Raw genomic sequence first — 72089 nt, forward strand, 5'->3', positions numbered from 1 at the left:
AACATCTTAACCAACCCAACATCACCTCATCTACTTCAGTTCCGCTGTCACAATCCCAACATCTACCAATTCATCTGCAAGACAGAGTAATCTCAACTACACATCCATACAACCTCCAATACACACAACACCTTGCTATACCAGCAGTATAATTCATCCATGATTACAAATCGTACCACCTGCAACTACATCCAATCATTTCACTTCCTCAGTTCACTACAAATCAACATAACTATTCTCAGTTCTTCCCAGCACATACAACCACTACTTGCACCACTAACTGTAACACAATCATACACAGCCACCACCACATCCATTCCTGTTAAGACCTGCATCCCAATACTCCAATAACTGCAACTCCAGCTGGCCCTGCACCAGTGAATACAACACTAATAGTTCCATTTCTAAAGCCCTGTTACTCATAACTCACCACCACCTGCAACAGTTCAGCTGAGATCATATTCAATTTATTTGCACTTCCAAATCTTTATAACTGCATCTAAGCAATGACCTTCTTTCACCCATCTCAGTTCAATACCACTAACCATTTCAATCCCAGCTTATTGATAAATTCATAATAGTTATAACAGCATCATCATCACTCAATCGATCTCCTAGACATACATCTAATTATGTCCATCCCATATTCCACAATAATAAAACTCAAACCATAACAAATTTCATTCACAACTCATGGAGAAACTTATAACTCAAAACTGAAATTGAACTAATCTTTATTACAAGAACAATTACCTTAATACGTGTTACTCAGGCAATTGAACTCAATTCCTTCTTCACTTGACTCGGTTCAAAAATTCACCTCAAGACTAACAACAACTCCTCAAATCAGTTCATCCAACACCAAAATATTCCATCATCACCACCAGTTCTCAACTAAACTGTAATTTAATTCTCAAAACATAAATTAAACTCTTCAGGTCTATTAAACCCGTCCTTAATTCAATCCCATAAACCAATAACTTCACCTTCTACAATTTATTAACACTAATCTTCAAAACAACTTCAATTTACCAATTCTCGAACCCTGACTAATAATTTCAAGCAATCATTTAGCCGTAGTCAAATTCATGACAAACCCATCTCCAATCTTTCTCCCAAACCTTCAATTTCATCCTCAACATCTTTTCAGAACAATTCTTTATGAAACCCTAACTTCACATACAAAAAACATCAATCTCTTCTTCTCCCTGGGATTAATCGACAACAACATCAGTTCCTTCATCATCTACACAACCTCATCACTTAATTTCCTCAATCAATTCTCACCTTAATCTCATAAATCTCTCACCGGCGAGAACAGGAAGAAGAGAAGAAGAACGGAGAAAGAAAAAGAGAAGAGGAAAGAAGAAAGAATAAGAGAAATTTGATTCTCTTCGATCGGTCTAAGGAGATAAGGCCCAAGGAAACACTAGGAAACACACTTGATTTGATAAGGGGAAGCCAAAACGTGTCAGTGTCGCATCAATAGTGGGTTTTCCATGACGATTTTACCCTTCATACTAAATCAATGATATCTTTTTCGTCCGATATCCGACTAACACGTTCGAGTAGTCCATTCTGCGTAACTTTTAGAGACCTATCTGACGATACTATTTTCGTATTTAAATCGTTGTTAGATTAATTTCTATTAATTAACGTTCGTGTTCGGCTAAGACGTCTCTTGACCAGTCTAATAACGTTGACGAGCTTGAGGGTCTTTACATTCTCCCCACCTTATACATTTTCGTCCTCGAAAATCAAACCATCCGTTTGATCTTCAAAAACTCCCCACCTTATAGATTAATCTCATTTCTTGTCTAAGCGCAAACAACATGAAACAAAGAACAAGCCTATATGGCTTTCTACAACTGAAATTTGTGGCTCTAGGTTCAAAAAAAAAACTAATTTTCTATTTCAAAAGGATAATGGTTCTAATTACGAGAGAAGATACTCTATAATAAAGTTTCTAAGTAAAATTTGAGATCTATCGGTTCACTAATAGAAGTAAGTCTCCCTTCAATGCCTAGTGATACAAGAATGCAGTTGCCCTGTCTAGGTTCGCGACGTTTGACAATGCCTACCTACGTAACAAGTATCACCCGAACACATCAGAGTTACCAACCTCACTAATCCCCAGTGCTGGATTAATTAACTGTTACTTTATTAAGATTAATTAGTCTCTAAACTTTTATCGTAACTGGTGTAAGTCTGATAAATTTACTTCGTAGAATATATAAATAGTTTACATCATTCTAAGTAATTTTAGTCTTATGAATTTATTTATTTATTTCTTTTACCAATATATGTAAACCCAATTCGATTTTACGCCAATTTATAATATTTGATAATTTTAACTTTACTGTAATACCATATATAAATTTTCCAAATATAATCTACTCCAAAGTTCCTACTAGTCTAATTATTCGAATACTATTATCAACTGTATTATTATTCTCATTATTCTTAAGTTGATAGTCTGGTTGGTCCACTAAGCGTTAATCTTTTAATTATAATTTCACACTCATGCAAAGGTTGATATAACAGATTTTATTCATTCAGAATGAATCCATATACAATATCTTGTTAAATTTTTGCGTTGGTAATTTAATGTGATCTAAATTTGAGTCTGCATAAAATTATAATACATCTGAATAGTCTTTAGATTTCGCGATTAGTGTAAAGTGTCCTATTAATATACGAATTTATTTTCTTTTAATTATAATCTTACACTAAACATACGAATTTCTATTATTACTACTTCATGTATATTTATTTCATTTTAAAGATTTACAGGATATTTTGTTAGACTAAAGATAATTTGGTATAAGATTACTAACAAGTTGAGTCTTTTTATTTTATATATTATATCCTCGCTTCCTTAAATCTAACGCCCTATAAGTATCATATTAACTAACTAGTTTAAGCGTAAAACATACATTTTAATTTTAATTTGTCATTAGTTTAATTTTATAAAATTTTAACCGTACATAAGCGTTATTAATTTTCCACGGCTATTTAATCATAATTATTATTTTTATCATTATATATCTTAAATGAGATTTTAGCTAAGTCAAGTTTAATATGACACTAATTGATAAATGTTAACCACTACTTGATTAAAATTACTATTATTATCATCTATAATTACTATAATAATATTTTTATTATTAACGTTGATGGTTGAACTATTATTCTAACTGTTCTTACAAATATTATTAAGTCCCAAAAATACTAAAAACATTTATATAATTATAATTTGTTGACTCTACGTATAAGTCAAGGTATTAAATAAGTTTCTATGTGACTCTCAAGATCTATCAATAATTCTAATCTCACAATTATTTATTTTTAGTATTGGATTGTCTACGTATTCATGCTTTTTAGACTTATTATTTTCTAAATTTATTGGCTAAAGTTATTGGTGTACCATACAATTTTTACTTTATTACACATACAAACAACCAAACAACAAATCAATCAATCAAATAATCTTTTAATTATTGATAGCTTTTAGTGATTAAGATTTATCTCACAAACCCAACCCAGTTCTAAACTAATATAGTTCACTAACTGGCACTGGCTATCTTTATTGCTTCCCATATAAGATCTAATAGTGAGCTCTGATACCAACATTGTAGCGCCCCCAAAGCTAACAGCTGACTAATCCAAGAGATTAACTAAATACAGAGGCACTAAGAATCCATAACATAAACTTAAGCATTCAATAAGAAATCTGCTACAGAACTTAACCCGAAAACTAACCCCACTCTGAAGTAAATATATACAAAACTTCTCTCCAGTGATACATATACAATAGTCATAGTTTGAAAATAAAATATACAACATAATAAAAAACATAGCATAAGTAATCTAATAAACGCCTCGAAGCTTTCGCTGCACAACTCTGATCTGTCTCAGAAACTGAAAGTGGGAAAGGGTGAGCACATCATCCCTAAAAGGGGTGCCCAGCAGGAATAACATTTAACTTTAAAGAAATCATGAGCAAGATTCGGAAAACAATACATGTTTTCCCAAACAACAAAATGACTAAGTCACTGGAAATGCACAAACATGTATATGGATAAACTCCTTCGTCAAACAATGTATAATATGGTTGTGTAATTCCGAACTCGCAAATCCATACCTAATAGTTTATATGGATGTCGACAATTCCTAACTCGCAAACTGGCGACCAATATATCATAAAAGCTCTAGGTATAAATGTGAAGGAGCATATCCTATATACCACAGGTGGAAATTCGTATTCCCCATAACAAATCATAATGACATTCAAAACATTACAAGACCTTTCCAAACCAAGGAAAGATTCAAAGACTCAACAGAATAATCATAACACAAACTAAACAATGCATGAGATACATGAACAGACAATGCATGCGTTTGTTAAACATAAACTTTTGTAAAAGGAACAAGAATGGTTTCAAAAGAGTTAAAGTATTCCCACCTCTTTTGATGACAAGCCACGCCTACCTCGAGATCCACGATCCACTGGTTCATCCTTTGAATTGATCGTTGTTAATAACGAACTGTTAATCACACAAGCAGTCTAAGAAACTAGCAAGAATGGCTCATACAAGAAACATATACTTTTATCTAATGGTTCTAGGCTCATTCATATTTCTACCCCTTTCATTCTCTAACTTTAGAGCATCTAAGGATTACTAACTCATTCTCTAGTCCAATAGCCAAGTCTTATGAATATCAACCACTTTGTAGAAGAAACCAAATACTAATTCGGACCATAAGAGGTCCAATTCATCATAATAGGAAAATGGCCTTAAACCCAAGCCCATGTCTACCAAACTGGCCCAATAATCTAAGGCCAGTGGTCAACTAACAGTCACTAACGGTCGAACTAACGGTCAAGGATCAACTAACAATCAACGTCCAAGGTCGGGTCAAAGTCCAGGGTTAAAGTCTAACTCGGTCAATGAGTCAAACAAGAATCGGTCTGTTCAATTCAGTCAATAAGACTGATTCAGGTACACATGTGACTCAGTCAAATTAACTGAGTCAGCTGACTAGGATGACTAATGGTAAAACTAGGCCATAACACAGGCCAAAACATCTTATACAACTGTGATTCTAACTCTAATTCACCTTCAATCTATTCATTACATAAATTCAATCATTCAAATAAACTTCAAATTCTAATTACAATTATAAACTCTAATTACCTGCAGTTGCAGCTCTAAGCAAGCCTACACTGAAATCACCAATACCCAATTGTATCAACAGTACATCTCATTCATAACTCCAATCTAAGTCCCCACCAGTTCAAATAATCTACCTCTCCCAAAATCATGACTGCTAACTCACTCTTCGCAAACATCTTAACCAACCCAACATCACCTCATCTACTTCAGTTCCGCTGTCACAATCCCAACATCTACCAATTCATCTGCAAGACAGAGTAATCTCAACTACACATCCATACAACCTCCAATACACACAACACCTTGCTATGCCAGTAGTATAATTCATCCATGATTACAAATCGTACCACCTGCAACTACATCCAATCATTTCACTTCCTCAGTTCACTACAAATCAACATAACTATTCTCAGTTTTTCCCAGCACATATAACCACTACTTGCACCACTAACTGTAACACAATCATACACAGCCACCACCACATCCATTCCTGTTAAGACCTGCATCCCAAGACTCCAATAACTGCAACTCCAGCTGGCTCTGCACCAGTGAATACAACACTAATAGTTCCATTTCTAAATCCTTGTTACTCATAACTCACCACCACCTGCAACAGTTCAGCTGAGATCATATTCAATTTATTTGCACTTCCAAATCTTTACAACTGCAGCTAAGCAATGACCTTCTTTCACCCATCTCAGTTCAATACCACTAACCATTTCAATCCCAACTTATTGATAAATTCATAATAATTATAATAGAATCATCATCACTCAATCGATCTCCTAGACATACATCTAATTCTGTCCATCCCATATCCCACAATAATAAAGCTCAAACCATAACAAATTTCATTCACAACTCATGGAGAAACTTATAACTCAAAACTGAAATTGAACTAATCTTTATTACAAGAACAATTACCTTAATACGTGTTACTCAAGCAATTGAACTCAATTCCTTCTTCACTTGACTCGGTTCAACAATTCACCTCAAGACTAACAACAACTCCTCAAATCAGTTCATCCAACACCAAAATATTCCATCATCACCACCAGTTCTCAACTAAACTGTAATTTAAATCCTCAAAACATAAATTAAACTCTTCAGGTCTATTAAACCCGTCCTTAATTCAATCCCATAAACCAATAACTTCACCTTCTACAATTTATTAACACTAATCTTCAAAACAACTTCAATTTACCAATTCTCGAACCCTGACTAATAATTTCAAGCAATCATTTAGCCGTAGCCAAATTCATGACAAACCCATCTCCAATCTTTCTCCCAAACATTAAATTTCATCCTCAACATCTTTTCAGAACAATTATTTATGAAACCTTAACTTCACATACATAAAACATCAATTTCTTCTTCTCCTTGGGATTAATCGACAACAACATCAGTTCTTTCATCATCTACACAACCTTATCACTTAATTTCCTCAATCAATTATCACCTTAATCTCATAAATCTCTCACCGGCGAGAACAGGAAGAAGAGAAGAAGAACGGAGAAAGAAAAAGAGAAGAGGAAAGAAGAAAGAATAACAAAAAATTGATTCTCTTCGATCTGTCTGAGGAGATAAGGCCCAAGGAAACACTAGGACACGCACATGATTTGATAAGGGGAAGCCAAAACGTGTCAGTGTCGCATCAATATCAGTTTTTCCATGAAATGACGATTTTACCCTTCATACTAAATCAATGATATCTTTTTCGTCTGATATCCGACTGACACGTTCGAGTAGTCCATTCTGCGTAACTTCTCGAGACCTATCTGACGATACTATTTTCGTATCTAAATCTTTGTTAGATTAATTTCTATTAATTAACGTTCGTGTTAAACTAATCGAGTCATTATCGGCTAAGACGTCTCTTGACCAGTCTAATAACGTTGACGAGCTTGAGGGTCTTTACAGTGTGGGGATTAGGTTTCCCAGTTGCTAGAGTCCTCCCTTATATAAACTTTCAAATCAGGGTTTGCAATCAATGTTAGCTTAGTAACAAAGCATTCAATATTCACCGTTAGATGAAAACCTGATTAGATTCAAGCTAATATTTCTCAATCGTTAGATCGAAAACTTAGATTGTCACAAACAAATGAAATGTCCAATTTTGGGTTTATGAACCGTACCCAGACATTAACATTTGTTGGTTCAACAAGTCAACCAAATGGTTAGCCATATGATTACTCTCATATCAACCTTATTCTTCTTCACCATAACTAGTTCAAATGACTCAAATGAACTAGTTAGAGAGTTGTTCAATTGCAAGGAAATCTTATGTAACTACACAAGACACAATTGAAGCAAAATCGGTTTGATTCACTCGAATCGGTTCATGAACTTTATAGCCACGGTTTGCAAAAGCATTCCTTAGTTTATTTAAACATTAGTTCAAGAACAACAGACTTTAGATATAACCTGCTCAAGTTCGCGGACTTATGCTCATGGAAGGAGTACACAAACTCCAGCAGAAAATATCGGGCCGAGAAGTTCCGCAAGTTCGCAGACTGAGTTCGCGGACTTGGCTCACGCCACTTCCATTTCTCTTGATCAACAAAGTTCGCAAACTTTGGTTCAAGGAATAAGGACTTATACATATATGTGTTTCCACAACAATGCTTATATCCTACCAATGGTATATAATCTAAACTCTCATTTCAATCATTGAAACATTCTCAGAGAACGTTATATAACCGTTATTCACATACCATTTTTCGTCAGAGCAATTTTCAAAGTGATTGAAACATAACATGACTTTCGTCACTTGGTAAAGATGAATTCGGCTAAAGCGAAATCTTACTAACACACATTTCGATAAATAGATAGGAGAGATAAACTCGGCTCGAAATAGCAAATGTGTATAATGAAAGTCTATATATCAAAACGACTTTTGTCTCAAGAGTAGGAGATAGAGTAAATAGACTTTTGAGTGACAGATAAGTTCAAGTCTCCACATACCTTTTAGTCGATGAAGATCCACCAGTTCCTTGAGTAGTCCTTCGTCTTCTATGATGATTGTCATGGAGTCTTGAGCTCAACTACACTTTCTATCCTAATCCAAGACCTTAGCTCTAATAGGCTAGTAATCAAGACTTATAGTTTTTATCACTAATATTGACAAACATGCTTGAGATAGTAACGCATGCGAGTTCGACCGAGCAATGCTCTAACAATCTCCACCTTTGTCAGTTTCAGTGGAAAAACTATTAATACATATGGAATACAAAAAATAAATAAATTAACTTTTGTAGCTCCTATTCCACGTGTTTAATCTTCAACATTACTCGAAATCTTCGTCACTTCCAAGTACTCTAATGGTCCCAAAGGTTGTAAGTTTAGCATCATTGTTGTTGAAAATACGTAGCTATAACAACAAGAAAACAATGGTTCTCAATCATTGTTATACAGTGTCATAGTATCATTACACATCGTCAAAGTTCAATTGTATCACAACTTCAACAACAATACTATGGTGATATGTATCACTCCCCCTTAGTCAATAGTCCATCTCACATGGAAACCACTCCCCCTTACATAATGATCTGAAAACCATATGTATTTATAGTGTGAACTACATATTAATTCTCCCCCTTTTTGTCAATAAAATTGGCAAAGAGACATTTCATGACCAAAAAAAAGAACACACATCATCTTATTTAGATGCAATCATAAAGCCGAAGCTAAATGCATTCATCAAGGAGTTTAAAGATACAAGATAACCCCTATAATATTCCACAGCCGCACTCCCCATAAAGATTTGGAAATTAAGCGCAAGTTCAAAAAGAACTCTCCCCCATAAAATGTCATTCCTAAGGAAACAACAAGAGCGACCTTAATTTCGAAAGAAAAGAAGGATTTCTTTGGACATAACAAATCACATACAAGTATGAATTTGAATCCAAAATATTAAATTAACCACAAGAAGTTCATGATTAATTTAACCAAAAATGCTCAACACGAGTAAACTTATGGAGACTTAAGAGTGCTCAATTAGATTAATCACAAGTAGACTCATAATTAATCTAATCGAAATACAAAATCAAACTAATCACAAAAGTAATCAATTTAATTGGTCATACTCACATAAGATAGTCTATGGAGCAATGACTAAGTTAAACAATCAACCCAGTCATGAACGCTCAAACATAAGAAGACTTATGGAGTCATAACTAAATAACCAAATAAAATGATTAATTTAGTTCTAAATGCTCGACATAAAGTACCTTACGGAACAACAACATAGCTAATCAAAACTGGTTGTTTAATGCTCAACATAAGACACTATTACGGAGCCTCACAGTAATACATAAAATATGGACCAGGGAAGATCAATTACTGCGGAATACACAAGGATTCATTCTATTTTCCATTACTATTTGCATAACGATATTTAATAGACATAATCCTTGCAAACAAAAGATTTTAACCTATCTTCCATCAATAATTGACAATATAGGCTTAACTTTTGTATTTGTCAAAAGTCCATTCATTCTTTCATCAATACATGCATATCAATTCATTAACGACTTTACTTTTGACAAGATATGGGACAATCAAGTTCACGGACCCAAATACACATATCCCATAACAATATTGCAATATATAAAACCATAAAGATTAATACTGCAAAAATCATCTTCCAAACAATTTTAGAGTTTAAACCAATAAATCTAAAAACATGAAGATGAAAACGTTGGACATATCTATGTGTAATCACAAAAAAAAACTATTCCAACCTCTAGTTATTCTTCTAAAAAAAACAAGAAAAATAGAAGATTTACTAGATGAACACAAAATTACTCATCTTCTTCCTCATCGGAGATATTCCAAAATGCTTGAATTGTGTTCAATTCTTCCTTGAGCTCGGGAAACTTTGCTGCAACCAAAGACAATTGTTCTTGGACACATTTCACCCTTGAATCGACCTTACACACACCCTTATGAATTTTTTTAAAGAAGACTCAAAGTGGTAGGGTCACAATCGTTAAGTGAAGCATCTCTTTGTCTTTTGCACACATTTTCCCTTATGCGTCTAAAGATACACGGACGAACCAGTTTGGGAACACCGAGAGAGTTTCCAATCGAAACAAGACCACGATCATGGAAAATTTGTCCAATCAATTAAGGATAGCCTAACATCTTGATGGGTGAAGTCATCGAAATCATTTGAAAAATGATAAAACCACAAATATCAAGACTTTGAATACCCAATTCAAGGAAATAAACTAATTCCGCAAACTCATGATTCCGCCAAGAATTCTCAATTGTGGAGGGACAAAGATTGGGGATACCAAGTTTCCAAAATTCCAACAACGGGATACTAAGATCATTAGTAGGAAACTTCCCTTGATTCCAAATTACCTTCTTGCCACAAAGCCCAAGAGAGATTTCATCACATGATGGACGTTCTTCACTTGGTCTAGGAAGACGCAAGTTTCCCAACGGAATGTTGGTAATCTTTGAAATTAATTCTCTATCAACAAGAAACCTTTCTCTATTTATCATAGATTTGAATTCCATCTTATTAATATCAACATCATGAATATTGGCATAGAAAATTCTTGTGAGATAATCAAAACCTTGACCATTACCATCAAAGATATTTCCAAGCTTGAATTTTTTGAAGCAAGCTAAATCCTCTTCATGCCCACTAGAGAAATCCAATTTCTTTTCTAGGATAAAACCTTTAGATGAAATCTTTTCAAAAATTCTAGCACAAGAATCATCCACAAACCTAATCCTAAGAGAGTTTTGGTCACAAGGAACATCCATTCTAGAGGTATTTGAGTTTTTAGAGCTCCTTTTTGAGCCCTTAGAATTCATCATGAGATCTAAGAAATTGAAAAGGACAAGAGGAATTTACTTACTTGGAGTGAAACTTGAACACCCTTTATTTCAATTTCTCCAAGATGGCTTCAATGGAGAAAAACACACAAAACCCTAGAGGTTCACGTACGCGTACGGGTGATGAAGAAGAGGGTGCGCGAACTTCTTCTTTATAAGATTAAAGATGGGCTTGGACCAATTTGTGAACCGTGACCCACACAATGAAAGTGGGATTTTCTTAGCCATTTGTTATGCATCCCGTGACAACACACTTTTGAGAGAGACGATGGATGCAGTAGAAAGCTTTATTTGGTATTCTAAAAGAGAATAGAAAAACTGTACACAACTCAACATTTCTTGCCCCATTTCAAGATATATACAAATGGGGTGGTGCCAGACTTGTTACCAAGAGGCATAATGTGCAGACGAATTCTCATGCAACATTTCTGGTTGATATGTGTGAACAGTCCCCGTGACATAATCAATGTAATGATGATAATCCGGGCAGTCAGGGCTTTCTATCCTTCGTTTAATCTGGCTAGAAGGAAAAAATTTCCGAATTCTAGGATGTACAATATTATTCGATGGTTTATCATGTACAAAACCTTTTTCGGGAGGATTCTTAGACTTAACAGAATTAAGTTTTTCTAAGAGATTAAAAAACCCTTCGAACGCTCTAAATATATCTTTATCAATTGATCCATTATGATAGTATTCCTCAAAGAGATCAAGAGTTAATCTAGTGAGAGTCCATATCCTTGAGCATGATGAACGTTTCCTCAATCTTTCCTTCTTTTTATTTTTTCCTTTAGATTGGATCTCATCATCTAAATTTTCCTTTTTAGATGAAATGAGATTATCATGCAAACCCGGAGGTTTTAACAATAATAATCCTTGAGCAATCTTTAAGGACTTCTGGCGTGCGTTACAGATTCCACGAGCAAGTTTTCCGAAGAAATTTCCCATAGGACAATTTTTAAGGAAATAACAAACACAAACTTATTAGGTTTAGAGTGTTTGCCTGCTCTGATACCAATTGAAAAAGTGGGGGTACAACAACCACACCCAACAATTCGATTAGCAATCTGTATGAACAAACTCCAATATACTTTCTAGAGAATCAACTAGACAGTCAGACTCAATCTAGATAAAAGTATACCAAAGAGTTTATATCTCAATCTCTCGCTTTGATCTTTACTCAAGCAAATAGAAATCTACGAGTCTTTATCAAAGAGAGATAACTTGGATGGTACCAAAGACCAATATCCAAGTGTCAATCAATTTAAATCAATAACCAAAAGGTCGGATATTCTAATTGATTGAACAACGCACAACCTGTGATATTTCAATTATATAACAAAATATAATGCGGAAAAGAAATAACACAGATACCAGAATTTTGTTAACGAGGAAACCGCAAATACAGAAAAACCCCGGGACCTAGTCCAGATTGAACACACACTGTATTAAGCCGCTACAGACACTAGCCTACTCCAAACTAACTTCGGTCTGGACTGTAGTTGAACCCCAATCAATCTCACACTAATCCAAGGTACAGTTATGCTCCTACGCCTCTGATCCCAGCAGGATACTGCGCACTTGATTCCCTAAGCTGATCTCACCCACAACTAAGAGTTGCTACGACCCAAAGTTGAAGACTTTAATAAAAAAAATTGTATCACACAGAAAAGTCTACGATAATAGATAAATCCGTCTCCCATGAATATACCTACGAGTTTTGTTCCGTCTTTTGATAAATAAAGGTGAACAGGAACCAATCAATAATACCAGACTTATATTCCCGAAGAACAACTTAGTATTATCAATCACCTCACAATAATCTTAATCGACACAACGAAAAAAGATATTGCGGAATCACAAACGATGAGACGAAGTTTGTTTGTGATTACTTTTTATTTTTCCTATCGGAGATAGAAATCTCAATCCAATTATTACAATTGTACTCGTAACGATAGAAGATGCAAGGTCAGATCACACAACCACAAGAAAAGTAGTATCGTTCTGGATTCACAATCCCAATGAAGTCTTAAGTCGTTAACCTGGTTTAAAAGAAGAAACCAAAGGTTAAAGGAGAATCGACTTTAGCTTAGTACAACTAGTATCACACAGAATGTGTGGGGATTAGGTTTCCCAGTTGCTAGAGTTCTCCCTTATATACACTTTCAAATCAGGGTTTGCAATCAATGTTAGCTTAGTAACAAAGCATTCAATATTCACCGTTAGATGAAAACCTGATTAGATTCAAGCTAATATTTCTCAACCGTTAGATCGAAAACTTATATTGTCACACACAAATGAAATGTCCAATTTTGGGTTTATGAACCGTACCCAAACATTAACATTTTTTGGTTCAACAAGTCCCCCAAATGGTTAGCCATATGATTACTCTCATATCAACCTTATTCTTCTTCACCATGACTAGTTCAAATGACTCGAATGAACTAGTTAGAGAGTTGTTCAATTGCAAGGAAATCTTAAGTAACTACACAAGACACAATTGAAGCAAAATCGGTTTGATTCACTCGAATCGGTTCATGAACTTTATAGCCACAGTTTGCAAAAGCATTCCTTAGTTTATTCAAACATTAGTTCAAGAACAACAGATTTTAGATATAACCTGCTCAAGTTCGCGGACTGGGTTCGCAGACTTAATCTCATGGAAGGAGTACACAAACTCCAGCAGAAAATATCGGGTCGAGAAGTTCCGCAAGTTCGCGGACTGAGTTCGCGGACTTGGCTCACGCCACTTCCATTTCTCTTGATCAACAAAGTTCGCAAACTTTGGTTCAAGTAATAAGGACTTATACATATATGTGTTTCCACAATAATGCTTATATCCTACCAATGGTTATGTAATCTAAACTCTCATTTCAATCATTGAAACATTCTCAGAGAACGTTATATAGCCGTTATTCACATACCATTTTTCGTCAGAGCAATTTTCAAAGTGATTGAAACATAACATGACTCTCGTCACTTGGTAAAGATGAATTTGGCTAAAGCGAAAGCTTACCAACACACATTTCGAGAAATAGATAGGCGAGATAAACTCGGCTCGAAATAGCCAATGTTTATAATGAAATTCTATATATCAAAACGACTTTTGTCTCAAGAGTAGGAGATAGAGTAAATATACTTTTGAGTGATAGATAAGTTCAAGTCTCCACATACCTTTTAGTCAATGAAGATCCACCAGTTCCTTGAGTAGTCCTTCGTCTTGTATGATGATTGCCATGGAGTCTTGAGCTTAACTACACTTTCTATCCTAATCCAATACCTTAGCTCTAATAGGCTAGTAATCAAGACTTATAGTTTTTATCACTAATATTGACAAACATGCTTGAGATAGCAACGCATGCGAGTTCGACCGAGCAATGCTCTAACATCACTGAGCGTTTCATTCTTATGAGCCAAAAACACCACCCAATTGAATCTGGTGTGATCATCTACCATAACCAAAGCATACTTCTTTCCAGCCACTATTGGTTGTTGAATTGGGCCGAAGAGATCCATATGAATTAAATCAAGTGCAGCTTTAGTGAGAATATCTCGAGATGATTTCTGTGGAACTTTTGTTTGTTTACCCTTTTGACAGGCACCACAGACACCTTCAATCTTAGCATTGATTTTGGGAACACCTCTAACAAGTTCTTTGTTAATGATCTTAGTTAGAAGTCGATAATTGATGTGACCAAAACGCTCATGCCAAAGATGTGTAGATTCCACCTTAGTCAAATTGCAACAATTATTAAACTGAGTATCCAAAAGATAACAATTATTTTTGCCAACAATTATTTTTGCCACGAGATCCCTGAAAAAATTACTTTTCCAGATTTGTTTACAATGTCACATCTATTAGCATTGAAGATAACCTTATGGCCTTTGTCACAGATTTGACTAACAAAAAGAAGACTAGCAGTCATACCTTTAACGTGTACGACATCATGGATTTCAGGAATCCCCTTTTTGCTTATGTAACAACAGCTCCCGTCTCCGAAAGTAACTGGACCTCCATCAAAGTCGTTTGTGTTGACAAACCACGAGAGATCTCCAGTCATATGCCGGCTACATCCACTATAAAGGAACCATTGAAAAGGTGATATTGATTTTAGAGCAAAGGCTCCCATACTAGCACTACCAACCACTTAAGGCTTTCTTGTTAGTATTGAATGTCTTTTGAGAGAAGACAAAAATTGTACAGCTTTCTTGTGAAGATCACTTGCAACTTTTAATCTTTTCTTGAAAGGCAAACATACATGTTGGAAGTGATCATGAGAACCACAAAACAAACATGTACCAACATCTTTATCCTTATTTGAAGAGTTCTGAGCACCAACAGGTTTCACAAAGCCCAAACCTCGCTTATCTCCTGACTTAGAGCAATTCTTCAAAGAATAATTAAAGGAGCTTCCCAAATCCTTTGAAGATTTTTTTTTACAGATTTCAAATCCTTAAGTTTTGCAATTACTGCAGCAAGATCAGATTTGATCTGGATTTGTTCATCCAACTTCTTCTGGAGATCAACAACCTTTTCAGAACGTTCTCTAAGCTCAGATTTTTGATATAAATTTCGCAATGAAGTCCATCAATTTTCCTTATCAGTCGTTATTTCTCTTGACAAAGATTATTGACAAAAAAAATTAACCAGGATACTCAACCTTATTGATGGTTTCTAGAACACGCTCGAAGTTGAACTTATCCTTTCTTGGTGAAGCGGTTTTAGAGACATTATCGTCCATAGTTAGATCGCTACAAACATAGACTTATGAGGTCTTAAACGTGTTTGTATGCTCTGATACCAATTGAAAAAGCAGGGGTCTAACAACCACACCCAATATTTCGTTCGGCAATCTGAATGGACTAACTCCAATATACTTTCAAGAGAATCAACTAGACAGTCAAACTCAATCTTTAGAAAAGTATATCAAAGAGTTATATCTCAATTTCTCAATTATATCCGCAATCAAACAAATAGGAATTTGCGAGCCGATTGAATAAGAGAAATAACTTGGACGGTATCACAAACCAATATCCAAGTGTCAATCAATTAAATCAACAACCCAAAGGCCGGATTCAATAACGGATTGAACTTAACGCACAACCTGTGATATTTCTATTATATAACAAAATATAATGCGGAAAAGAAATAATACAGACACCAGAAAATTTGTTAACGAGGAAACCGCAAATGTAGAAAAACCACGGGACCTAGTCCAGCTTTGAACACCATACTGTATTAAGCCGCTACAGACACTATCCTACTACCAATGAACTTCAGGCTGGAACGTAGTTGAGCCCTAACCATTATCACACTGATCAAGGTACAATTGCGTTCCTTACGTCTCTAAACCCCAGCAGGATTCTACGCACTTGATTCCCTTAGCTGATCTCACCCACAACTATGAGTTGCTACGACCCAAAGTCGAAGACTTGATAAACAAATCTGTCTCACACAAAAAAGTCTATTGGTATAGTTAAATCTGTCTCCCACACAAATACCTATGAGTTTTGTTCCGTCTTATGATAAATTAAGGTGCAAAGGAACCAATTGATAAACCAGACTTATATTCCCGAAGAACAACGAAGTATTATCAATCACCTCATAATAATCTTAATCGTATGGAAGTGAAACAAGATATTGTGGAATCACAAACGATGAGACTAAGATGTTTGTGACTTCTTTTAATCTTACCTATCAGACATAAGTCTCAAGAAGATTTAGAAAAGATAGTACTCAATCATGATAGTATAAGTAAGATCAGAATACACAACTATAGAGAAAATAGTTGGGTCTGGCTTCAGAATCCCAATGAAGTCTTCAAGTCGTTAACCTACGGGGTTTTGGAATATACCTAAGGTTAAAGGAGAATCGACTTTAGTCGAAACTAGTATCACACAAGAGGTGTGGGGATTAGGTTTCTCAGTTGCTAGAGTTCTCCCTTATATAGTCTTCAAATCAGGGTTTGATAACTTTGGAACAAAGCAATCAATATTCACCGTTAGATGAAACCTGATCTAAGAGCCAAGCTAAGTTTTCTTGAAGCCAGAGCAATATATCTCCACCGTTATATGGTCTTAGTTTGTTACACACAAATGAAATGTACCTTCATTTAGATGTAGGTAATCGTACCTAAACGTGTACACTAGGTTGGCTCAACAATAGTTAACCGAAGTTAGCCATGTGAACACTTTCATATCAACCTTATTCATCTTAATCACAACTAGTTCAAATGACTCATATGAAACTGGTTATAGAGTTGTTCAATTGCTATATTCTCATAGAAGTATACAAGAACACAATTGAAACAAAATCGGTTTGATTCACTCGAATCAATTCACGAACATTATAGCCACGGTTTACAAATGCTTGCATCCCTTATTATACAAATGTATTTGTTCATGGCACAACCGATTTTAGAACATAACCCACTCAAGTATGCAAACGGGTACGCATACTTAAGTAGTCGGACTTGGACTGTATCCGAAAGTATGCGAACCGGTACGCATACTGTCACACATCCAAAACATCAGTTGACTTAGTACGCGTACGGGTACGCATACAATAGTTCCAGGACTTCAACTGAGTTCGCCAGTACGCGTACGGGTATGCATACCAAGGTTACCGGACTTTACCTGACCTCGCCAGTACGTATACGGGTATGCATACTATATCGGTCTTGGATCAACATATATGCAAGTACGCATACTAAGTCTATAATCCAATATGGTTAAGTGTTCTAAACTCTATTTTAATCATTGAAACATTCTTAGAGGATGACAATAGTTTTTCACAAACTATTAGCATCAAAGTTATTTTCAAGTTATTGAAATAATCAATCCGAAACATTCCAGGTCTACATCAAATGACTGTCTCACACAAATCATGTAAGATGTTACCAGGCGACTTTCACATGATCATGTTTTTATTTTCTTCAAGAATATAAGATGAACTTGGTTAAAGCGAAAGCTTACCAACACATATTTCGAGAAATAGGTAAGCGAGTTAAACTCAACTCGAAATATCAAATGTGTATAATCGAATACTATATAGCTATACAACTTTTGTCTCAATATAGGAGATAGAATACAAATAGACTTTCTGAGTGATAGATGGGTTTCAATATCCACATACCTTTTGTTGATGAAGTTCCACAAACTCTCCTTAGTAGTTTTTCGTCTTCAATTGATGAACGCCGTGAAGTCTAAAGCTCAACTACATAATCTATCCTAGTCCAAGACATAGCTATAAGTAGACTAGAAATCAATACTTATAGTTTTGATCACTAAACTTGACAAACAAGCTTGAGATAGAAATGCTTGCGAGTTTGACCGAGCAATGCTCTAACAACAGTCCCATCAGAATTCAACTTCACCTCATAGACCCATTTACAACCTAGGATGTTCATATGAGGTTCAGGTAACACATACTCCCATGTGTCATTATCCATTAATGCAGTATTTTATTCTTTCATTGAAGCCATCCACTTAGGACACTTAGATGCAGATTTAAAACTCTTTGGCTCAGAAATATCAATTAACAAAGACGAAGTAAAATCACATGACACAGTATGAGGAGAAGAATAGTTAACAACAAAATCAGTAAACTGTTTAAGCTTAGGGATACCTCTATGAGATCTAGTAACAATTTGATTAGAAGGATAAATTGATTCATAGGGTAGAACAAAAGAAGAGTCTATGAAAACTGATTCAGAAGGTAAATAAGAAGAAGATTCAATTAGAATTGACTCAGAAGATGAATCAGAAGTGGAAGTGATATGAGATTTAAAGTAAAATGAGACTCATCAAATTTAGCATGTCCCGAAATATGCAATTTCCTAGTAAGAGGATCAAAACATTTATATCCTTTATGTAAAGAACTATACCCAAAAAATATGCATTTAACTGATTTCAGAGACAACTTATCAAGTCTAGAATGACCAAGATATGGAAAACAAAAAGTAGCAAACACTTTAAAAGTAGATAAATCAGGATCATTATTAAACAGAACTTGATATGGAGATTTAAAAGATAAAACAGAAAATGGGGTACAATTAATAAAGTAGGTAGTTGTAAGAAAAGCATCATACCAATAAGACTTATGACAAGAAGTTGTTATCAAAAGTGTATTACCCATTTCGGTTGTGTGACGATGTTTTTGCTCAGCTAAACCATTTTTTCTCAGGTGTTCTAGGACAAGAAATCCCGTAACACAATACCAGCAGACTCAAGAAAACTTTTGAACGGTCCTTTAACTAGTTCAGAGGCACCATCAGTTTGAAACTGAAGAACTTTTGTTGAAAACAGATTCTCAGTGAGAATTTTAAAATGTGAGAAGCATTGAATTGCATCGGACTTTAACTTCATTGGATTTAAATCTACTGAAGTCATCAACAAATACAATATAATAGCGAAAACCAATCAATGAATCTACTGGTGCATGACCCCAAATATCAAAATGAATGGGGAATAAAGGTGATAAACCATGAGACTCAAAAGAAGAAAAAGCAATTTCGTGTTTTTTGCTAGCTGGCTAGGATGACACAAATTATCAAAGCTACCATTTGACAAACCAATCTGATTGGTGGACTGTAAATATATAATGTTCTTAGAAGGATGACTTAGACGACTATGCCACAGATTATGAGAAGCAGATAAAGATGTGACAAAAGCACAAGAGCTAGGAGACATTAAAGTAGGCAAATGCGCAGTAAGATAGAGGTTATTAACTACATTTCCATGAGCCAAAAGAGTATCATCATGCATATTTCTAATCTCATAGACAAAAGGATCTAGTACAAAATAACATCAATTATCTTTGGTAAACTGACCAACTGGCAATAAGTTCTATTTCAATTCAAGTACTAATAAAATATTGTTTGATGTAAACCTAATGTCATAGGTTTGTAAGTTTGTATTACCAATATAAGAGATGGGTAAGGACTCACCATTGCCCATAAACAACTTTTTCCTTGCCATTATACGAAGAAGTACTTTGTATAGTAGAAGAATCCCAAGTCATATGAGTTGTAGCCCCTGAATAAGATAACCAATGTGTAGAAGTACTTGAATCAACACAAATGGAAGAAACATTTACTTGAAATCCAGAAAAATCTTGTTTTAGTTGATGACTGAGGTATTTGACAGTTGAGTAGCAACATTAGCAGTAGGAGAAGTTTTTTTTTATGGTGCATATCGAAAAAAGCATCTGCTTGCATAATGACCACTTTTTCCTACAAATATGGCATTTGACCTGAGATAAATCCACAGTTTTTCTTCTATTACCATCTCCAGAGTTATCACCAGAAGTATGTGAATGTAATCTAGACCCAACATGAGAAGTATTATTGTTGAATTGAACTGGTGGCTTAGGTCCTTTATTCTTGTTCTTATTACCACCAAAACCATTTCCATTCTGCATATTTCTACCATAAAAAGCTGATGCATTTTGAGAATCAAATTGACTTGACCGATCATGTTGTTGTTGAGTAATCATTGTCTATTATTCAAGAGTCTAGCCTTAATTTCAGCATATGTATATATAGGGGACTTCTCTATTATATGCAGAAATGACGAAATTGTCATAATCTCTTCCTAATACATTCAAGATACTCATCATAAGATCAGACTCACTTACTATTTCTCCTATAGAAGCTAGTGAGTCAGCAATTGACTTAATTGAATGAAGATAAACAAGAATATACTGATTACCTTGTTTCAGATTATGCAATTGATTACGTAACAAGATTTTCCTAGCAACACACTGACTTTTGAAACTTGTTTCAAGAAAATTTCAGATCTCCCAAGAAGATGAAAGACCAAGAACATCACCTGAAATAGTCGAAGTAAGAGTAGCCTTTAGACAACTTACTAAAAAGCGATCAATCTTCCTCCATAACAACCACCTAGGGTTAGGAATCATTGCTCCATCAAAGATAATTGTAGTAGATGGGTCTTGCACTTCTCCTGTAACATAGCCATATAAATCAGTCGATATCAAGATCGACTCTAACTGATCTCTCCAAAGCAAGAAATTTGTAGAATCTAATTTGTGAGAAACAAAATTAGATATATTGGTAAAAGGTAAAGCAAAAGAGAGAGATTAAGCAGCAGCGGAAGAATTAGGTAAATTTTGATGTGGATTTGACAGGTTTGTGTAGACATAGACGATGAAGAAATGATAAGAATTGATCAAACAATCGACAAGGAAGAAAAAAAAAGATGTAAAGAATGATCAAGACACAAACCAAATATTGATACAAAACCAGATGAAATTATCGTATTGAGAAATATTGAGAAAAATATTGAAAATGGGTGATTAAGATATGATTGATGTTGAAAAGATAATGAAAAAACGGATCAGAAATTTTTTTGATTAATTTTGAGATGGATCATAACCGAATGATACCATGTGAAGAATTCTGGTAAACTAAAACACTGTATTAGTGAAAGGTAAAGTCTTTAAGAGACTGAATAGAAAAGAGAGTTTTATATATAGATAAAAAGGGAAAAATCACAAGTGACAGATGTGTATGTTACAATAAGACTCAAGTCAATAGAATTGACTTGACTGTTCCTAACAAGTCCCATAATCATAGACTCTAAATTCTACGTACCCAAAGCTAGATATTTCCTTTCGGGAAAAATACGGTTTAGTCCAAAAACGCATCAAAAAGTACGGATTAGTCCATACCGAGTTGACTAGCGTCCAAAAGTTATTTAAAATATGGAAAATACACAAATAACCTTCATGATTTACAATTTAGTCCAAATATTAACATTTTAGTCCAAAATGACTCGTGATGATGTCAGTAACTTTAAATAATATAAAAATAATTAAAAAACAATTTATCTTTGGAACTGCTAGTCCAAAAATCGGAAACTTTATATTTTCGAAAAGCTCTTTCCGAGATCTATAAAAAAGAGTACCCTTATAACTATATAATTTTCATTTTAAGTTTTTTTTTACACTGGTGTACAACTACGTACATATCGACAAAAATCCATAAAACTCAACATCAATTATAGCCAGACTACCACTCTAATCTACACATACTGACAAAAATATCAACCACGCCAAGCTCTAATTGGATAATAGCCGAATTTGCAGAGGATGATTTAGCAGTTAACCTGCATCAAGGACAAAACGAGACGATGTGAACTAGAACAAGTCGTTGCGGAATGAAAAATGTCTAGTACTTGCAGATTAAGTAGATCAAAAACATGTATTTCGATAAAATAATGACTTGCTTTCTTAACAGTGACGTTGTATGCTGAAAATTGGAATATCCCGACTATAAGTCAATAACTATCATAACCTAGAGTCTTGTTTGTCAAATAACTGGTACAAAAATGCAGAGATAGTGGACATCTGACAAGGAACACTTGAATAAAAGAACAACATAGTGTACAAAGATTGACTGGAAGAACGCATTCTTTGCACCACTCGGAGCACATTGAGTACGAAATGGTAAATTAATTGCAAACATGGAGCAGAATATGGAGAAACTCACCATCATACCTGATGAACTAACAAGTTCTTAACGTCGAGTAGAGCCAAAAACATCTTGCTTGTCTGAAATAGTAGCTGAATTGATGTAGAAGCATTGTTAGAAGAAACTGGAATACCGAGCCTATACACCTTATCTGATTTAAGAAACTCATTAATTGCATTGAGATGCTCAAGAATCTTTGGGTTACCAGCAAGCATCGATACTATCAGCCCTGGTTTTTTTTCTGCATCCAAAATACCCAAAGTGAAGTAAGTTATATACGCAAGATGTAAGCGGAAGAACCAACTCTTATAATTACAATGTATCAGATTATAATTTATGTAAATCAGTTAATAAGCTTATGGAATGTTTAAGGAAATTATTGTCGATATATAAGATATTAGAAGCTCATCTTGAGTTTGTAACAGACTAATGTGAACTGCATTTTTATCAAATCGTAAAAAACGCAACAGCTAATCCATGAAAATCTGAAATTACAAACTGCCAAACTAATTCAAAGGAAAAGGCCAGGTTAGAGATTTGTAACTTTAACCAAATCCAAACAAAACGACTTTAAGGCTCTATATAAAACGAAATATTAGCCATGAACCATGTGTTTAGTACCCCAGGCCACACAAAATCTTCACGATCGATCAAAAGGTATACAATCATGCATGTGCACATTAACGACCAGCGTGTGTACAATTATGTACACATTAAGAATCAACAGATGTACAATTATGTACACATTAATCAACATGTAACAGTCATGGCACAGTCCATAACGTTGCCAAAAAAAATAGAACACTAGCATAGAAAAGACAAGATTAATGTTCATATACATAAAGTAGAAGCCACTCTCATGTCATAAGATATGGTAACCATTCAATCCCCTCTTTCTTTTAAATGGGTCATAGAGTTATTATCTACGCAGATGGAATCAAGACTACTAATATACGACGACTTTCATTAATCTAAACAAAGAAATTAACCAAGAACTATGGAATTCAATAGAACATATATGATCTTAAACAATAGCCGGTTCATTAAAATCTAATACACTAACACCATATCACTATAAATGAAACAGAAACCCAAACTGACGAAAAATGGTTTGACTGACACTAGCTCAAAATCTGAAAACCCCAAATGTGGGGAAAAAAACTGACCTTTCTTGACCAGAAGTGTCCCAAATCTGAGCTTTGATTACTTTAATTTCAACTTTCAAACTCTGAGTGACCTGTTCTTGTACGTTTCCTTCTTCATTACCTTGGACGCCAACATTCTATGGTACTTCTGTGCACAGCCTGTGAGTAAAAAAAGATTTCATCAAACACAAATTCAAAGGAAAACAAGCAACTATAGTAATACAGTTCTATATTATTAATAATTAGCATGTGTACAACTATGTACACATTAACAATCGACGGGTGTACAACTATGTACACATTAAGAATCAATGTGTATAACTATGTGCACATTAGCAAAGAAACTAATTGATAATCTGCACATAGTTGTTTGTGTACACTAACCTATCTAATGTATTAGTGACATGACCAGCTCAATTAAATTCTCATATAAACTAGTTTTTTGTGTTTGGTGGTGTTGTTGATCAGGATCTACGTTGAATGATGTCATTCAAATACAATAATCTATGAAAAAGGTATACAAAAAGAAAAAAGGATAAGAACTTTTCTATACCCATCAAGTTGATATCCTATAAAACAAGGTAATAATCATAATTAGCCAAAAATATGACTGTAGTATCTTAATTATCCTTATTCCGATCACCAATGAGACATAATGAATGACTTGTAATGATGGAGTTGCAATCTAATAGTTCACCTGAATTCGGCATTCAACCACAACACCACTATATAAATGAGCACGTAATACTACCTTGTAAGGTGCAGCAAGGCTAATCTGGAATAGCAACAAAAATAACGGTCAATAGAGTCATCAGGAAAAGTACACAAAATGAAGAGTCAGATGAAAAAGACAAAGTGAAAGTAGCCCTTGAAGCCCGCGAAACATACTTTATCAAGTAAAATCTAGGGTATGTTATTGAATCTGCAGTTGGTCACTAAACTTGGTCATTGCTTTTACTGGATTTTGATTTTTTGCAGATAGAAAAGTTATACAAGTTAGGTACAAGTCACTGAAGAACAAATCTGTGGTTCTGATTTTGTTAAAAATGGTTAGCTAGGAAAAAAATGACTAAAAAAATTACCCTTATTTATCCAACTCATTAATGCAAACACATAATAACATGAGGTAACATATCTACTATAAGTCATAAAGATCGTTACACACCCATTTCATCGTGAGGAAAATCATATTTGTCATGAGAATAACTAAAACCAGTTCAAGATGCCCACAAATCATATATATAATTCAAATTTGCAAACAGATTCAAGAGGAAGCAAATTATGAACTGTCAATTCAGTTTTCTTCCCACGATGAAGGAACTGACAAGTTTACTTAGGTGCAACAGAGTGTTTTCCGATGTTGCGGTGTATCTTCTTGTACACTGGTTATGTTGCTTAGGTTTCGAGTAATAAAGTTAGTGTTTGGACGCAACCAACACCTAAGAAGATAAAGATTCCAATTAAATATTTCATAGAGACATTTTATTTCATGTGGTAATTATATTGTATGGCGATGACGATAAAAAAAGTAAAGGTGTTTAAAACTCAGAAAGAGGAAAGATAGAGATAACTTACAAGCCAGAGAAATCTGAACCATGGAATCAGCGGATGAAGTAATGTGTTTCTAGAATATCCAGTGTCAGACTTTAAAAGTTGTTTAGAAGTGGTCCAGGAAGTAAGAACAGTCTTCTCACCTGCACTCACTTGATCACTTGCTTCTGCGGTTAACTTATGATAGCATCCAATAAAGCTTGGAGATTGGGGAAGTGGTCCAGGAAGTAAGAACAGTCTTCCTACCTGCACTCACTTGATCACTTGCTTCTGCGGTTAACTTACGACAACAACCAACAAAGCTTGGAGATTGGGACGCACAACCCTGAAAATTTCAACATGTGTACAACTATATACACATTAAAGTCAACAGGTGTACAATCATGTGCACATTAATAATCAACATGAAAATAGCTGAAACGACTGAAGTACTAAATAAAATCAAAAGGCAAACTTGCTTCTTATGAGATTTATCAATAGTCACTATCACCTCCACATAGACATTATTACACTACAAATAAAATTCCAAAGTCATTTATTGATTAAATTCCCTATCCAAATCACAATATCTCACAAATGTTGCTGTCAAATCACATACATTTCAAATCAAAGAATAATTATACTTGAAAAGAAGATACATGATATTGGAACATTCCTAATCAGATCCCATCGGCTTTACACACAAACTTATGACTACTCGAGTAAGATAAAAGAAATATATAGTTAATCCTCAATTACCTGTATGTCGATTTCAGATTCCACAGCTTTTTGGAATTATTTGTCAACTCGCATATGGTCATTTGGCAATTATTAACTTACGACATGTGTTCACGAAGAATGGGTATTATAAAATTATGGAGCAACTGTGCATCTGACCCACTCACCGAAAGTAACTTCTGTTTAACCTTTTGGAAGGAAAATCCTCCTACCAGCTCTGCGTGCACGATATCCTTTACTTCAGTGATCCCATCATTGGTGATCCCATGTGTACTTCAACACTCTTCGTATCAGTCACCTGAATGTGAACAAAATAAGGAAAAAAATAGCTTAAGAACCAAGGAAAATAAGTACAATTCAAAGTACCTGCAAAATTTTGAACAAAAATGATAAAATCATTTTCTAAAATTTTGACTTCAAAACAGTGCACAACAACCTCTATTATGAATGAACTATTGTAATAATAAACAAGAAGTAGCAAATATAAAAAAATCTCAATTCTCCAAGACACTAAGTTTGGATAAGATACAAACATAATTAAAATTAACATGCCAAATCAAATAATTTATAAGTTGTATTTCAACTTGCATTACATGTACTCGTTTTATATTGACAGCATATCGAAAATGAAGAGAACCATTTTGTACATTCCCGACTACGACAACAACTTTTATCTTACATACGTTTTCTATCAACATAAAGAAGTTTAAAACGATATAAATTGATACGAAAATCGCTTCCTTTCTGAACGCCCAAATCTAAGGTGTACAATTATGTTCACATTAACTATTAAGAAGTGTACAACTATATGCACATTAATGATCAACATGTGTAGAACTATGTGCATAATATCAACATGTGTGGAGTTATGTACACATTAAGAGTCAACATGTGTACATAGTTGTACACATGTGTACCAAAAACAGAAATGATCCCCTCTTTCCCTGTCTACCTCAACCATCAAACAACCAAGCAACTGGAAATATAATAGATCAAAATTAAGATTGAGTAGTCCGAGTCACCCGTTTAATTTGATCATAACTAGCCAGTTCAGCAACATTTATAAGCATATCGATCTACGTTAGGCCCAATGCCAGTCCAAAAAGCTTAATTCCTCCCTAAATATTTGGATCAAATTTAGTAAAAGTGAACACTCACATAAAAAGGCACGAGAGATACAGTTATATATTGAAACATAACCTGCTAAAAAATTGTAGAGTAAGCGTTCAACGCTCCAGAAAAACGTCTTGGAGGCGACTACTTTCCTTCCAATTGAAGTTGGACTTTCACAAGACTATTAGGATTGGCAACTGCAATTGCTAGAGCACCTGTTCCATGTCACTAAAGGTAGTCAGTCATTGGTGACCAAAAGCAACTGAAGTTTATATTAGGGTGTGTACCGCCAAGCTAAACTAGTTCCGAACTGAAACACACAACTGTTTGGTTTTGAGCTAAGCCTTATTGGAATTGATTACCTAAAAATTGAAACAGTAATAGACAGTGTGTTCTGAATTAAATTAACTGCTGTACTTGATAAAAACTACAGGTCGACCATCATGAACCCTCCTGTGAATCAAGAAAACAATGTATAATGAGTAATCTGAATGGATGTGAATTATCAGAACAGAGTCAAGCAAAACTCTGGCAATCTAAAACACTAACAAAACAAACTTACTGCTCATGCATTTGGTATTTTCAGATTTAATATTAACAATACACTATGAGTCTCATACAAATTGCATTAAATTTCTGCTTATTTTTTAACTATTCTAATAATTCAGAGCCTACCAAACAGTAAAACTTCAGTTGCTTTTGGTCATTTCCCAACAAATAATCAAGTAGCTGGTGGGGACAAAAATTGAAGTTGTCCGTATGTTGCAGATTAAAGTCACTAAAACTTGAGCGTGTTCTGCAAATGAAGTTTCATTACTTATTAAAGGATCACATTTGAAAAATGACCGTCCACGTATGGAACTATTTGCAAGGCTGGTCTACTCATCTACTGTAATAACATAGTGGATATGCAGTGCAGATTTAAACATCCACGTCCATTCTCACAATTAATTATAAACTCTTCTTTTATCTTTATAGAGAATATATGAGTGTCAGCCTAACAGATAAAATTCTTATAATCTGGGGGTCATTGATTTTTCATGGCAGATACATTTTATAAGTGTAATGCTGCTAAGAAATGAAATGGCAGACATACTTCATTACTCATTAATAGTGACTACCGAGAGAAAGATTCCACGACAAAACGAGTGATGGAAAATTCATAAATATGCTACAGTGAGGCAGGCACATAAACATCCATCATAAAATTGTAAGTAAACAATTGACTATGTTCCATTTTCTTTCATTCTTTGCCCAATCCATAATAATTCCTCTAACTCTAATTTCTCATAGCATTTGAAGTTGAAATAGTTATCAACTTCATTACTCAGAACCATTTGCTCTAACTCTAACTCTAATTTCTCATATTTCATTACTCCATAATATTTCATTACACATAACCATTTCTAAAACCCCAAAACTCTTAATCATAGCATTTGAAGTTGAAATAGTCATCAAAAAACCTCTAACTCTAATTTCTCCAACTAAATTTTTAACTTCCTCTCTGTCTCTAATTGATGCGTGCATACCAATTAAGGTAATATAAGAATCTAAACTGTGAGAATAATTATTCCTCTGTTTGCCAGCCCAATAAAAGAATTTAAGAGCTAATTTTGGTTTTTGTTTAAGCTGAGAGGATATAAGTAGTTGACTGACAAAATTAGGTGATAATTTGATGAGAAACTTTTGCAGTAATCATTTAAATTGCATTCCATTATTGAAGAATCAACTAAAAGATTGAGTATTCTAAAAGGTTCTATGCATCCAGGAGGAGGAAAGGAAGTCGAAACGAACCTTGAATTAGGAGGGAATGTTTTGCTCCAGATAGAGTCAGAGGTTTGAATCGCCCCTTGATCATTCCTACCAAGAAGATTTATCATCATTTAAACCAATTGATAAGGAAAAAATAATTAGAGGATTACAGATCTAACTTCTTCCCATTAATCGAATGACAAACTCGAACTGAAATCAACAAAATTAGGTTTTTGAAATCGTTAAAAATAATCTAAAATCAGTAAAGTAACATCGGCAATTAAATTTGATAAGAACATGTTCTCATCTTTCATACCACTTTCAATTGATGAAATCTTCATACTAATTTGTTGTAATTCATCAATTTTGAGTTAATCTTCGTGAGAAGGAACTGATGATGACGATTTAAATTTTTCAAGATGAATCCAGTAATTGTTTGACCATCGTAATTAGGTTTGAAGATTGAAAACGAGATCAGATTTTGTGTTTTTTTCTTCGCTCGTGAGAGCTGTTTCAGTTTCCATGAAATGAAAATGAAAAAAAAATGGAAACTGAAATACGAAGAAGAACTGGTATTACTTAGCTGGGGGGCATTTTTGCCCTCGGGAAAATTGATTTTGGATTAAATCGTCTAGGAAAGGATTAACCCAGATGAAATTTGGTAAATTTGGATCTCCCAGTAATAGGTTTGAGAGGGCAGGACTAAAGAGTTCAAAGCCCAACATATCTGGGACTAAGTGTTAATTTATACTTTCCTTTATCTAGTCTAGTGGTAAAAGCAATCAGTTTTTTAGTCTCACATCAGTTTTCCAAATGTTTTAACTGTTTTCTTTTCCCGACACACCATAACAAAGCACAAACCCAACACACCAGAAAGTGCATTTATAAGGGTACAATCTCGATGCCCGAACACCATTTCAACCATAAGCTATTTAGTGTTTTCCATACCATCTCCATCTATCGTTCTTCTCTGCACAGACACTCACACGAGGCCTTTGTTAAACCAAAACCAAAGTGTTTTCACAGCCTAGTTGCATGATTTTTGACATCCCTTGGATACATATTACATATACACCGATCTTGAGGTTGATTTTTTTTCTTTTCCCCACGTAACATATGTCATATGTGATGTGTGCATGAACCCTCCTGGTCAGGAAATCTACTAGCAATACCAGAACCTGGTAAGTAGTAAGTACTAACTATCGCTATTAGTAAGTGTAAAGTTGAAAGGGCACGAGTTAAAAAGACAACTTCCTAAGTTTTGTTTTTATCGTACCTAGGAAAACCACTTCGTTCGCTTCTTGGATCCCTAAATAAGTGAGAACTCTCTCACTACTCCCTCCCTACGCACTCCTGCTGCTGCTACCTTCTCCTTCCTTCAACTTAAGTGAGTCTCTCTCTCTCTCTATCTCTCTCTCTCTCTCTCTCTCTCGGAACGACATTCGTTGAAGGGTTTTAGACCATATACCTCTTGTAGCTAGCTGTGTAGTCTGTGGAGTTTTCAAGTATTTCTATTTTAAGTAAGAAAATGAGGGTTTGTCTTTCTTCAGCTTAGACCTAGATGAGTCTTTACTCAAAATGTTGTCTCTCACTTGGGGTTTGAGTGAGTCTTTCTATTGGTAGAGCCTTAGAGGGTGAGGGTCGATCTAACTGACTTTTGCTCTGCTCGAGTTCCCCAATTTCGTAGAGGCCCTAGTTTTAGTTTTAGTATTATACAATCAATGGATGCACAAGCTAATTTCTGGAAGAAGAAGTATATAGAGGCACAAAATCGGTTTGCGATTCAGAAAGGGGAAGATGAGTTTGAACTAAATGAGTTGAAAGCTAAAGTGAAACTTCAAGACAAGCAAAAGGCTGAGTTGATTCGTGTTGCTGAGGAGGCTAAGGAAAGGGTTTCTACAGCTGAAACTGAGTCTACTAGGTACAAGAAAATGTGGGAAGAATCGAGCAAGCGGATTGAGGAATCCAACAGAAGGTTTGTGGATTTAGAGAAACAAGCAAACGCTAGGCTGAAATATGAGCTTGATTTGGAGAAAGAGTTGAGAGTTTGTAAGACTAAGTATGAGCAGAAGTTAGCAAGAGGGATTTCTCTTGAAAAAGAACTCAATCAGTACAGAAGCAACTTCATTCATCTTAACAAGCGGAATCAGAGCTTAAAAGAGGATAGTAAGTTCAACAGGAAGATTGGGGATTTGGAGTGTGAGAAAAGAAGGGTGGAGGATAAGCTTAAGGTTTCAAATGCAAGGGTTGGGAAATTGGAAAGTCAAGCAGCAGCTTTGCTAAAAGAATTAGACGTCTATAAAAGGAAGTGCAATGCTTTGTCTGCGGAGCTTAAACAGAAGGAAATGGAACGTGCTTGGTATGAAAGTAAATTAACGAACATAACATCTATCAAAGATGCTTTCGAGGATCAGCCTGAAGGCTATAAAACAGCATTTAGTAGACTGAGAGAGGAAATTATAGGTCTAGCTGATGAGCGAAAGGCTATCTGTGAAAGAGAAAAGGAAACAGAAGAAAGAGTTGCATACTTGAATGATGTGATTAAGAAGATGGAAAATGATAATAGAGAGATGAGGATGCAGGACTTGAGGTTGGAACAAGATTCAACTATGAGATGTTCAGATGCTCATGGCGAAGCAGAAGGTGGGCAAAGAGGTCTGCAAAATAATGTTTCTTACACCGATAATGGGAAGGAAGCTATAAACAGACAACTTGACAGTGAAATGGATGGTGGAACGAAAAATGCTCTCGTGGTACCATTGATAATGAACAAAAGTAATTTGAGTAACACTGAGAACATTCTTACTTCTGACATTCCAGCTAGTAGCAGCTACTTTCCTCATGGAAAAGGGGATGAGCTTGTCCCAGGTATGGTTAAATTATCAGATACTCATTACAAGTTTTTGACTTTCACTCACTCTTTTTTATTTGTGTCCATGATAGCTTTGGTGGGTTTTAACCTTCTTTAGTGAGTAACCTATTTCGTTTTAACTGTTTCATTCCTGCTATATCTGTTAGTTGGAGTAATAGGAACTAGGTTCTAGAAGGTTAACCAATGCAGAGATGGGCAGCTTGGTAAAATTTTGAGCAAATAACACTACTTTCTTGCATATAACGTGGCCCTATATGAGTCAATACTGTCATAGGTTTTATGTGTTTGTTGAATGGCTCTCTCTAGTCTCATATACTTATATCTACTGAGATCAGTTTACTTTTCGATCAACAGACAAAAGAGTAGCAGAGAATCTGTGTATATAGTGAGGACTAGCAGACTACCGTTTTTTTTTCCTTAGACTCTTGGGTTGTTGTCTTGTTAATGTTTCTTTTACAGTAGAGCCTTTCTTTGGTATGGAATGAGTTGTCAGTGATAGGCATAAACTAAATTACCTGTTTACAATGTCTATCTAGTTCTAGTAATTTTGTGCAACCTGGTAATTCATACCTTTTTGGCGTTATTTCACATGCCTACTGGCGAAACTTTAGTTCTGAAGTTGTTCTTTGGGTTAGGGAGATTGTATTCTGCAATATTTGTTGGATTGACTGTTTTCTGCCCTCTTTTGCATTGGTGTGTTCTTTCAATTTTTTGATTCATCAATAGGCAATCCCATTTCATAGCAGTTGAACTTTATTTCTCATCTTAACCAGTTCTGCTTTACCAGCGTAACAAAACCCATATCGTACCTTCTTCCGTTATTGCATTCTAAACTTGATTCACGTTTGGCGAAGCCTGTAATCTTCTTTAAGAGCCATAACTTTCGGTCTATGAATCTGTTTGCACTAAAAATGGATCCATAAGAAAGCTGTTAATAATAGTTTCCATTATTTCCCCTAAAAATGCAATTCTATATCTTTGTAGTTATAGAAGACATTAAATCCTTGTTAGCCATAATTGTTGGTTAAGCTGACCATCTGGTTCCTTCTGCTGGTCGTTATAAAATAGTGGACCGCAAAACCTATGCCAACAAAATACTTGATTTGTATTTGTACTTCAATATCTTTTTTTATTGGTTACTTGTAGGTCCTTTATCTATTGTTGTGGAGCAAGTTGAGCCTTTGAATGTGGAGTCTGGAAATGGAACAAGAAAGAGGATTCATATTAAGTTAGAAGAGAGAACTGTACCTCTGTTTGAGCAAGGTTGTTCAGATAATGAAGATCTGGTGCCATCTTTTAAAAGACAATTTCCAACCAGAAAGGTTGTGACATTAAATGTTCAGCGGATGACACTACATTATCTTCAGCGCCAAAAAGAAGGATGTTAGTTAAAATTGAACCGAGGGATAGTGAAAGTGAGGAGGATGATACAACTCTGAATGGTAAACATAAGGTGAAATGTTTTGAAGAGCTTGCAGCAAGTCCGAAGCGCCTAACCTATCCAGTGAACCCATGTGCTGGAGATGTTACTTTCTCTTCTGAAGTTCATAATCTCAAAGAATATATAACCAGTTCAAGGCAAAGTTTTTTTTCACTCAGGAAGTGCATAGAAAAGAAAAGCCAACAGGTTGATGGAACTTCACAAGAGACAACAATACCCAAACTAACAGCTGCAGAGGATGAAAAGAAAGTGGTAGAAAAGACTGATTCTTATAAAGTGGTAGAAAAGACTGATTCTTATAATGAAGATTGTTCAAGAAACTCGGAAAATGCAGTGGATGAGGGGGAGATTGATTTTGATGCAGTTGTAGCGATGATTAGAAGGAATAGAAATGAAGGATTGAAAAATTTTGGCCAAGAATAGATTAGTCCAGAAGTTACATGCGTCAAAGGGAAGAATAGATCAGTAGAAGTTGCTGAGATACTACATGGCTGTTTCTCCAGCTCATATAGACTCTCATCTCTCACATGGCTGCTTCTCCAGCTCATATAGACTCTCATCTCTCACTTGTCTCGAATAAATATATTTCCTCTCACTCTCTTTTTGTTCCCCCTTTAGTCCTTGGATCAATATATGAAGGCTTTGACTTGTCTCAGTAGTGGATACAACCAGTTTTTTATTGTCTTCGTTAGTAATTGGGGAAATTATTGTAGTACCAATGGTGGTAACTTCAGGGAAGATGATGTTTTGCCTAGTACCTGTGGCTTATAATGATTTTAACTTAATCATGTTCCGAGTAGGTTAAACTAGACCTGTGGCTTATAATGATTTTAACTTAACCATGTTCCGAGTAGGTTAAACTAGCCGACATTAACTTAATATAATCATGATGTCAATGGGGATCATGTTGGCGCAACACTACAAGATTCTTAACAAAGTTCGTATACCTGAGAATTGAGATACACGCAAGCCACACCTCATTAACTAATAGACCTAAGATTCTTAACAAACTAACCTCGACCTCTGCCAAGAATCAAGATGTATCGAATACAGACTAAATGAAACTCCATCTTTAAGCAAAACTCTAAATTGAGGAACCTGCATTGACTTTATGAAATACAAGGTGAAACCAATTGTAAAAATTCCATAAGCATAAATTAATGTCTCAATGAAAAATAGTTATTCAATTTTATTTTCTCTTGACAAGAAAACAAAGAGTGTATCACAAACTCTCTTAGAATCTAGGACGGTAACCGAAAGCATAAATCAGACATGTGCTCATCTGGATGCTTATTATTGCTACTTAAGACTCGATATTCTATGAGGAGCTGCTTGAGTTAATTGCTCCAGCTTCAGCAAGCAACGGCACGAGCTTCCCTGCCTTGTGCAACCCTGTTGTCGCTGTTTTCCAAACAATTACAAAGCATAAGAAACACAATATAGTACTATATCACAAGTTAAAAACCAGAGATAAATATAAAACAGGAAGGTTAAAAGACATTACAGTCGCAACCACCGATATGGTTTCCACCAATAAACACGTTAGGGACCGTTCGCTGTCCAGTCCACTGAGCTAATGCAGATTGTGTTTCATTTCCATCACCTTCAAACAAACTATATAATATCAGCACTCTCTCTACAAAATTTGTACTTGTTCACTATAGAAAGACAATCCAATGCAAAAGAAAATAGATTCTCAAATCAGTCTTATTGAAGGGCAGGGTATATATGGCTTATAGCCCAGAACTGATTTGCCACCTACTAAATCATGCATGCAACAGACAGGGAAGCCTTATATTCATGGAAGGGCAACCCCTTTAGGGTTAATGCCTTGCCCTTTTCCCCTTATATCCATGTACAAATCAAGGGTTTATACATAAAAAAGCACATGCAGCTATACACTTTTCACCATAACCTTAGTTCTATGAATACCAGTACATACTTCTTTGCCTAACTCAGCATATTTATTAGTTTTACCACATCCTGTATATGATATGATGAAATCCCTAGAACAAAATGCAAATAATTTTCAACATGGGTATTATTCCAAATTTGTATATGATATGATGAAATCCCTAGAACAAAATGCAAATAATTTTCAACATGGGTATTATTCCAAATTTGTTTTCCGACTCAATCTTGAAAAGGCATATAAACTTTCATCAACAATACCTAATCTGGTCTCTTACATAGGAGTATTTAATTGACAATGAATTTTTTATTTTAAGAAATTGGGGGAAAACTCTTACTTTCTTTGTCGAGTTCGACGGCCTTAAAACTCGCACCCAATTCTGAAAGCAATTTTTTCACTTGCACGCAGAATGGACAGTAAGATTTGCTGTCAATATAAAAAGAACACAGAAACAAAATCATCCATTAAAAAACAAAATCACACATTAAAAATAAAAGAGAAACAAAGAAAAATTGATAAAACTAGGGTTTTCTCATTGTATATTGAATTGAACCTGTAAACTACAACTGGGTTTGAAGAAACAATCTCTTTTGCCTTTGCCAACGCCATTAACACCTTTGATTATGAGCCCTAAAACCTTGATTGATTCTTATTCGTCAGAGAGAAAACAAATATTCCTAAAGAGATTTCGGTTCCGGGATTCGTAGCGAGTTTTATAAGTTCAACAAACAAAAAGAACGATATTATGTTAAGGTCACAATGTAAACGAGTACTACCGAGGAACCGTCACCATACACTTGTATTATTGAGGAATCACGTGTTCATCAACGTACATTTCCTACACATACCCGTATGGCCGGCCAGACTTGGGTATGAAGTGAACGGACCAGGAAAGAACCAATATTCTGGTAGCGAAAAGGGATCAAGTATTTGTTGGTAGGTCATTTAGCAGAGGGTCGAAACTTTTTTTCTTTTTCTTTTTTTGGTTGATATCATTGTTATAAAAAAAAGGTGTACTTTGACTCTTAGATTCGAGAGTCATTAGACGGATAGGATCTATCGGGGACCCCGATCTGACGGTCATGAAGCTCCGGATTGGGTTTTTGCAAGGACGGCCAGGAATGATTTGGAAGTCCCATCTTAGACGAAACTCCAAGGCTCCAAGGAGTATGCCTATTATAGAACTGCCTTTTACAGAACCAGAGCAACACTATTAAACACTAATCAATTTGTGTATTAATAGTCCCAATCAAAGAGTAGCCTTGATTCCGTTCCATCAAATTGTCTCCAATACATTGACACAATTTCTGCAGCAAATATGCCACCAAAAGATGCTTATCTTAACGTTAGCAGTAAAAGATCCACGGGACAACTGAAACGTTGGGGAAAAAAAGGGAAAAACAACTCAGTTCGGAACGAAATCAGCAAAATTTACATGATTCTTCTCTTCAAACTAAAGTAATTTTATGTTTATTGTATAGATTTACTATTGTTTGTCTGATCTTACTCAGAGTTTTTATAATTATTTGTTTACCCAGGTATCTACTTCCCATAATCTAGCTGGAGTGCCACAGGCGCATGGTGATCTTAAGATTTGTAGTAGAAGGTCCTTGCTCAGCTAAAACGCTGGGACAGCAACAGTACATTGAAAGTGACGGATATCGCGAGCAACAGTCAGATGCAGCCTTCTTAGAAGTTGATAATCTAGCTATGCACGTCTCTTCCCTACAAATCAATGTAAAAACTTGGGAAGTTCAGTATATTGTGTTCATATATATGTAGTATTCTTGCCAGGATACATAGATTAATACATAATTATAAGTAGATATCATGCAAACTAATTACAGAATTTTCGTGTGCCTGACTGTTGCTGATTGGAATTTTTTTGTAGGATCAACAGGTTGCCCAGCAAGTTGGTCTTCAGAAGAAAACTCGGCGTAAGAGGGATGCACCAATCAAAGAGGTATACAACATATGTTATTATTTAAAAATTATGTTGTTGCTATTACTGGGTGTAACCTATATATGTCTGGCATACCAAATTGGATTAGTCGAACAGTTGTATTAAAATTGTCTACTGCATGAAACTTTCACATACGAAAATCGCATAGATTAAAAACCGACCATCCACATACCAATTTATTTGTAACTGAAACACACAAACTTTACACATGAGACGAAGCAAAAACATCCTTAGCTTAACAGAGATTGGAATAGAAGCATTACAAATTGGGGAATATTTATCAAGATTGGTTATAATTATCAAACTGGACTTTGGGCAATCGAATTCAGAGTTGTTATGGTACGGCTAGCAGTTCCATAGAGAGGGAGAAAAAAGGCAGATTAATGGAGCTTAGATTGAACCATGTCCCTGGAGGGATTCATACCTTATTCAGTAGAGAGTGGAACTGCCTGGTGACATCAACCACCAACCCCAATCTGCTTCTCTTCCTTGAAGACCCTGTAGTACAATAAGAATTTAAATTGGGCAACAGGAAAAGAAAAATCAAAATTAAATTGGCCATCCATTAAAATAAAACCCTAAATGAAAAGATGAAATCAAAACCACAGCTATGCTCGAAGAAAAATTATGGGATTTTTAGTATCAAATTAACACCGAGACAAAAGGGGAAAATTAGGTTTGGATTTCGAAAAACGAAGATGATTTTCTTATGTGTTCTACGTCCAGTGACCGAGAGGTGAAGGACCGAAAAAAGGAAAAAGGATGTTTTATGTGAGACATAAATCTGACTGTTGCTGATTGGAATTTTTTTACTTGATCAACAGGTTGCCCAGCAAGTTGGTCTTCAGAAGAAAACTCAGCGTAAGAGAGATGCACCAATCAAAGAGGTATACAACATATGTTATTATTTAAAAATCATGTGGTTGCTATTACTGGGTATTATATGTTGCTGACAAATCTAACTGCATGTGTTATAGACTAGCCATACCAAACGAATGCGCACATGCTATACAATCCAAATGCCTGACACGGTTAGTATTCTTCAATTTACAGAGGAATTTAAGCATGTCTAAACATACTACCTAGGCATAACTAATTGATTGTATATCTATGTACAGAGGAATTCAAGCATTCCGGGCAACAACGATGATATAATGGTAGACGCGTCCATTGAACCTACGGAATCAACTGATCAACATCTGGATTCAACTTATATTGAAACGTAATATCACTTTTACATAATTATGTTTAACTATGTTCACTGCTAATTTAAGAAATAAACAATCCAATTACATCTGTGAAATTTGAACTCATGTGGATGCCTAAAGTTATGTCAGTATTGCTAAAATAAAATAGAAAACAACTGTGTTTAGTCTTGGAGGAAGAGTTACCGTTATTAACTGATTGTGATGCAATCGACCTCAGTCAATTGACCGAAAAAAACATCCCAGTAGCATCTGCAAGCTTCGCATCCCGTGATTTCATAAGGGAACTAAAGTCATGTTGCATTACCTAAAGTCTAACTGCATGAACAAGATACCTTCGTAAGTTCTTTATAGGTCTAAGAGACAAGGTCATAATTAGGTGTATAATGACAAAGAGTAGTAACCACAAGTTCTTCATAGTTCTAACATATGCTTCATTATTAATTACTTTTGTTGGCGTGTATAGGTCAGTTGCTAATGAAGATTTTACATCAGATGGTTCTGATGAATTCTGCGATCTTTCGGATGATGAGGAATGTGTTGGTACAGAGAGAATTGAAACCAAAAAGATGATTTGCGCCTACCTGTTCGTCATTACCTTGGTAAAATGGATATTGAATGTTCTTCATGTGGAGCATTGCATTGGATAGATGAGAGGACAAGCAAATCACCCAAGAAAGATCCAATCTTTTCAAGATGTTTCCGCGAAGGAAAAGTAAGACTCCCTTCATTGCTCGAGCCTCCACAAGAACTGATGGATTTACTCGAAGGAGACGATGCCGAGTCGAAATTTTACAGAGACCACATGCGAGAGTATAATGCTGTGAATGCTTATACCAGTCTTGGTTGCAAACTGGATAAGAGGGTTGTGAAGGGGAAGGGCCCAAAAGGCTTTGCAATTCATGGGGAACTTCGACACAATACTGGAACTTTAATACCAGACGAGGGTAAGGCAATCTATCACCAGCTTTATTTCTACGATCCAAATCAAGCCTTGGCTGTTCGTGCAAAACGGAATTCCCAGCTGGATAAAAACATTCTTGAAAAGGTTCAGAAAATTGTCTCAAAATATAATGTGTTTTGCGGTAAATATTACCAGGCACAAGATCTTTTGAGCAATGCTAACCCCGCAGACCAAAACGTCAAAGTCATCATGCACTACAATGAAACTACAGATGAAAGGCAATATAAGTTACCAACGGCCGATGAAATCTCTGTGATATTACCTGGAGATGGTTCTGAGAAACCCAACTTCAGAGATATAATACTTCATCGCAAGGGGAAACATGGATGCAAACGTATTTCGGGGTGTCATCCTGCATACTTGCCCCTGCATTACGTTTTATTGTTTCCATATGGCGAGATGAGTTGGCATCCTGATATGAAGCAGCTGGACCCTGGAACAGGAGAACATACTACTAAACAGTTAACTCTAAAACAATTTCACAGCTATCGTCTTTTTAAGCGCCCAAGCGAGTATTCTATCATACTAAGAGCAAAAAAGTTATTTCAATAGTACCTGGTGGATGCTCGGGGATCAACAGAACAAAACAATCTGTATTATCTTAAGATAAATCAGGATAAGCTGCGAGCAGATTCGTACAAGCATATAAAGGACTCAGCGGAATATGGACTGAGTCCCGAGGACAAGGGAAAACCATATGTCTTACCATCGAGTTTTATCGGTGGTCCTAGGCATATGTATGAAATTTATCAAGATTCAATGGCCATTACACGGTTTAATCATCATCCAGATATCTTCCTAACAATGACTGTGAATCCGCGTTGGCCAGAAATTCAAGATGCGCTTGAATCGCATCAATATGCGTCGGATCGTCCAGATCTCATAGCACGTGTATTCGAGTTAAAGAGAGCCGAGTTGATGAAAGAAATAAAAAAAGGGAATGTGTTCGGAAAGGTTGTTGCTCATGTGTTCACAATAGAATTTCAAAAACGTGGTTTACCTCATATGCATGCTCTTATATTCCTGGATGGTCCTGAAAAAATAAAGACAGTTGAACAGGTAGATAAATTTGTGAGTGCTGAATTTCCAGACGAAGAAACAGATCCAGCTTTGTTTGACACTGTCAGGAAATGCGTGGTACATGGACCATGTGGTGTGGACTCCATGTGCATGAAAAATGGAAAATGCAGCAGAGGTTATCCGAAAAAACATACCGAGAGTACAAGTATGGACGAAGGTGGATATCCAGTATATCGCCGCCGTGACAATGGGAAGGAGATATTTGTCCGAACTGGGTTCAAAGCAAACAACACAAATGTTGTTCCGTACAATCCTTACCTGTCCAGAATGTTCAACTGCCACATTAATGTTGAGATATGTGGGGGTGTACGGGCTGTTAAATACATACACAAATATATCTATAAAGGACATGATCGTGCAACACTAATTGTCGGTGAGTGTGATGAGGTACAACAATACATTGATGCAAGATATATTGGGGCACCTGAGGCTGCGTGGCGTTTATATGGGTACTCGATGCATCAGGAAGAACCTAATGTGGTTCGCTTGGCTATTCATCTTCCCAACCAGCAGAGATTTGTGTATGATTCAACTAAGTCAATGGACAGGGTCACTATTGCTGCAGAAAACTATAAGTCGACATTGATGGGGTTCTTTGAGTATTATAGCAAGCATCCCACTGCCAAATCATACACTTATCAAGAGTTCCCACAAGATTTTGTATGGAACAAAAAAGAATGGAAAGAAAGAAAACAGGGTTTTGCAATTGCTAGGATGTACTTCATCAGTCCTAATGCTGGTGAATTGTATTACCTGCGGTTATTACTAACAGTTGTAGCCGGTGCAGATTCATTTGACACGCTGAAAACAGTTGAGGATGGTGATTCCAGGAAACTGCATCGTACATTTAAAGGAGCATGCATCGCACTTGGAATTTTAGGAGATGACAATGAATGGTCTAAGTGTTTACAAGAGGCAGCAGTGATGAAAACTGGGGTTCAGTTGAGAAAACTTTTCAAGATAATTCTTTGTGACTGTAATCCAAATCAACCAGACGTTCTATGGTCAAAGTTTAGGGAACACATATGTGATGATTTTCATTTTAAACTACGCATGAAGTATAATATCAAAAAGCCAACAGATGAGCAAATATTTGATTATGGGTTATACCTGTTGGATGAACAGTTGCGTGAATCTGGGCAGTCGCTTGAAGATTTCGAGGATATGCCAAGATCAAAACTACCATGGAGTGATGCTGTTGGTGACAAGTTTATGTTGGAGCATAGGTGCCTACAACTTGCAGTGAGTGATGCTGAGGTCGAAGAGAGCATCCGGAAGCTGAATTCTGCCCAGACATCAGCATACAATGCCATGTTTAATTCTGTGAGAGATGGTGAGGGTAAACTGTTTTTTCTAAATGGCAGTGCGGGAAGCGGTAAAACATTTCTGTATAACACATTGGCATCTAGCTGCCGCAGGGATGGACACATAGTTTTGACTGTTGCTTCGTCTGGCATTGCTTCACTTCTGCTGGTAGGAGGTCGTACAGCGCACTCTACGTTCAGGATTCCCTTTGAAATAGCTGAGAACAGCGTTTGTGGAGTTGACAAACAAGATCCACAGTCTAAAATGCTGAAACAAGTAAAACTGATTATATGGGATGAAGTACCCATGCAACACATATTCTGTGTTGAAGCAGTTGATCGTACGCTACGAGATATTGGTAATAAGGAAAAACCATTCGGTGGAATTACCGTTGTTTTAGGAGGAGACTTTAGGCAGACGTTGCCTGTTATAGCCGGTGGATGTCGCGAAGCAGTAGTTGGAGCATGTCTGAGGAGATCGCTTCTTTGGGATGACGTCACTGTATTTTCGCTGCACCAAAATATGAGGTTGGATGCACTTGAACCAGACAGTGTATCATTTGCAAAGTTCTTGGTAGAGGTATGAATACCACTTTGTTTTTCACATCCTTTGGTTCTTTTTATCTTTGATCATGGCTCTGATTTGTACCTGTATCTGTTGGATATAAATGACAGGTTGGTGATAATCTCAAAACAACTGTTGATCTTCCAAACACAATAAATAGATGCGAGAACATGGCTGGACTTATAACCAGTCTTTACCCCTGGCTTGGAACAAAAGAAAGGGTATCTACAGAACGTTTTACCGAGCGGATTTTGCTGTCAGCCCGTAATGATGAAGATTAATGCAGAAGCAATGAAAAGATTAGACGGTGATATGTACACGTACCTTGCTGCAGACAAGTTAAATGCAGATGATGCTGGCAATATTCCACACCTTTCCAGCGAATACCTGCAGAATTTAAATCCACCTGGAATGCCTCAGTTCAAGTTAGATATAAAGGTTGGATGCCCCATCATGATGTTGAGAAATATTGCACCAACAGAAGGCCTTTGCAACGGCACAAGAATGTTGGTCACTAGATGTGGACAACATGTAATTGAAGCCAAGATTTTAACTGGCAAAAAGACTGGAGAAATTGTATTTATCCCGAGGATAAATTTCAAACCGACTGCGTCAGAGATGAATATTAACCTGACGAGACGTCAGTTTCCTGTCCGTCCAGCTTATGCTATGACGATCAACAAGTCACAGGGGCAGTCAGTAAAATACGTTGGAATCGATCTAAGCACTCATGTGTTTAGCCACGATCAACTTTACGTAGCATTGTCTAGATGCACTGCCGCAAAAAGAATAACCGTTCTACTACCTAATGAAACCAAGGACCTTTCAACTACAAACATTGTCTACCCCGAGGTTTTATTGTAGAGCTATATTGAATTCACATATGAACTTTGACCTGATTTCGGGATGGATCATTCTTTTTTTTCACTTTTTATGCACGCCGACAACTATTTGTACTTAAGCTGATTTAAAATATAATACAAATTCCTACATTTAATAGCCATTATGATAAAATATAATCTGATGTTTCAGCACCCTATCCATTTTTTATGATACCAAAATCTTACAACCAAAATCCAACCCATGAATCTAACATGGGACACATATTTCATTGCCTTTTTACGAAGCCTCTTATCTTAAGGCTAAAATTAAGCAGATGAAATTCATATTAGGAAATACAGTAAGATTATTTATGTATTTTGAATATGGGTATTAATATGATTCTCTATTTAGCTTTAATGTATGAGATCTGTATTAAATAAGACCATCACATAGACACGGATTTCCATAATTCACAATTTAGATAGCAGTCATACCCAAACATATCCAATGCACTGCTATACTCAGTGTAGAAATCATTACTTTTGATTTAGTATCATATGTCCTACCAGCTTGGTTTTCCTGCATCGTTGCCAAGAATGTCAGCAAGTTAGAGGCAGTCGTCAAAACTCCACAAAAAAGTAAAGCACTGCTAAAAATTACAGCACCGTGTGTCATTAAGCCAGTAAATGTGATTTATGCAAACGGTCAAAATACTAATTAAATAGTTAACTTAGACCACAAAACACGAAGTGAATTAAAAAGTTATCTTAAACCACAACAGAATTTACGACCTTTCCAAAGTGAATTAATAACTCCTATTGCGAAGTGACTGTTAATACTTTTGTGTAGTGCTTTTAAGAAGTCTACAGGGAGTAGTGTGTTATTTGATCAAGTGTTTCAATCATTTTTAGAGAATTAGATTGCTAAAGAGAAGCTTTCGCAGGTCTTTACATGAATCAACCAAAGAAGAACATTACATTGTTTTAAAAAATAAATAAGTAAACCGCAAATAAATATGAACTAAAGGGTATTTTATTTCCAATTTCAAAGGTTGTGATGATAAAAGCAAATTCTGGCAGGGTGTGAAGCGATACAGTAGTTGAGGTTCTAACCCACAAAGTAATAGACTGTCAACAGTACAGTTTTAAAAAGATAGTGAATCAGCAATGAAACAAAGATAGCGTCTCCAATCAGCTCCAAGAAAAAGAAGAATAGTGGATTAATCATACAGGTACACAGTTATACATTCAATTGCATCGAAGGTTCTTACATCATGAGTAAATCCCTTTTCTTCTTTGTGCCTGATAACGAAATCTTATATTCTTTCCCTTGAGGAACAATAACAAAATAAATCTTATGGTTTTACAAGAAAGAATATTAGTCACACATGTAGAAGCAATTGATGTTCACATGGGTGTGGTGGGATTAAAAGAATACATTTTTCATGTTTATGTGATTTATGTTTACAGTTCACTCACAGACAAACTTGCATTTTCAAAGCTATATCATTTCCAGTATCCTCTATTGTTCCTCGATGATCTTATAAACCATTAATCTATTCTCGGTCTTATAAATTATCTCTTGGATTATAAAGCCCCTCTTGGTTAACTAATTGTCATCTCCTTTAATTATCTTCGTTAACGTGCATATTCAAATTCATATTGAACGATGCATCATTCAATTTCAAAAGTCTTACCATCAGTCCAAATAATGACCATGGCAATGATTTGGAGCTAGCATGCATCATAATATAGGCAATAATAGAAATAGAGATTGAGTAAGAAATTATCACTGATGAACTCGAACAGCAAAACCGAACACCTACTAAGTCTGACTTGAGCAGATTTTTCACAGTTGTATGGACCTGCATCTCTATCACATGTTTAAGAACCCACTCCCAAATCCTGCACACACACATACATTAAGATATCAATTTCGTGAACTCATCGAACCAATATATTATCGTAGGATAAAGAAATTCTAACAAAGTTAAACCTATCAAGGGCATGAACTGAAGCGGACCAGTAAAGTAACCATATGAACAACCCTCTTTAGCTCTCTAATTCAATAAATATAAAGCGTGTCGCTAGACTCAACAAAAATCCCAAAATGATGTGAAGGGTTAAGAAGAAAATTTGACTGCATGATCAACTACCTATACCATATGCTCCAGCACAATTTTTTTTATTTACATGTCTTACAGAATATCTCTGTGGTACTTAATTAAGCATTGAAAATGGGACAGATAGAATTTTCTCAACTTATATAATATAAATCCATTCAAAATTTTGAATATCACTGAGTAACAATTATATAAGGGTTTAGTTTGTGCATTATTATTGAACAACAATTGAGTGCAACGATCAATCGAACTGCTCACAAACAATTGCTATGTATCCATAAATTTATCAATCATTCAACTGAACAATAAAAACACAAAAGCAACAGAGAAAAGAACCCCGGAGATTTCTGTACCTAATGTTGGTCTAGATATGAAAATTTAATATCAATTACAACAAACCCATAGATTTTTACAATTGAAAAACTAAACATCCACCACCAGCACCCACCACCACCATCTTATTTAACACATCACCACCCACCACCACCATCTTATTTAACACATCACCACCCACCACCACCTAATACCACCCATAACTACCCATAGCTATGATTTGATTCCAAGTTTAACAATTCAATTGATAGAGTGAAAAAAACCAATCTTCAGATAAAAACCCTCCACCAACACCACCACCACCCACCCACCAATACCCATGATTTGCTTCCATTATTTTTACTATTTAACTGATAAAACAACAAACCCAATCTTAAAAAGAACAGTAAAATCAACATACCATTTTGAATCTCCACAGGCTAATCATTTGAAGTAGTAGTAATTGGTAAATCATCACTATCAACAGCATTCCCATCCACTGTTTTATCAAGAAAATGATTTTGATTTTGATTTTCTGATTGAAGAAAATATTAGGGTTTCAAAATTTAGGGAAAGGATGTAATAGAAACATTTTGAAGCATTAGAATTGAGTTTGTAATGATAAATCAAGCTCTTCACTGTGTGTATAGACATGGTTTCCATTTTTATGGATTATAACCCCTTCGTAAGAAATTGGAATTGAGTTTCATGAAAAATGAAGAAATGGAGAAAGGTGATTAGATAATGTATACTCCAAATGACATAACTATCCTTGTTCTTATGATTATTGACATAAATGGTCAGGGTGCACAGCGATTTGGAGTGTCCAAATTCAAGTCCACTCAAAATAAGCAAAATTGAATTAATATGTTCTAACAACAGTTAGGATTAATACAGAATACCGATTTCCTTATTGGGATTTCAATAAAAATTAAATTGAGCTCTCTGTCCGTGTATGTATACAGATGGTTTGAACTTTTAGGGCTAAAAGTTTCTTAATAAAATTTGGACGGAGAAGAAGAGATGAGAGAGGAAGGAATTCTAAGAATTTGGGAAATGACGGAGATATCCATGATTTTGGCTACCAAACATTTAGGAGTAAATATCCACGTGTTGCTATAATTTGTATTCCTTTTTGTAAAACGGATCTTTTTGAATTATTTCTTTCTATTCAAAATTCAAATCCATCTGTGTATAAATTTGGTTCCTTACACGCGTGTTTAGAGTGTACCAGTACCAATGTCCGCAAAGGTTCTTCAGTTACGCTAAAATTTGGAGAAAAGTATTAAGCTCAGGTACAAGGTCATTTTCAGTGTTTAGTTTTAATTCATGCTTCTTTTTAAACTTGATTCGTTAAATCATACAACAAAAAATAGTCGAACAGGTTGAGTCTCGGCTGTAGGAGGGAGAAAAAGAATCTATGGTACGACACAACAACAACAAAAAACTACAGACGGCTCCCTTATTTTCTTAGCAAAAAATTTATAAATTCCAATATAAAATAAAATGAGTTGAAACGGCATATCTAAGGAGAACAATATCGATATGAAATCATTTCTTCACGGTATCATCCGAATTGAGTTCTATGAATGATGTCTCATATCAACATGTATTCTGTGAAATACATGCGAACATAATGGGGGTCTAAATAACTAAATTGTTTACTTATTTTTAAAAATTATTTGGATACGTTGATTAAGATGTAGTCTATTTTAATGTATGTAAACTGAAGACTATCACGGGAGGTTGAGTCGGGACCGTAAGGCCCCGGTGATACCTAATTGTATTGATAAAAAATGAAAACTCTTTTTTTTTTTCTTTTTTTTTTGAAGAGGGTCGAAACTTGAAAGTTGTCTATTTTTAACGGATGGATAAAGCTGTCATGGAAGTCAACACTACTGAGATTGTGATTCAGTCGGCATGATATTTCAACTGTGCATAATAGTTCCATGATATTTCAACCATTTAATGGACGAGAGTGGTCCAAATTGGCTGGGGTTCGAATTTAAAGGCTCTCTTTTAAGTACTACATTCACTCATTTGACAAAAGAATGTACTCGAGTGTCACATGTAAAGAGATTACAATGTATGAACTATGAACAATGTACTCGAGTGGTTGCTGTCATGATTGAACTATGAACAAATGGATTGATGAATGGATCAGTGAAGTGAGTTAGGAATGGTGGTGTTGATGTTGGTTTCAATGGGTTATGCATTTAAAAGAAAATGGAGCTAAAAGGATACTGCAGTGGCAAGGTAAAGAAGATAGAAGTGCAAATGGGTTTGGTGTGCGTGTGACGTGCATTTAAAAGAAAATGGAGATGTGAATGGTTTCAAAATAATAGGCAGGTTTATTTGCACACAAACTTACCTATTATTTTGAAACGGAGGGAGTATGTAACTGCATGGAATCCCATGGTATACCAAATAAAGATGTGGGAATGTTAAAAACACCCCTGGTATCTACGGGTCTTTCACAATTATCCTTATGAGTCTTTACAAATACCCACGAAAAAGTAATTTGCATAATCCCATTTGTAACCTTTGTATCTTATGCTTCGGCTTCTTCTTTATTTCTCAGTCGAGAAAAACCAATGGAACTCTCCACCATCTCCATCCCTGCCACCACCATCTCCATCTCGTCACTGTATAGCCTTCCGAATTCCGCCACCATCACCACCACCTCCATCACGGCCATCACCAAGACTGCAACATCTTGTTCAATATCCAAGCATCCTGTATTGGATCTAAATCTGTAGAAAATTATCAGATCTGTACCAACTCTTATTCTGGTTGTTCGAATCTGGATTAGAATACAACGAAGTCGTTTTATGAGATGTAAGTAATTTTACTACCTAATTTGATAAATTGCTATGATTTTCGATTTGATCGATTGTTTTTTGTTCAATTTATGTATTTTTATTATGAAATTATGCAGTTAAAGCATGTATACGATGGTTTTTGATTGAAGGCTCCTCATAGGTGATGATGTTTTATGGGATAATTGTGAAGGTGATTTGTCTGATTTACTTGCCAATTTAGTAAAATTATATGGATTATGCTTTGTTGTGGTTGCCGATTTACATTTAGTAAAATTATATGGATTATGTTTTGTTGTGGAAGGTAAATGTTCAATTCATTGTTAAATTGAAGTACGATCATGGGTTATTCTGTTCAATTATGGTTCTGTTCTGTGTCAATGGGTTTTTACGGTGTTGTGGCGGTCGCAATGGTGTGTGATATTCTGGTTGTGGGTGTTTGTGTTAGACAGTGGTGGTTGTGGGTGTTTGTGGCGGACAGTGGTTATGGTTGCTTTATGTGGTGGTTTGTGGTTTCAATGGTGTGTGTGATCATTTAAAACCATCATTCTGTATTAAATTATGAGATAATTGATTATTCTGTTTATATGAAACATGTTTTTTGTGAAATTATATATCTTTGTCTCTTGTAGATTGTACCGAATGCTTTACAAGCTATATTTGGGTGGCTTCTGCGTTGACATTTTTGTGCTTTGCTTCTTGCAGAGGGACTTCAAGTATATAGGAGGTGGAAGACGATCTTATGCAAAAGGTGGAAGACGATCTTATTACGGTAAGAAACCATTGAATAACATTTGTTTAGAATTAACGGTGACATATATACACACTCATGTTAATCTACACAAATATTTGTGTTCTTGAAGTTGATTTAGTATTTAATTTGGCTGATGTCATGGTCAGGTAGCTTAGAAACTTATAACCTAGAAATGAAAAAAAAAAAAATTGTAGTCTAATTATCGTTCTTGACTCTCTATATGTATGGAGGATTCCCTTGACATCCAGTTCACACAGACCTGGTGGAAATGAATGGTGCAACCATTGGGCTGAGTGGACTAATGTCTCTTTATGATGCTCTCTTTTACTCTGGCCGGTGGATGTTATTGTTCTTTTATACATATATATTTCTTGATTTCTATAGGTACTGGTAGGAAATTTGTCAGTGGTTGCAGTACGTGACACTCATTTATTTATTTTTTTGTGAGAGCAGTCACCTCATGTACATTTTGATTGATATGAAAAAGCATATCCAATTCTTACAAACATCTACTATGGTATATCACTTTTTAATGAGCAGCTTATTAGTTTACCTAGTTTGCCAAGAACATATGTACATGGTTTCATTATGGCTTGGGATTAATAGCTTAACTTTATCTAATTTGCTCCATTTCGTTCTTGGACTCTAGATTTTGGGGACAACTTCAGAAAGTTGCTTCACTTTTGGAGGCAACTTGAGCTAGTTGATTCCATATTCGGAGGCAACTTGATCTAGTTGGCTCCATTTTTTTGAGAAGCTTGTTCCTGATTTATTTTTTTTTCGAGAGAAATTGAGAAAGTTGTCCCCACTTTTCGAGACAACTTGAGTTACTTGGCACATATACCAGTCGAAAGTGTCTTTTGAAATGTCAACTTTTGTAGCTATTTATTTTGACTATTTTGGTAATCGCGATAAGGTACATATTCAGAGGGTTTCACACTGGATAACTGACTTAGAAATCAGTGGACAAATCACAAAGGCTTTCATGAATCACCTCATCTATGATCCTGGAGTACTCCTCGAAAGGTTCATTATCACTGCGAAAGAATAAATCAACCTCATTTTCGTGACTAGTATTCTGTAAGTTCTCAGTGTGAGCTATGATATCTGTTGAGGTTTAAACCCTCTATAAACACCATTAACTGTGAATGTATGTCAAATAAGGTTTAGTTTTTTTTGCTGAAAACATTAGATTTTTAGTTATCGTCAGTGTATGTACCTACTGAATGTGCTGGATGTGTCATGTTCATGAACCTTGTCCTTTATAAACACCTTTAGACTGACAAAAAGATTTTTCCTATGTTAGAGGAACCTTTGGTGTAGTTGTAAAGTAATTGTAACCTTGGCCTATGGATATGTTTTTGGGTCCATTCATGCATGTGAATTTAGCTTTATATATACCTTAACAGTAGTTGCGACGAATCTGTGGTGTAATGGTAGCATGACTGACTCCATGTCAGAAGATGTGTGTTCGACTCACGCCAGGTTCACTGATCATTTGTGTATGTTTATTGTTTCTTTTTCTAGACAACTTGCGCTAGTTACCTTCTATTTGGAAACAACTTGAACAAATTTCCTTCAGATTTGGAGACAACTTGTGCTAGTTGCCTCCAGATTTAGGACAACTTTGGCTAGTTGCCTCCAGATTTGGAGACAACTTGGGCAAGTGGGTTTCATTTTTTTAGCAACTTGTTCCTGTATTTTTTTCGTTGGAGACTACTTGAACGAGTTGCCTCCAGATTTAGTTTTTTATCTTGGTTGTTCAGTAGCTGAAATTGAATCTAGAATGTAGCGATACATTTATTTGTTATGTAGCTTGCCTTATTTTAATTGGTTCTGGATGTGCTAGTTGATCCCAGAACTTTGTTTATTGTAGTTGGTTCTGGATGTGCTAGTTGATCCCAGATTTTGGAAATAACCTATGCAAGTTTATCCCAGATTCGGAGACAACTTGTACATGTTGCTTCTGAAATGAGATAATACGAGGTTTCTGGGTTCCAAATCTGGGAACAACTTATCCAAGTTGCTTCCGCCACTGGAGACAACTTCTGCTAGTTGCTTCTATTGCTGGAGACAACTTCTCCTAGTTGCTTCGAGAATGAGATATTACAAGTGCTTGTGTTCCAGATTTTGGGAACAACTCACCAAGTTGTTTCCAATACTGAAGACAACTTATGCTAGTTGCTTCCATCTTTGAAGAACTTGAACCAAGTTGCTTCCTCTAAAAGAAAACTTGCATGGTTCTGTTTATATTTTTATACGTTTCCTTCTAGATATGCACACCTGCAATCATATAACAACACTGACTGTATCTGTAATCATATAACAAATTGTATATGCAGTCATATTTCAGTAATAAATATAAATAATTCATTCTTTCATGTTAACAATTAAAGTCTACATCTCAATATTCATTCAACAGTAACATAACTAATACTGAAAAGAGTGTATCCTTTCATGAATAGATCTTTTCCACAGGTTTACATCGGTGCTACAATTTAGCTTTCAACCAATCACATTCAGATCTGTTTCTTTCTGAAGCCTTTCCACATTCATCTTGATCCTTTTCTTGTTAATTTTAATTGCCAATTCTTTTTTGGTCATTTGCAGAAGATGGTCGCAGCTCTGATTCGCCCTTCTCCAATGTCTTTATATAAAAACACATGTATGGTTAACAGTGTTTTGAGTCTGACTGATAATGTGCCTTGAGGATCTTAACTCAGGAATGATCAATTCACCATTTTTGTCTTTATGTCCCGTCTCATTGAGTACTTTGGTCGAATATTTGTATTATTCAAGAGATTCTGGATGGCCCCTTTCTCAATATGGAATATATTATCCGATCCAAAATACGCCAGTTCTCTGCACCTTTTTAACAAATTGCAGATGAAAAAAAACTAATTAGAAACCTGCAAACATTTCGCAAGCAAGTAATAGAAATAACTTACACTAGTTGATCCCAGATTTTGGAAACAACTTATGCTAGTTGATCCTAGATTTAGAGACAACTAGTACAAGTTGCTTCTAAGCTGAGAATATCATAGGTTCCCAGGTTCCAGATTTGGGAACAACTTGTCCAAGTTGCTTCCATTACTGGAGACAACTTATGTCAGTTGCTTCTATATCTGGAGACAACTTAAACAAGTTGCTTCCAGAAATACAAATAGGAACAAATTAGCTCTAGTTGTATCCATGTATGTGATCAACTAGCTCAAGTGTACGGGATCAACTTTGTACACGTTCAACTCTGCATGTATGGGAGCCAACTTGGATCATCAAGGCATGACTACATTTTTCTGAGACAAAGGCAGGTTCTAATTCTCAACACATATAATTTTATTTAGTAATAAACAAGTCTATCACCACTCTATAGAATGTTGAATAAACACAATCCCTAAACCAAAGCAATTCGTATAATCTTTAACGAACGAAACAAAAACTACACAAAGTTTAACCATTGGAACATAAAACCAATTCTCTTTATACAAATTAAGGCACCAAAGTTTTCATATAAGAAAGATTCAGTTTGTGCCAACCAAATCGGCAATCAACCAACAAAAAATCACACATAATGTGTTGAGTTTTTAAACCACACAATATAATATTAATCAAAATTCATATACCAAAGTTTTCAGTTTGTGCCAGCCACATCGACAATCAACAAAGAACCAAACACAATGTGTTAAATTTTAAACAACACAAAATTTGCATTCTCTAAATTTACTTTAATTAGATAACATAATTAGGGGTGCACATACCCTACCCATATCCGTTATTTCTGCCCTACCCGTCAATGATTTAACCGTATCCTACCCTACCCGCCATTGAACGGGTAGGGTGACGGTTAGAGATTTTCTTACCCACTATAAAATGGGTAGGGTGACGGGTGAAACCCGAAATTATCCTACCCTACCCGCCTATCCGCTAATATACTCAAATGGCGGAGTAACCCTCGCATTGTTTTCATCTCCTGCCTATTCTTTTTCGTAATTTTGAAACATATCAGGGGTAAAAAGTGAGGTTGGTTTTTTCGCTTCCGTATCTCTTTTCTTTTCCAAATCACAAATCGAAGAAAAGTCGAAACCCTTTCTCCCTGTTCTCAAATCAAACTCTGCTCCAAATCTAGTAGGAGAATCACTCAATTGAAATTTTCCGAAACCCTTTCTTCTATCAATACCATCTTCATCTAAACTCGTCTTAAAACTCAGCTCCATCTCCACCTAACGAGTAAAATGAGGTTTGATTTTGTTGTGAACTTGTGAGAATTTTGATTGATTTATCTACTAATTTCATAATCTGCATGTTTGATTTTCGAAAGGGAAAACAGACTATTCTGAATCATTAACTCATTCTCATGATTTTACTCGTCGTTCTGCTTCATACTTCTCCTCTCTGCACTAGAACCCTAGATTGAAAAATCCAGTTCTTCATTATTACAAATCAAAGTTAGGAATCGAAGACGAACATGAGTCTCACATCAAATATGGAAAATCACTGTCACAAATCGTTCATCTAAATAACCTCGAAATCAAAACTCATGTATCAGTAGAAATCTAAAGTAACCATATCCAACGAAGTATCTTCTTTACCTCCAAACACAAGAATTTCAGGATTTCAGCTAAATTTAATCTTGAGGTTTGTCAATTTTAGGTGCAGTATGAGAGATAAGGATTGATTTTAAAAATTCCTTCAGCCCTAATTCAATTGGTATTTGATCAATGATTTCATTTTTTTCAATTCATACCTTGGGTAGGTCGTAATTACTGATTGCATGTTTGAATAAGGTGTAAATGAATTATGGGTTTCTTATTTGTAAATGAATTATGGGTTTACATTGTTGAGCTGTATATATTGTTGGATCTTCAGTGCATCTAACTAGTCAGGTCTTCATAATTGTCCTTAGTTTTGCTGATGTTGATTGACATGTATCTGGAAGTGTAAATTGAGTTGGGAAATGTTGTTACTGATGTTGTTTTTTGTGTGAATATGAAGGTTGAAACAGCTGTTGTTACACGAGCTGGCGGAAGATTGGAATTAGGTAGAATTGGAGCACTTTTAACCAAGCTTTGCAACATGGTTGAGATTGCAGAAGAGATGCCAACAAGACCTCCAGTGAATCGAAGGGCTAGTATGTTTCATCTCCGCCACCTCCACCTCCACCTCCACAATCTTCTCAACCAGAGGTGAGCGGAAGTAAGAAACGGAAGAGGACATCTTGGGTATGGAGGCATTTTGTGACAAGTTTTAACGCAAATGGGATTGAATGGGCGAAGTGTAACTATTGTGAAGGTGGTTAGTATAAGGTTGGTGGTAAGGACTATGTCCCTTGCTCCTGAAAAGTATGACTGGCTAATGCGCGAGTCCTAGTTCAGTTTCTACAGGTATTTTACGTTTCTTTTTCAGTCATTTTAGAACTGACTCCCTTCAGTTGAGTTTGGTGCTTATATTTGTGGTGAAAGTAGACTTGTTGTGAAAATAACTTTGCAATGCTCATCGTTCTCATTTCGTTGAGTGAAAGTAGGAATACTTGTTTAAGGGTCTGAGTACTAACAATAAGTTCAAACCTTATAAAATCTCGTGGTTAAAACTGATTCTCCCTTGCTGAATCTAAACACCAGAAATCCACGGTTAGTGGTTTCTACTTTCTGTGGTCTCAAGGTACTGGCAGGTTCATGAAGTAGTCAGTACCTTTTTCCACCCAAAGAGGAGTTACTGGTAATATGAGAAATGTTAACACGATCATAGTAGAAGGATCTTGCACCAATCATTATAGAATTGGTCAGCCAGCCCCAATAGAGGTCATTGAGGTTGTTTAAACAATCTTACGTTTGTGTTCAACTGTTTGTAGTAATATACAGTATGTACTAATGTCTTTTGAACCTCGTTATTTTTTTATGTACTAATATCAACTGCATTGTTGATATGTTACGACTCTTAATTAATCTTTGTTAATCATCTTTGATATGTAGCGTATAAGGAGATTTTGATGTTGATTGGCTTTATCTGTTGTTATGCAGCTTTATTTGGTGATCTTAGTACGTACTCCAACTCCATAATTGTAGATGATGATTGCAGAAGAAGGTCATATGAAGAGCTTTTGATGATGATACTCTTATATGAAGAACAAGGTTACATGATTTTGAAAAAAATAGAACTTTTGATCTTGAGACTACAAATGGCTTTTTGCCTAACAAGATGCTTTTGTTTGTTCATTTTCCCTTGTTAGATTGGCAGTACCATTAGATAGGCTGGTTCTTATTTGCTGTGTTGTTACAAGATTTTTTTTTGTTTTTTAGGAAGTATTTTTTGTATACACAATATTAACCAGAACATAGGAAACTAAAAAAAACACAAAAAAAAAAAAAAAAACGGGTATACCCGCCATCCTATCCTACCCGACCCGCTAATTAATGGGTCGGGTGGGATCTTACCCGTTTAATGGCGGGTAGGGTGGCGGGTAAAAGATTTCTTACCCGCTAGTAAGCGGGTAGGGTGGCGAAATAGGCAATATCCTACCCACCCTACCCGTTGTGCAGCCCTAAACATAATAGTGTATCTAAATGCAACAAACAAAACTGGATAAAATCTCATCACATACTTGCACCAAATCAATACGAACTCTTACGCAAATCAGATCTCACCACCAAATCACCAGATGTTATTCAATTTGAAACAATATCTTAATTCCAGTTTCCTCAGATTCCATCAATCCCCTACCTACACCAACAAAACTGAACAAATCAACTAGAAAAACTGAATTTCGGTTTCAAATTTCAACTATAGCTTAATATAAATATTTTAGGCACTTATCAGTAACATATACGATGCGTCATCAAAAAAATAAAAAGAAAAAAAAGATAAAGAAGCTGAATGAAATGTCTTTTAGTTCGATCTACTTCAAAACCTGATCCTAATGTCGCAGATCTAACAAAATCAAAATAAAACAAAATCTTAACACAAATCATTACTAACAAAATAAAATTAATACAAATTCTTTACAGAAATCAGTACTAACCCTAGTTTTTGTTTTGTTGATGTCAGGTTTGATGCTGTAATGTCGATTTGAAGTCCATTTATTGCTTTGATTTTGATGTCTTCTTTGATTTTTGACTTGTTTCGATTTTTCGTCTGTCTGTAGAGAGAGAGGAAGAGAAATGAAAACACGGGCGAAGAATTAATGGTTTGTAACGGGGATACATGTTTTTAATGGAGGTTATTTTAGTAATCTAGTAATTCGGGTTTGGGCTTCTAAAAGCTTGGGGTATATTTAAAACCCAAAAGGGTATATTTTAAGGGGTCTCGTACTAACGGAAAATAGATAATGTTCCCGGTAAAGATCTTTACTTGCCATTCAAGATATAATGAACATGAACACGCTGCTTTATTACGAAGGTCAACATATTAAGGAGTAAGTTTTACTCAAACCCTTTTCTCCAAGATATTATTTAGACTCAGGGTAGTTAATATCGCGTATTCGTATCGTATCGGTCGGGTCCTATACACCGATACAAGTGATAATATCTGTTTTTACAGGCGATACATCATTTAATATAGAATTTCAAAGAATTATAAAACCATAGTAAAAAATAATAAGAATCATACACATATCTCAAATTTCCAAAATACAAGGTGGTTTATTAGCCAACGTTGTGATTGGTGTCCCATTATACCGGTAAATCTTTTTTATTATCCTTCATATTTATCTTTTATATTTCTCTGCCTTGCAATCGAAATATGGTTTCCATCTTATATCTTACCATATAGTCATTAATTTTATATTATAAATATATTAGGGCTTTTTACCTTCTCCAATTGTAAAGACTAGATGCATGTTGATGAAAATTTTATTCACAAAACCGATATTATCGGTGTACAAGTAAAACTGATATATCGGTCTGTACCGGCCTGTACATCCGATAATATCATTTCGTCTTTGTATCGCCGATATTTTTGATATCGTATAGGTATTTTCCGATATCCGATAAAAACCTATAATATCGGCATGTACAACCGATATTGACTACCTTATCTTCGTCAATCCTATCCTCCTTGCTAACACTTTTCATATTTTTCACGTGAATCCTATCCTTCTTGCGGGGAAATGGGTATTCATCCAACATTATCTTCGTCAATTGTAACATCTTCGCATTTCAATCCATTTTCACAATCTATTTACATCGCAAGTGAAATTGTCGTATTCATCATTAAGTGACGCTATCGTTTACCTCAATGGTGACTAACTCGCGTTATCAACTCCTCTCAGAGCTATTAGGTTCTCTTAAATCATTCCAGGCGGCGAGGTGATACTTTGTATCTAAATTTTGCCACTTCTTGCACCATTATGATGAAAGAGGTATGGGAAGAGAATTTAACTGTTGATATACTTCGCATTAATTTTTCATACTCGTTGTAACCATCGTTACGTTTTCGTGACTTCCGGATTACCGCGTCCAAATGTTTTTTCTTCGCTTTTTGACCGACACGTCTTTATTAACCTTTCCCTTTTGACCGGTAACTGCCTTAACCGGTTCACTTACCATAAAAAATATCTTCTGGAGAGAGATTATTCTTCACTAATTCTTTTTTACTTTCTGTCTTTTCATCTTCTCTTTCTCTCTGCAACTTCTTCTTCTCCCTAATTTATGTAAAATCTTCAACTAGATCTTCATGTCAGACCAGCGAAACGCTTCTTCCATAATTGAATCATCATCAAGGTAAGTTTATTTTTCTTGGTCTGATTAAATTTTCCTCTTCCTGCTAATTAATTGATTTACTTATTTTTGACAAAATCATCTCGTGTTGTTGTTTTTGTTATTATCCTTGATGCTGTTCTTGGTTTGTTTTTCTGCTGCTGTTGTTTTTAATGTTTTTTGAACTTTCTAATATTCCGATAACGTTGTTTTTTCCTTTTCGGTCAAATACCGCATGCGCCCAAAAAAAACCTTAGCGGAATTTACAAAAGAGTTTAAGAAGAAAGGAATTAAACTTTCAATTCCTGAAGGTTCTGCGTCCACTGTCGCCTTAGACTACAAATGACTTATGAAGGAAAGTTGGAGCGCGAATAGAATCATCGTCACTCTGGGATAGCTACATGCATGCTTATCCGTTTCTTTATACGATCCAGACAACCCTTTATTCTGCGAAGTTCTCTCTCTCATGGGCAGGCATCGAGGAATCTTTCAAATATGCGGTAATGTCATTCCCATTCTTTGCTAGTTTTCTGCTCGCGCATCGGGTGTAGGTTGTTCCGCCCTTTCTGATTTAGCTATTTCATACAATCCTGAGGATTACATTGTCGAATCCTTTTTTAAGCAATACACTACACATTTTGTCAACCGCGGAGAGTTTCTCTGGAGTATTTTCCTTAATCGATCGTCAAAGCTCGCGAAAGATAAAAGGCTTATGACTAACGTGTATTTTCATAGCAACACCAACTCCATTCTTCGCTTCTCAAGTGATGAAGCTTGGATGAAGTCCCATTTAATCCTCGAGGGTCCCTTCATATGGGGAAAGCATACTGATAGATCTGCTCACTTGGGTCCTGATAAACGTCATCAATTTCTTGTCTACCAGACATGTGGCCAGAAATGTTTGTCGGGGTCTTTTCTTTCTCTTCGTAATTCTATTCTATCTTCGCAAGTCTCATTTTTTGCAATTCTAATTTCAATAATTCTAGTACCCTGACCATGAGATTATCCCGAAGAAGAAGGATTCTCGCAAAAGGTCATCTTCGAAAACCAAGGAAGTGAGAAATATTGATTCGCATTATTTTTCTTTAAACAATATTATTGCCTCTGTTTCTTATCTGTCTTGGTTAACGAAGGGGGAAGCTGGCAAGGAGACCTCTACCCACACCAAAACCAAAAGACCACATTGCAGCTCTAAAACTAATGTAAATGTAGAATTAAAGGGTGCTGAGGTTGTGGATGCTAGATAATAAAATGCTTCCTACGATGAAGAAATCAAACGCTTTAATTGTTCTCTCGCAACCTTCTGAGGTAGTCCCAATGTTGCAGCTCCTGCCACCAAAGCTCCTGCAACTAAAACACCTCCAACTGAACCCCCTATCAATGAGACTTCTGCCGTTGAAAAGTTCCTTGCTGAGACTTTTACTGAGAAGGAATATTTGATGGGAGGACCTTCCACGAGGAATGAGGATTTCTCCCAGTCTTAACAGGGTATCTTCAATATTGGTGACTTGCTAATTAAGCTCACCAACGAAGTGTCGCACTTAAGCGAGAAAATGCTTTCGTTAAAGGATAAGCAAATATCTGAGTCAGATGCTTTCACCTTCGATGATACTGATTTCGTGGCAGATATTTTTAACCTTGTTCAATTATCTAGCACCAATCTTGCCATCACTAAAGCTTGTGGCGCGATGACGAAGTTATGTTCTAAATCTTCTCCAAATAGGCAAACGAGGTGAGAAATTGCCTCTTCTTTGGACTATAAGAAGGACTGTGGCTTTGAGTATATATGGTATAATATTATTCTTATCGTACTAGTTTTATTTACTTCTCATACCATTGTTATTAATATCTTGTCGCAAACTTTTAGGAGTATCGCCGTCGCCTAGTGCAATTATAGGAATATCGTCAAATTGAACTTCAACTAGAATAACAAAACAATAAAATCTCTAAACTTCAAGGTAAATTATCCAAGCTTCAAGGAAGTTTACCGCAACAACCAACATTGCTACTTCTCTTCGCACGAAAAGTCGACAGCTTAAAGATGAGGTTATCGCGTTCTTCGCATGTATTTACTTTCTTTAATGTTTCAGTCTTTGATTTAAAGTTAATCGTATATAAAGATCTCTGCGTGAAATGCGTGAATGAAAAATACGAGATCAATTTTGCTGCTGAAGATGCTAATGCTGAGAATATGAATTTAAGAAGTCGAGCGGGTCAGTTAAACGCTGATCATTCATATTTGAGAGACCATATTGATAACTTGAAAGTCGACAATCTTGACTTAAGTGGCCATGTTGATATTCTTAATTCTCAAATGAACCACCTCACAAGATTATTGCATAATTATGATGTCTTGAATCGAACTCTAACAAATGAGAATTACACTTTAACGAAAGAAGAACGTGCGCTGATAAATGATAAGGCTGCATTTGGTATTGAACATGTAAAGCTGCAGCAAACTTGCCAAACTATTAGAAATTCGCTTCGTGACTAGAATACCATAGTTAGGATCTTGGAAAAAGATAATAAAACTTTGATTCGTGCCAAAGAAAAGATTGTCAAAAGTAAGAAAAAAAACTGTTAATGAACTAATAAAATTCCAAGATGAGCACTATCAGTTAGGTGTTTCGCATAACCGTTTAGTGGAAGATAATAAGGCTCTTGTGATTCGCGAAGACAAACTCCTTGCTCGGATTAAAGGTAAACCTGGAGATAAATTCGAAAAAGCTATGGATGAACTTGAGAATGCCAGAACTGAGTTAGCTAGACATATTAGTTTGAAAGAAGAAACTGAAGAGACCCTCAAATTAATCATCACACAGAAGGAAGGTAGTCATAACAGGCTTCCTCAGCTTCTACCTCATCTTTGACTTTACTTATATAACATTCTATCTCGCTCGGTGATTAACATTTCTTTTGATATTACTTCGCATAGTCTAAGAAATTGCACATGGGAGAAATGAAAAAGTTAAAGGATGAGCTCGCTGAAGTGAGGAAGGAGTTAGCTAAAGTTCAAGAAGACAAAAATGCTTTTGTGTAACAAATAACCAACTTGCCCTTGAACACAAGGAGATATTGAAGACGAAGAATGAATTGGCGAAAGCTAAGGATAGTTCTTCGCAACAAGTAAAAGACCTTTTTGATTAACTTGCTAAGATTAATAAAGAGCATTCCACTTTCAAGGAGGATGCCAGGAAGTATGAAGATGAAATAGAATTAAAATATTTCAACCTCAAAAGAGATATGGACATTTCAATTGTCAAGGTCAAGAAGAATGCTCAGCGAGCTCTCAATTATGAATCTCAAAAGCTTGTTGATATAATTTGCAAGAAGAACAATCTTCCTCCTGTTATTTTGAATCTTGCTCCAATTAGCGATGATGATGATGAGGAGGAAGAATAATATATCGATTATGAGTACTCTAATTCTGATGGCGAAGGGAATGAAAGTGATATCGGTGATCAAGATGCTGGGAGTTCTCTTAACAAAGATAAACATTCAAAGTATATTTATTTGGAGGAAACTGAAGCGAGTGCAAGTGGTGAAGTCGGTAATATTCTTCGCACCAATCAGTCATGCGAGGATGCATGTGTTAGTTACAGAAGACTAATTAATTATTTCCTAAAGTTAGTCGTGGTTATTTAAGGAAGGGGTTTCCTAAAACGGCTAGAATTCTTGGTGGCCAAGTTTGTAACCTATATAAATAGGTAATTAGGCCTTGTAGAAGTGCATTGTGTAGAAAACGATTAAGAGATCGGTGAGAGATTTCTTGTATAGCTTTTAGGTCTAAAGTTAGGGTTTCGTTGTGAGAGCATATTGGTGAGGCACAAGAGACAAGGTTATCGTCTCGGGTAATTGTTGCGGTGTAACCAAGGGTTTGCTGGGATTCACACGACGTTGTAATCGTTTTTCTTCATAGTGGATTTGAGTTGGTGCGGCTCAAAGTGGACGTAGACAATATATACAAGTTGTATGTATTGGTCGAACCACTATAAATCTTGTGTCTTGTGAGTTGATTTATCTTTCTCGTATTTTTATAGTTGCTTGTGCTTGGTTTACTTATTATTCATCATAATATCTCAAGATCCGTTATTCAGTGGTTGTCAGTGATTATTCCCTAAGAAAATCCTGACAACTGGTATCAGAGCTCGGGTTAGAGCTTTAGGGTTTATCGTAGTAGGATTGGAGTGGGAGTTATTCCTACAGTTTCAAAAGAAGTACGAAGATCGTTAAGAACTCCTAAACCAAACCCAAGGTATGCTTTGAATTATCTATTACTTACGGATGGAGGCGAACCTGAAGATATTAAGGAAGCACTAGCGGCTGATGATTCAGGCAAGTGGAAACTTGCTATGGAGGATGAGATACATTCACTTGATGAGAATGGCACTTGGGTGTTAGTAAAATTACCAAGAGGTAAGAAGGTGTTGCATAACAAGTGGTTTTATCGGATGAAATCTGAAGCAAATGGAGAAATTCGCTACAAGGCGAGGTTGGTTGTGAAAGGTTTCCAGCAAAAACCTGGTGTTGATTACAACGAGATATTTTCTCCAGTTGTGAAGATGACTACTATTCGAGTAGTGTTAAATCTAGTGGCTTCTGAAGATCTCTACCTTGAACAGTTGGATGTAAAGACAGCTTTTCTTCATGGTGACCTATATGAAGAAATTTACATGAAGCAGCCAGAAGGATTCATAGTAAAAGGCAAGGAAGAGATGGTGTGCAAGCTAAAGAAGAGTTTGTATGGTTTAAAACAAGCCCCGAGATAGTGGTACAAGAAGTTTGATAACTTCATGCATAGAAGTGGTTACTCACAGTGTAATGCAGATCATTGTTGTTACTTCAAAAGAAATGATTCTGAGTACATCATATTACTACTGTATGTGGATGATATGTTGGTTGACCGAACATCTCTACAAGAAGTTGAGAATTTGAAGAAACAATTAGCAAGTGATTTTGATATGAAAGATCTTGGTGAAGAAAAGCAGATTCTTGGTATGAGGATCATAAGAGACAGAGCTAAGGGTGTACTTATGCTTAGCCAGGCTGAATATATTGAACGAGTATTGAAAAGGTTCAATATGGAGAATGCTAAACTAGTTAGTTCTCCACTTGGAAGTCAAATTCGTCTTTCAAGTATGCAGTGTGCGAAGACAGATGAAGAAAAGGAGTACATGTCTAACGTACCATATTCTTCGGCTATTGGGAGTCTAATGTATGTTATGGTGTGCACGAGACCGGATATTGCACATGCAGTGGGAGTAGTGAGTAGATATGCAAGCAACCCAGGAAAACAACATTGGGAAGTTGTGAAGTGGATTCTCAAGTATTTGAGAGGTAACACAAACATACCATTGTGTTATGGAAAAGGTGGTTCTATTTTGAGGGGTTATGTGGATGCAGACTTCGCAGGTGATGTTGATAAAAGGCGAAGTACGACCGGTTATGTTTATACTATGAGGTCAGCTGCAGTGAGTTGGAACTCAAGGTTACAGAAGTTGGTGACATTGTCTACTACGGAAGCGGAGTACGTAGCGGTGACGGAAGCGAGCAAGGAGATGATTTGGTTACAAGGATTATTAGCTGAGTTGGGCAAGGAACAAGGAGATAATGTTATGTTTAGCGGCAGTCAAAGTGCTATACATTTAGCCAAGAACTCAGCCTATCATGCTAGGACGAAGCATATAGATATCCGTTATCATTTTATTCGGGATCTCTTAGAAGAAGGAGAGTTGAAGCTCGAGAAGATTCTTGGTTCGAAGAATCCGACGGATATGTTTACCAAGGGAGTTACATCAGACAAGCTAAAGCTCTGAAAGGCTTTAATTGGTCTCTCAGAATGAGGATCTGGGAGGGGAGCCGCACTAACAAGGAAGATGTTTTAGCACCGTCAATCCAAAGTTGAAGAATGGAAGACAATCAATAAGTCTTCAAAGTGGGAGATTGTTAGTTATTGAAGACTAATTAATTATTTCCTAAAGTTAGTCGTGGTTATTTAGGGAAGGGGTTTCCTAAAACGGCTACAATTCTTGGTGGCGAAGTTTGTAAACTATATAAATAGTTAATTAGGCCTTATAGAAGTGCATTGTGTAGAAAACGATTAAGAGATCGGTGAGAGATTTCTTGTATAGCTTTTAGGTCTAAAGTTAGGGTTTCGTTGTGAGAGCATATTGGTGAGGAAAAAGAGACAAGATTATCGTCTCGGGTAATTGTTGCGGTGTAACCAAGGGTTTGTTGGGATTCACACAACGTTGTAATCGTTTTTCTTCATAGTGGATTTGAGTTGGTGCGACTCAAAGTGGACGTAGACAATATATACAAGTTGTATGTATTGGTCAAACCACTATAAATCTTGTGTCTTGTGAGTTGATTTATCTTTATCGTATTTTCATAGTTGCTTGTGCTTGTTTTACTTATAATTCATCATAATATCTCAAGATCCGTTATTCCGCGATTGTCAGTGATTATTCCCTAACAAAATCCTGACAGCATGTGCTGCCCAATAATCAACCTAGCGATAATGATGATACTTCGCATCCTAACCAACATCGCGTTGATGCTAACGTCGTGGATGCTACTCTTATATCTCCAATTGATAATGTTTGGTTTCTCCTTTCGTGAATCTTTGAATTTGTGAATATCTGGGGACTTCCAAGTTTTGTGGGCATATTTTTTGTGAAGCTTTCTTTGTTTTAATAGATCACTCCTTTCTTTTTTTTATTTAATGTTTATATCCTGCACTAATCAATAAGAAAACACCACCGCAACCTAACACAATCATTTTCTATCATCCAAACAAACAAAATTTCATCTGGCCTGATATGTTATGTTATTTTTTAACTAGTACGTATCTGCATAGCATTTCCAACTAAGAAAGTGAAGAACATGAAACTTGGTTTTTGTATTCCCATACTTGCCTCTATTCTTGTCTTTCAAATGAGGACTTACCTACCATATACTACGCAAAAGATAATTTTGATGCAAGTTTAAAAGAGTAATAGACTCCATGATACCATTTTATGCAAATGAATACCAAACTTTAAAAAGTATGTGAATGAGGATTTACTCACCAGAAATTATGTGAATGATAATTTTTATGCGAATTATGTTCTTTGAGCTTTTGCGAAGGGATTACTCAAAAAAATACTAAACTTTAAAAGTATATACTTGTCTTTATTCTTTTGTGGAATTCCGAAGCTTAAGTTGAACATTTGCCTCACTCTGCTGTTTTAAAGCTTGTTCTTGTATTCTTAATATAAGTAGCATGATAATAATATAGTAAGAATCAATTCTATAATACTTATCTTAGCGACAACAAGTCTCTTTACTGTTTTCCCCAGACGAGGTCTTATTGTGCCTCCTAGTTAAGGTCTCATTTCGCCTCGTTGTTTTTCTTGCCTTTTAGGTCTTATTTGTAGGCCTTTTTTAGGGTTTATATTGGGCGACAAATTCGCAGGCGCCTAGTACTCTGGCGAGTACTAGTCCATTGACCTCTCCTTATCTTTTGGGCCCCGAGAGATTTTTTTAGCGACAATATTGTTGGCCTAAATACTCTCGTGAGTAATAGCTAGCCCCTCGACATTTTCTTATATGATCACTCAACTCCCTAATGGAGGGTTTCGTCCCTTTATATTCCCCTTGACTACCCCTTCAAGGAAGCTCACCCCTAACTACTACAGTTGGGATCCTCCCATCCAGATTTGACAACAATCAGTTTTTTTTCGCGATATATTATCCCTTCGCCAATAGGGCTATGGTTACGAGATCACACCCTATGGGATTTCTTTGGGACCGGATGTATCATAACAAGGATTTGCCAACTGGTAATGGATGGTGACGCTCTAGACGCCCCGCGCACCCATAACTCAATCATGCTCCTTGACGCCCTTGTTTATTTCTACACCCCCTGCCAGATGTATTCCGCCAGGTGTTTATCCCGACGGTATATGACGACCAGGACTTACTCAGTATGCCTCGTGCAAATATCTCTAGGATTTTCCCAATATGACGTGCGTTAGGAAGTTACGTAGTTGTGCCTCTTGCGTAATGTGCAAACTAGGGTGCACACCTAATATTAGTCACCTAGCCTCCCTATTAGGTTTTAATTGATTTTGGGGTCTTATCAGCCTCCTAATGAGGTCTTACTTGCCTATTGAAGAGGTCTTATTTTTCCCTTTTAGGTCTTATTGTGCCCGTTAAAGGGGTCTTATTTTGCATTTTTATTTTGCTTATATGGGGTTTTATCAGCCTGTTGTAAAGGTCTTATTGAGCCATTTTTATTTGTATTAGGTCTTAGTGTGCCTGTTGGATATGTCTTATTTTGCCTTATTGCTCGTTCATGTAAACAAAAGATATGTCATTTTCCATTAAACTTCTAAATCAATACATTATTGATATCTCTTGCTACTTTATTTGGCGATACTTCGCTCAAGGGTAATACTTTTTGATGAATACTGGATTCCATGGATGATCAAGCTTGCGATCCAGTTTTCGTCCTTAGCTATCGACAAGCTCATATTCCCACGATTATCTTGATGATATAAGGGCCTTACCAAGTTGGTTTTAGCTTTCCCCCTGGTCCCTTTTGGTATGGAGGAATTTCTCGTAAAACCAACTTGTCTGGTTCGAAACTTCACTTGTCATATTCGCGCGACAATCTTTGATGGTAATTTACCATATGCTGCAGTGCATTCTCTCTATTCCTCTCCAGATCGTCCAACTTTGCCAGAATCAGATCCGTGTTTAAATTTTTATCCTAGGCTTCACGTTTAGTGGTTGGTATGATTACCTCGGTTGGTAAAATCGCCTCTTCTCCATATGTTAAGCAAAAAGGTGACATCACAGTTGCATCTCGTCTCGTTGTCATGTAAGCCCATAATACATTGTAAAGTTACTCGCACCAACCCTTATGATGTCCATCAAGTTTTTTCTTTAAATTATCAGCGATCGTCATATTCGTCGTCTCCACCTGGCCATTGCTTTGGGGATAAAATAGAGTTGACTTTTCTTTTTGGATTTTGAATGCGTTAAATAACATATCAATATTTTCACCTTCAAATTGTTTCCCATTATCTGAGACGATCTGTACTGGAATTCCAAATCTGTTAGAGCATAGCTCGATTGAACCCACCAAGCGTTGGTATGTCAAGTTTGGTTTTCATATTTTAGTGAATCAAAACTCAATTAAAGAGTCGCTTGATTATGTACTAGAGACAACTTCATATAGGTTAGGCTAGAAATATTAGGATAATGAGACATATAAGTATTACTCAAAGACTTGAAGAATGTGAAGAAGTGACAAGCTACATCGACGACATCATCCTTCCTCTTGAGGTTAGTAATATTTTGATTTGAATTGTTTCATTCCCAACGTATCTTTCAAGTCGTTTTATATTGAAAACATAACTGCGAAGCTGTGAATGATTATACTCTAGTAGACATAGTGTTAAGGAATTACAATACGAAGTATAACGCTTATCTTTTGAACTTTGTATATAAGACATTGACATAATCGTATGAATGCTATTGTGAATATGGGTATGGGTGAAGATTTCGTCCTTGGAAATAATGTTTACATTCGTTTAAAGGAAGTACATTCATGAACTTGTTTTCTGAATCGAAAGGGAAACCGCTAGGCTTATTGGTATTGTTATTCATTACATATCTTTGGATTACCAATATGTGTGAGTTAGTAGAACCGATCATAACTTGTTATGTATCTTGGTAAAACTAGTCACAATGCCTGACTTCTGCATTGGTATTACTTTTATTAGTGTAACCGATCCTAAGTAATCACCTAAGATGGTATGATCGATATTTGTAATTGGTGTGACCGATCCTAGTAATTGGTGTAAGTGATCCTAGTAATTGGTGTGACCGATCATAAAAGAGTGTGTAATCGATGCTTTTAATTGGTGTAACCGGTACTGGTAATTGATATAACTGATCCTGGTAACTGGTGTGACCGATCACAAGTAATACCATGAGAATATGCTAACGGGTCCTGGTAATTGATGTAACCGATTCTGGTAACTGATGTAACCGGTCCCAGTAACCATATTAAGGTAGAACCGATCCTTGTGTTTGGTAGAACCGTAAACCCATGATTAGTGTATTGATATTTGATCAATCACATAGTTCTTGGAAATCAGATGAACCAGTTCTAAATTTCTTTGGAAGTGTGGTATAATCGGTTCCAAGATTGTAAATATGAAAAAGGATTTAAAAAGAAAAAAGATGTCGACATACTTTGAACGTGATCAGTAACTCTTATCTTTTATTCAAATATATTCCTTAATAACTCAAGGAGATCCCGGACCGAAATAAGTTGACAATCTTTTAATTAAGGTTGTTAATTTTATATGCTTTTAATTACCAGCAATTAAAATACATATCTCTGGAAAATAAAAATTGGTAATGTGCATTTACTAATTGGAGATTTTCTAGTAGGATTTCGGTTAATATTGGACAGAGCATTTCCAGGAATTATGAAAACCGAATTTGGAAATATATTGCATATCTTGAGAATATTCGGTTTTGGAAATTCCTTGGTGTCCAAACTTCCTTGGTATATAAATACCCAAGTTTGCATTTCGAGCAAACTATCCTAAGAGCCATCAAAACTACCTTGTTGTGTTGTTATTGGTGGAGCCGTCTATTCGGAGAGGAAAGTACCCTAATTAGGCGAAATCTCTTACGACCGCTCGTTTAAAGACTTCTGTGGGATCAAGAAGCTCTACGAGTACCGTTCGTGGGAAACTAGATAATTACAGTATTATTAGTTTTCAATTTGATTTGATTGACTAACGGTTGTTGAACTTTGATTGCACCTAGTTTGTTTATTCTTGAGAATCTTCTCTTCTAATATAAGATTTACTCAAACTAGATCGAAGTGTCGACGGGACTTTAGAAATGTTTGTAGATCTAAAGACGTCTTGTGATAATCCATTGTTAACAGACTCTGTTATGTGCGTGATTGAACACAAGAGATTCAAGTTGTGGTGTGCAGGTGTTTATTGAAGATTTAAGAAGATTTGAAGAGGAAAAAGATTTCTTATTTGGGTTCATAATCTTTGGTGTGCACAAAACTTGATCGGCTGGGATCCAACTATAATCGGTTTATGTTTGATAGATTTGACTGATTAGTTGCGTAGATCGGCATCACAATATAGTATCTTGGTAGATCCTATATTTGATTGCGAAAGCTAAACTCTGCTACTTTGGTAGTTGTTGGATAAATAGATCTAATCCCGACAAGGGAGTTTATTGGATTAAACAGAAGAGCCTTTGTCTAACTCATATCACCGAGATTGAATAGAGTTGTTACCGAACATATTTATTGTTCCTTTACTGTTTGGAATACGAACCAAAGGAATTGTTCCAGTGCGTGCACTTACTGAATGTCGGAAGCGCGGGGATACTGAAGAAACTAGGTGAACTATAGGTTTAGTTGCTTGGTCTCAACTATACGAAGTTGGTGTGATTTTGTGTAGCAGCTTAATTATGAGAGTATTCAATTCTGGACTAGGTTCCGGGGTTTTTCTGCATTTGCGGTTTCCTCGTTAACAAAATCTTGCTGTGTCATTTACTTTTGCTTTTCGCAATTATAATTGTTGTTATTATAATTTAAAGTAAATTACACAAACGTTAACTCAGTATTACTTGATAGTGATCCTATAAAGTTTGGTTAAGTCCGAACCTAGTATCAAGTAATCACACTTTGATTGTTGTATTGTCTCGATCTCGTATCCATAGACGATCACACAAAGTGTGAATACCGATTTGTTGTTGAAAAGCGGGGGTACAACAACCACACCCAATATTTCCGCTTAGCAAGCTGTATGGACAAACTCCAATATACTTTCTAGAGAATCAACTAGACAGTCAGACTCAATCTAGTTAAAAAGTATATCAAAGAGTTTATATCTCAATCTTTCGATTTGATATATACTCAAGCAAATAGAAATCTGCGAGTCTTTATCAAATACAAGAGAGATAACTTGGATGGTACCAAAGACCAATATCCAAGTGTCAATCAATTTAAATCAACAACCAAAAGGTCGGATATTCTAATTGATTAATCAACGCACAACCTGTGATATTTCAATTATATAAAAAAATATAATGCGGAAAATAAATAACACAGACACCAGAATTTTGTTAACGAGGACACCGCAAATGCAGAAAAACCCTGAGACCTAGTCTAGTTTGAACACACATTGTATTAAATCGCTACAGACACTAGCCTACTCCAAATTAACTTCGGTCTGGACTGTAGTTGAACCCCAATCAATCTCACACTGATCCAAGGTACAATTGCGCTCCTTACGCACTTGATTCCAGCAGGATACTACGCACTTGATTCCCTTAGCTGATCTCACCCACAACTAAGAGTTGCTACGACCCAAAGTCGAAGACTTTAATAAAAAAATCTGTATCACACAGAAAAGTCTACGGTAATAGATAAATCTGTCTCCCACGAATATACCTACAAGTTTTGTTCCGTATTTTGATAAATCAAGGTGAACAGGAACCAATTGATAACCCGAAATTATATTCCCGAAGAACAGCCTAGTATTATCAATCACCTCATAATAATCTTAATCGACGCAGGGAAAAAATATATTGCGGAATCACAAACGATGAGACGAAGTGTTTGTGATTACTTTTATATCTTGCATATCGGAGATATCAATCTCAAGCCAATTATTACAATTGTACTCGTACGATAGAAACAACAAGATCAGATCAACAACTACAAGAAAGTAGTATCAGTCTGGCTTCACAATCCCAATGAAGTCTTTAAGTCGGTAACCTGGTTTAGAAGAAGAAACCAAAGGTTAAAGGAGAATCGACTCTAGATTAGCACAACTAGTATCACACAGAAGGTGTGGGTATTTGGTTTCCCAGTTGCTAGAGTTCTCCCTTATATAGTCTTTCAAATCAGGGTTTGTAATCAATGTTAGCTTGGTAACAAAGAATTCAATATTCACCGTTATATGAAAACCTGATTAGATTCAAGCTAATATCTTTCAACCGTTAGATCGAAAACTAGGTTGTTACACACAAATGAAATGCACGTTTCTAGGCTTGTATAACCGTACCCAAACTTGTACATTTGTTGGTTCAACAATAGTCAACCAAATGGTTAGCCATATGATCACTTTCATATCAACCATATTCTTCTTCACCATAACTAGTTTAAGTGACTCAAATGAACTAGTTAGAGAGTTGCAAGGAAATCTTATGTACTACACAAGACACAATGAAAGCAAAAATGATTTGATTCACTCGAATCGGTTCATGAACTATATAGCCACGATTTGAAATTTGCATTCCTTAGTTTATATAAGAATAAGTCACAAACATCGTTTTTAGATATAACCTACTCAATTTCGCGGACTGGGTTCGCGGACTTAAGTTCCCGGACGGAGTTCACAAACTCCAGCAGAATTTCTAGGGTCGAGAACTTCCACCAGTTCGCGGATTGGGTTCACGGACTGAGTTCGTGGACTTAGCTCACGCCACTATTCCGGTTCTCTTGATCAACAAAGTTCGCAAACTTCGGTTCAAGGAATAAGGACTTATACATATATGTGTTTCCACAATAATGCTTATATCCTCCAATGGTTATATTATCTAAACTCTCATTTCAATCATTGAAACATTCTTAGAGGACGTTGATATTCTATAGTTGTTATTCACAAACTAATTTTCGTCAAAGTAAGCAATTTTCAAAGTGATTGAAACTTGTCATGACTTTCGTCACTAGGAAAAGATGAACTTGGCTAAAGAGAAAGCTTACCAACACATATTTTGAGAAATAGATAGGCGAGATAAACTCGGCTCGAAATAGCAAATGTGTATAATCTAAGTCTATATAGTAAAACGACTTTTGTCTCAAGATAGGAGATAAATAGACTTTTGAGTGATAGATAAGTTCAAGTCTCCACATACCTTTTAGTCGATGAAGATCCACCGGTTCCTTGAGTAGTCCTTCGTCTTGTATGATGATTGCCATGGAGTTATTGAGCTCAACTACACTTTCTATCCTAGTCCGAGACCTTATCTATAGTAGACTATAAATCAAGACTTATAGTTTTGATCACTAACATTGACAAACATGCTTGAGATAGCAACGCATGCGAGTTTGACCGAGCAATGCTCTAACAGTTGTATTGTCTCGACTCAGTCCATAGACAATTATTTTCGGTAAGAGGACTTATAGGTGGAAAAGTTTAAGATTGTGGTATATTTGGGTACCCTCGTCTTTTCTATTGGTATCAGAGCAGGCAAACACGAATAGAGTTTGGTGCGATCCCACCTATAAGAAATGAGTCAAAATAAGAAAAGCAAAGCTAAACTTATAAAGAACTCAGTTAACGTTCATCAAGATAATGAGAATATGGTCTCAAAAAAAATCAATGGAAATTGGTCTCATAAATCTTTTCGAAAATCAAGGAAA

General features: G+C 35.8%; 2 protein-coding genes and 3 long non-coding RNA genes across 29 annotated transcripts; 2 read left to right on the top strand and 3 right to left on the bottom strand.

The window, feature by feature from the left end:
* Positions 1 to 21894: 21894 nt before the first annotated feature.
* LOC113282449 lies at positions 21895 to 29399 on the bottom strand. Of its 9 annotated transcripts, none has more exons than XR_003326939.1 (11): positions 29117 to 29397; positions 28843 to 28908; positions 27411 to 27501; positions 27136 to 27263; positions 26958 to 27053; positions 26103 to 26233; positions 25243 to 25567; positions 24365 to 24442; positions 23689 to 23826; positions 22541 to 22763; positions 21895 to 22157 (listed from the first exon to the last, which is right to left on the bottom strand). It is a non-coding gene; the product is annotated as an uncharacterized LOC113282449 (long non-coding RNA). The 9 variants fall into 9 exon arrangements; XR_003326937.1 differs by having other exon boundaries at positions 25243 to 25543; positions 25957 to 26233; XR_003326936.1 differs by having other exon boundaries at positions 25957 to 26233.
* Positions 29400 to 30094: 695 nt separating this feature from the next.
* LOC113282450 (girdin-like) lies at positions 30095 to 33087 on the top strand. The gene is made up of 2 exons (XM_026531455.1): positions 30095 to 31668; positions 32819 to 33087. Exons 1-2 carry the CDS (start codon positions 30522 to 30524, stop codon positions 33058 to 33060), a joined length of 1389 nt encoding a protein of 462 aa, XP_026387240.1. The 5' UTR covers positions 30095 to 30521; the 3' UTR covers positions 33061 to 33087.
* Positions 33088 to 34202: 1115 nt separating this feature from the next.
* LOC113282451 (glutaredoxin-like) lies at positions 34203 to 35740 on the bottom strand. Its single transcript, XM_026531456.1, has 4 exons — positions 35579 to 35740; positions 35363 to 35451; positions 34618 to 34716; positions 34203 to 34514 (listed from the first exon to the last, which is right to left on the bottom strand). Exons 1-4 carry the CDS (start codon positions 35632 to 35634, stop codon positions 34432 to 34434), a joined length of 327 nt encoding a protein of 108 aa, XP_026387241.1. The 5' UTR covers positions 35635 to 35740; the 3' UTR covers positions 34203 to 34431.
* Positions 35741 to 36238: 498 nt separating this feature from the next.
* On the bottom strand, positions 36239 to 46387 carry LOC113282453. 15 transcript variants are annotated; one of them, XR_003326945.1, is made up of 13 exons: positions 45784 to 46387; positions 44754 to 44832; positions 43423 to 43507; positions 42431 to 42493; positions 41932 to 42196; positions 41348 to 41809; positions 40991 to 41071; positions 40662 to 40856; positions 40372 to 40495; positions 38792 to 40190; positions 38380 to 38511; positions 37413 to 37486; positions 36239 to 36750 (listed from the first exon to the last, which is right to left on the bottom strand). It is a non-coding gene; the product is annotated as an uncharacterized LOC113282453 (long non-coding RNA). The 15 variants fall into 15 exon arrangements; XR_003326946.1 differs by lacking the exon at positions 40662 to 40856 and having other exon boundaries at positions 45784 to 46386; XR_003326947.1 differs by lacking the exon at positions 40662 to 40856 and having other exon boundaries at positions 40372 to 40512; positions 45784 to 46386.
* A 1489-nt stretch (positions 46388 to 47876) lies between these two features.
* Positions 47877 to 51782, top strand: LOC113282454. 3 transcript variants are annotated; one of them, XR_003326959.1, is made up of 5 exons: positions 47877 to 48200; positions 48301 to 48374; positions 48887 to 48953; positions 49852 to 50015; positions 50812 to 51503. It is a non-coding gene; the product is annotated as an uncharacterized LOC113282454 (long non-coding RNA). The 3 variants fall into 3 exon arrangements; XR_003326958.1 differs by lacking the exon at positions 50812 to 51503 and adding an exon at positions 51546 to 51782 and having other exon boundaries at positions 47878 to 48200; XR_003326960.1 differs by lacking the exons at positions 49852 to 50015; positions 50812 to 51503 and adding an exon at positions 51546 to 51782 and having other exon boundaries at positions 47880 to 48200.
* Positions 51783 to 72089: the final 20307 nt, after the last annotated feature.

The sequence above is a fragment of the Papaver somniferum genome, chromosome 5, assembly GCF_003573695.1.
Source record: "Papaver somniferum cultivar HN1 chromosome 5, ASM357369v1, whole genome shotgun sequence".
NCBI classification, from domain to species: Eukaryota; Viridiplantae; Streptophyta; class Magnoliopsida; order Ranunculales; family Papaveraceae; genus Papaver; species Papaver somniferum.

Excerpts from the sequence above, each read along its gene's own strand:
- LOC113282450 (XM_026531455.1), top strand. The coding sequence starts at position 30,522 with ATGGATGCACAAGCTAATTTCTGGAAGAAGAAGTATATAGAGGCACAA. Across the intron at positions 31,669-32,818 it reads AGGGGATGAGCTTGTCCCAG|GTCCTTTATCTATTGTTGTG; the intron begins GTATGGTTAAAT and ends GGTTACTTGTAG.
- LOC113282451 (XM_026531456.1), bottom strand. The coding sequence starts at position 35,634 with ATGGCGTTGGCAAAGGCAAAAGAGATTGTTTCTTCAAACCCAGTTGTA. Across the intron at positions 35,452-35,578 it reads AACCCAGTTGTAGTTTACAG|CAAATCTTACTGTCCATTCT; the intron begins GTTCAATTCAAT and ends TTATATTGACAG. Across the intron at positions 34,717-35,362 it reads CGTCGAACTCGACAAAGAAA|GTGATGGAAATGAAACACAA; the intron begins GTAAGAGTTTTC and ends GTTTGTTTGAAG.